Raw genomic sequence first — 71,635 nt, 5'->3', positions numbered from 1 at the left:
AATCAAATCACTAAGAGTTAAAGTTGTTTGATGTTTCAGTTAAGGGGCTAAATATGCCATTATTAAAGTTTAGGGGTTAAAGTTGTTTATTATTAAAGTTGAGGAGTTGTTTTAGTTAAGGGGCTAAAGTTGTTTGATGTAGTTAAGGGGGTTAAGATGTTTTAGGTAAGGGTCCAAACATGTCATTATTAAAGTTGAGGGGTTAAACATGTTATTATTAAATTTGAGGGTCTAAAGATATTTATTATTAAAATTGAGGGGCTAAAGGTGTTTGATATTGACAGAATAGCCATATTTATAGTATATATAATATAAGATATTCCATGTGTCTATTTGCTATTGACAATCTATAATTTGTGAATTACATATTAACAAATTATGCTACAAGTTGCATATAGGATATATTCGTATATAGATATGAGCGTATCCTAGTCCCGATAGGCAAGTAAAATCAGGCGCGGCTTCAAATGGACATGCGTATATCGCGATATCCATTTACAAATTACAACTCGAACTAACACTGCTTTGTTTTATTTATTTAGGAAATTATATGAGGACCGGACCAAACGCACTTTACGGTTCACCATTTTTGGGGAATCTATACAACATCAACGGCGATGTCGGAAAATTATCAACGAACTTTTTGAACAACTCCTGGAGCAGTTCGTTTGATGAGGACACAAAACCGTGGCTTTTTATGCAACAGCAATCCGTACCTCAGTTTTCTCAACCGACAATGTTGCAGCCGCAACAACATACAACGCCCCAGTTTCCTTCTCAGGTTGATTTGTATGGCGGTCTTACTTCCGGGCTAGCGGATCTACATCACCAGAGCTACAACTCTACACCGTCTTTGTTTACGCAACAGCCGAAATTTGAAGGTGGTGGGTTTCAGCAGCATAACCCGTTGCAGGAGGTTCAAGTTCAACAACAGGGTGGTACTAGAGGTGAGGTACAAAAATATGGGTTTGACAGTTTGTTGTCGGATTATGGTGACTATATGTTCCAAACGCCCACTTCGGGCGATTTATACACCCCCCGGGTATTTGGAATGTAAAGAATGCACCTTAAAGTTGAAATGAGCTTGTTACTCTTAGTTAGTTAAAAAGTCTTGGTTTCTTGTCTATGGTTTTTGGTTATGGATTTGTTGGTCGTAAGGCGTAAGTAGTAACTAGTTTTGGTTTCTGAATGTTTCTTCTTGAATGACATGGTTTTTTTATAGAGGTTATATTTTACATCCAAATTAAACAGATATTTTCATACCTCTTGAAGAGGAAACCTAAAATATCGACACGTTTGAATATTGCATAGCGAATTATCAGGAGTTGGATACTTGGATGTAGCTAAAGTTTTGACGCGTTTGGATGTAGTTTTCTGGTGTTATAATTGTACGTATCTCTAAAATTTGAACATGATGACCTCTGCCATATACGAAGAAAACCAACATGATTCCTCTTTAAAACTGAAGCGCGCGAAATGATGTCTGATTTTTTCAAAGTACACTCAACTGGAAATCGAACAGAGAATTGATTTTTTGAAAGTTTTGTCTGGTTTAGTTTATAAGTTTTGTAGGTCACCGAGCGCGTACCGATTTGCTTACACCTAACGTGTAGCGCTACCATCTTTTTTAAGTTTGGTGATTGTAAAAACAAAGATGATGATGCATTGGTGGTTGTTTTTACTAAAGCATTAGACTGATATGGATTCAAAGACTACCAATCCTCAGGAAGAAATGTATTGATTAAATATAAAAATGCGAAACACCCATAGAATACTTACCTCATAATTTGGTGTAAAACCAGAATTCGTGTTAGGATGTATCAGATAACACTTGGATGCTGCTGTTTGCCCGCCGATGCTAGCCATATTCACAAAGAGGATGAAATATCAGTTACCATTTCGTTGCGTGTTAATCTAAACGACAACCTTCTAAAAAATCTAAGGGCGTGAATCTTGTTGGGTTGGTGTGTTTCAGGATGAACCATATGTTTTTTCAGGTTCGTGCTAAAGACATCAACCTTAACCATACGCACTTGAAACATGTAACCCCAAACATGATCTTTAGTCCATGTATTTAAACAAGTCATACAAGTTGGCAGGGTAAAATCAAATTTTAAACGGGTTAGAGGGTTGTAAAATCTGTGTTAAACGGGTTGGTGAGTCGGCATGTTTAATTACACAAGTTGGCAGGTCAACGCACCTAACTAAACGGGATTAAAAACTTGTTCAATTAAATTAGTTAAACATGTCAATACAAACACGAGCTATTTATCAAACATGTTAGATATGACAAGCAAAAACCTGGCTATGCTCGTGTATGTGCCATGTCACAAGTTGACACCACTACAAAAATCAAACGGCTTGACGCAAACAATAATTTTCCTTTATTGTTATGTTTACCACAGAAAAAAAATAAATCAGTACCTTCATTCACTGCTTACAAACTTACATCCGCCCCCAAAGGATAATTTGAAGATAATTTCTTCTATTAACCACCTCTTTGCCTGTTACATGTACATCAATCAAGCATTTTTTAGGTCAATCAGACACAAAGCGTAATAATAAAATTCTCACCATCATCATAACGCTCTTTTCATTACCGGCTACAACTAGATAACCCAAATCATGTTTTTCTTTTATATAAAATAATCATAACTTAAACATAAAAACATAACAAATTCCTAAAGCCAGGGAGGGATCTACGAACCCTCTTGACCCCCTTTGGTTCTTCCTCGTGCGATCCAAACCACATGATCCATTTCAAATCTCCTTCACATTCCTAATTGATTATTACCAGAATCATAACAGAGACTACTACATCATATTGAGATCCCTACCAATGTCTTCAGTATATTAATATTAATATTAATATATATAAATAGATTGCAAACCTGAATTCCATTTATAGCTCCATTACACAGTCAAACCAATCGCTAGTTTTGAGATTGAATCAAAATGAAACGGTTTTTTTATTACTAAATTCTAAAACACACCACCTGATATTTCGGATGAAAATGAAATATAACAACTTTTTACACACAACACATTTTAATTTGTGTAACGATTATGACAAATTAATCAGAGTGTTGGAAGTCAAATAGATTGTTCGTTTTAGGAGAAAGTAATAATAATGATGGTGATGGAGAGATGTATAACATGAAACGACTGTGTTTTATTTCTATTTAAGAGAACGTTTAGTTTTTTTATATTTGTTTCTTCTGTTTAAAAAACGTGCTTTGAGTTATACCGAATATGTAACTTTTAATATCATGTATTAAAGTTTTTAATTATTAGTCTCAACCATAAAATCAAAATACACACCTTTGATACATGTTTAATAAGCCCAATGGTATACACAGGGCCGACTCAGTGTTTCTTGAGGTCTAAAGCGAACTCTAAATGTGAGATCCTTTCTAGTTTTTAACTGATATTATTTTGTATTGTTTTAAATATATGGTGGCATTGTTATATTTTATAGTGATGTTTTATAAAATTAAAAGATTAAACTTTCGTTTTGCTCCCTGTGGTTTGGTCACTTTAACGGTTTTGCCCCAGACCTTTAAAAATAGCCATTTTACTCCCTGATATTTTGGTTTTGTTGCCAGTTTGCTCCCTACGGGGAGCAAAGTGGAAAAACAAACAATTTGGATAGAGTTAGAGGCGGGGAGCAAACTGGCAAAAAAACCGAAACATCAGGGAGTAAAATGGCTATTTTTAAAGATTTGGAGCAAAACCGTTAAAGTGACTAAATCACAGGGAGCAAAACGGAAGTTTACTCAAATTAAAAAGAATTAGATTATGTTGATGTTATTATTATATGAATTATTTTAATTTCAAGTTAAGTTTCTCTCCTCCTTAAAAGGTGTTTCCAGCCCTAACTTAAAAACTCCTTCTCGTTGGACACTGGTGACTTCTGTAAACCAAAAACACAAAATGATGGCCTAAAGCAAGGGCTTTAGTTGGCTGACCCTTCAGCCGGCTCTGGGTATACATATACAATGTAATATAATGTATCTTCCATGAAGTATATATTATATTAATATATTTGTAGTTATTTAAGGGTGTTAAATGAGGATGTTGAGTCGAATTGACTCAATATCAATTCCGATTCAAGTTAATAAAAATCCAAGCCGAGCTTACTTGGCTTGTAATCTTTAATCCGAGTTGAAATTTTAGCTAGTATTCAACTTAGCTTACCTCATGACTCGGTGACATGTGTAATAGTTGAATTTTCATAATTTTGTATTGTATGTGCTTTTTATTCACATAACAAGTTAACAAAAAGTTTAAATTATACATGTCTTAAATTATAAGTTAACAAAATCTCAAATTGTAGAACTATTAAGTAAAAGATTTACAAAATCTCAAAATATACTAGAGAATCAAATTACTGGTATAGAAGGAAAATAGAAGAGAAATTTATTCAAGTGAACCAATGAGCGAGCTACCTTGAGCTCAAATACAACTCAATTATCAGTATAAATATCTACCCGAGTGTTGAAAACCACCTTAGCATTTTGACCATGTGTTATGGGCCCAACGCCACATCAACCCAAAAGAGAGTGAAACACTGCCCCCATGGGGCATGAGTGAGGCGTGAAAGGCTCAAGCATGAGACCCACACTCGTTGGGCTGATATGTGTGGAATTAATTTCCATGGCTGGCCTTGGGGGTGGGCGGGGAGGACCACCGACCAGGGCCCGATATTTCGAAGGGCACTTTATTTTATAAAAAAACCCGATAAATATATGTAAAATATATTTTTTAATAGGATATAACCATACAAACACCAACATAGGCTCCCTTACAAATCTATTCTTATGGTTTAGATTAGTTATTAGTTCATTGGCATTAGGTTTAGACCTTTAGTGAGCTCAATACCCAATTTTGTTAAGGCGTAAGGGCACGTTTTTCGAGCTCGAACAGGGTACAAGAATTCTCAGGGCCGGCCCTGTTAATTTCTCAGCCAATTAAACCCCCTCATGCGGCTAAGGGCGTCAAGCTATAACACACAGCCTTATCCAGCTGCTCCAGCTCGAACTCGACTTGTTTTAAGTCGAGTTTTTATAGATCTTGAGAGCTCAAATTCGAGTTACTTAAGTTGAAATTTTTCTTCAAGCGGCGCCTAACTTGAGCATTAAGAGGGCTGAATCCCACATATTAAGCTTTCCTTGCACTCTATAACATGTCTATAATCCTCAAATGAAAAATAATAAAAATAATCCAAATCCAGTTCGACCCGCTAACCAAGTTACTGGTTCAACTTCCTTCCTGCCTGCCCGCCAAAACTGCATGGTTCAAAAGGGAACAGACTGGTGGAGGGTCCGGCTCCAGCCAGAGCGTCCCACGAACCAAAATCAACTGGCTCTCTTGCAGCCCAAGTCCCAAGACCAGGACCACTTATCAACTTGAGGCAGGGAAACACATGAGATACCACATGACTTCCAGTTAACAAAGTTTCTTTAAAAAAAATCTGTACTTTGTAATTGGAACACATCAAGAATGAAAGTCAGCTCGATCTCGGATTAAGGAAATCATCAACTCAGAGCACTTGACAAACATAAGAAAGATATCATCAATGCAAGAAAATTGGTCTTCATACAATAAAGAAGATTCCACATGAATTACCGTATATTGATGAACTATATGTAGTTATAACAAGATATATGATGCATAAAAAACCCTAAAAGATCAACGGTCGTCTATACAACAAGGCCGACCCTTAGAGCAACATGTTTTCTGTATAAAAAAGTTATGAGTTTAAAAAGTTATAATAATACAAAATCGAGAAAAAAAATGAACTTAGAAAAAAATCAAGGCAAAATCATATGCACAGCATTTGTATGCATATCATGACTAACAAATTTTAAATTAGACAAAGTTACAGGTTTTTCTTTATTTCAAGAACCTACCAATAATCGCCACAAGAACAAGATCCACGATAAAAATGATGAAACCGATTCGTGTCCCTCAAAATAATTTCTCGCTCGACCACCAGCGAAGCATACTTAAAAGCCGAATGGCAATCGCCACAAACTCTAATGTTCTTCTTAATCCTAATTGTGGACCCCGGTGGCGTCTTTAAAAGTGCAAAAGCCAAAGCAAGTTTTTCACTATGAAATTGTAACTTCACTTCTCTTTCTTGCTCATCGACATATAACAAAACATGACTCGTGTCAGGCACGTACCCGATTTCCTTGATCTTTTCACTAATCTTACCCCACATTTTATTAATTTCGTTCTGCATAGGGTGATTATCGTCATTAGCCACAAACATATGCACAGAGTTTTCAATATCCACCCAACTGCACGCAGGTTCTTTCTTTACACCGATTTCTTTCATAAATTTTCGGACTTTCGAAGCTTCGTTCCATTTTCCAGCAGACGCGTAGATGTTATATAACAAAATGTGGGGCCCGGAGTCATAAGGGTCGAGTTCAAACACGCGTTCAGCAGCGTAAGCACCCAATTCCATATTTTTATGCATCCTGCAAGCCCCAAGTAACGCACCCCATATGGCCGAAGTTGGTTTGATCGGTAATTCGTTAATAAAATTTAAGGCGTGATCAAGTTGACCGGCTCGACCAAGTAAGTCAACCATTGTTACGTAATGAGAAACGTCGGGTTCGATGTTTACTTTTTTCATTAACTCAAAGTAATATTGACCTTTATCCAAGAGTCCACCATGGCTACAAGCGGTGAGAACGCATAAAAAAGTTACTGAATTGGGTTCGATTCCGGTTTTCTTCATTTTCTCAAAATGATCAAGCGTTTTTTCTCCTAACCCGTGTTGTGCATATGCGGTAAGCATAGAATTCCACGAAACAACATCTGGTTTAACGAGCCTATCAAATACGCGTATTGCATCATCAAAGCTACCTGATTTTGCGTACATGTCAAGAAGAGTGTTGCCGATGAAAGCGATAAGTTTAAGACCGGATTTAACCATGTGGGCGTGTATCCACTTTCCTTGTTCTAGCGATCCAGTGCTAGCACACGCGCTAAAAATACTCGAATAAGTGAAATGGGTCGGTTTAAAATCATGTCTTTGCATTCTTTGAAAAACTCTTAACGCTTTATCTCCTTCACTCTTTCTAGCATGTGCAGCAATCAGCGAATTCCAAGAAACCTCATTCTTGTCTACCAAACCGTCAAACACAAAATGCGCTTCGTTCATCCTCTCATACCTACAATATAACTCGACCAACGCGCTACCGACATACACATTCAAATCATACCCGTACTTCAAACAAAATCCATGAATCTGCTCGCCTTCTCGCTCATCAGTTCTCGCCCCTGCAGCCTTTAAAAGACTCGAAAACGTAAAATGATTCGGCTTCATTTCCGCTCTAAGCATCTCCGGAAACAACACAAGCGCTTCTTCCGGCTTCTCATTCTGCGAATACCCAGTAATCATAGCTGTCCACGTCACCATATCCTTCACAGGCATTTTATCAAACACCTGGCGTGCATCATCCAAACACCCACATTTCGCATACATATTCAAAGCCGTATTCTGAATCACCATATAATGTTTAAACCTTGATTTTAAAAAATGGTTATGCACCAGTTTGCCCTCCTTAATCTTGCCCAATTGGGTACACTTGTTAAGCAATTGATTGTACAATTTACCATCTGGTTCCAACACCCCTTGATCAATTAGGTCTAGTACACGTAACCCACCATTTGGGGATTTTGTTAGATAATCTTTTTCTTGAATTACATGTGAAGTGAGATCAAACGCTTCTTCTTCTTCTGAAAGAAGAGAAGTTGAAGCATTTGGGGTTGCTGTAGATGAAGTTGAAAGAAACCGGAGATAATTAGGGATTGATCTAACTGTAGAGATGAATCCTCCATTAACGAAGATTAAGTTTTCAGAGAAGGGGACGATTAATTTATTCATGTAATATAAATTGGGAATATAGAGACCACCGAGTCTCAAAGGGCAATACGTAGGCGCCAAAATCTTGCCCTGCTTTGTAATTTGTATTGGGTATTGGTAAGAGATACGTGGCGACAAGAAGATGCTCTCAGCAGATAGAAACGACGACGGGTGGCACCAATAGCAAGGCGTCAGCGCCTGTCGCAAAATCTTCATGGGATAGACCAACAACCGGTACAAAAGGTCAAAAGGACACTGAGCTGGAGCGAATAACCATGCGCCATGTCATCTCCAGGCCTGATTGCGTCAGAGATGATAGAATATTAGAATGGATATTCCTCCTGATCGGACAGCTGGCGAGCAATGGCTAGCTGGCAGTCCTCCTCCTTCACAATTATCTGGCTATAAATAGAAGACTCAACCTCCAGGTTTAAGGATTCGGTTCCTGCTCTCTCACGCAACTCGATTTATCGTTCTAAAACGCAACGTAACGCAACACTTAATACCTTGCTAAAATACTTAAGGTACTCGAACTAACTAACGCAACAAAACGTATCAAACGAGCATCCTACGCACGAACGGAGAATGCATACTCAAGATTGGCCCCTTGGAACGAAGCTAGCAGTTTCGTACGAAGGCAACTAGCTTCGAACCAAGAAGATGATCTCAGCAGATAGAAAGGACGATGGGTGGCACCAATGGCAAAGCGCCAGAGCTCGTCACAAAATCTTCATGGGATAGACCGACAACCGGTATAAAAGGACACTGAGCTGGAGCGAATAACCATGCGTCACGTCACCTTCAGGCCTGATTGCGTTAGAAGGGATATAATGGATATTCCTCCTAGTCGGACAGCTGGCGAGCAATGGTTAGCTGGCAGTCCTCCTCCTTCACAATTCTCCGGCTATAAATAGAAGACTCAACCTCCAGGTTTAAGGATTCGGTTCCTGCTCTCTCACGCAACTCGATTTATCGTTCTAAAATGCAACGTAACGCAACACTTAATACCTTGCTAAAATACTTAAAGTACTCGAACTAACTAACGCAACAAAACGCATCAAACGAGCATCCTACGCACGAACGGAGAATGCATACTCAAGACTGGCCCCTTGGAACGAAGCTAACAGTTACGTACGAAGGCATTGCCTTCGTACGAAGGCAACTAGCTTCGAACCAAGGTGCCAGCCTCCTCTATAAATACCTAGCCACCCTCCTCATTCGTTCTAACTTACTGCCTTTCATGCAGAAACGCTGCCGAATTGTTGTCCGGTTGTTTTCAAGTAAGATTTATTATTTTTACATGATTACACAACGTTTTCACTACGATTTTCCACAAGATTCACTTCGATCTCATCAAAACTCTTCTATTTTCATCCAAACTTCTTCATTTTCATCAAAGATCCTTTGTTTTTCATCTAAACTCCATCTTTTTCATGAAAACCTTCATCTTTTTCATCAAAACTTCTTATTTTATCACGGATCGACACTTAACCGAGTGTATTAGGCCTAGCTTCGGCTTCCCAAGTTAGAGATCTGTAGATTTCGCACTCACCAAGTGTTAATCCAAGTGAAAACCCTTTTAAACCCACTTTTAGACTTGATTTTTACACAAAAATGGACCAAATCGACACATATTTCGTTCACTAGATAGTGGGACGAAGTGGTGTCGAAACCGTCTCGAATAGGACTCGAAAACACATCCGATTCAGGCGAAAAAACAGCTCCGAACGCAAGAACAGCCACTTGTGAAAACCGGACTGTTCTTTGCGAAGCCTTGGCTTCGTACGATGGCGGTGCCTGCGTATGAAGGCACTGGTTTCACACAACCCAGCCCAAGTTCTCACCTATGACTCGAACAAAGACCTCTCCGGCTCTAAGTTTAATCAGTAGCTTAAGGCTGGAGGGATGAACACTCGATTTCTTGAAGCAAGACGCGAAGAACACTCGATTTTGGACAACGGAAGCAACACGTGTACGAAGTCACCACCTTCGTACGAAGGCATTGGCTTCATACGAAGCCTCTGTTTTCCCACCGACACTCCGATTTCGACCGTTACAGCACTTTGGAGGACTTACGCTTATGTTCCTGTACGCAGGCTGATCCGGCGCTCCCTTCAATCCATTCAGAACATGTTTACTTGTTAGACACGCACTGTGAGTATATTTGACCCCCTTTTCGCTTTTAAACGCACCTTTTGGGGTGTAACATACGTTCATACATAAACACACTTAACGAAATACATCACATGCTGAAACTGTAATAACTCTTATTAAAATCCATAATTAGGATGATAATTAGTCAATAAGAAAACCCTAATTGAGATACCCAAGTAATTCTGCACTAACCCTAAAATTTTCAGAACAATTGGAATTAGGATCAGGGCCCCTAAAACTCAGGGGGGGTTAAACCCTAGTGATAATTATCTCTAAAATACGTTGTCCAATTTGAAATTCGTTTTCATGTTGAGTCATACAAGCTAGTCCCGAACCCAGCTAGCCTATATAATTAGACTGCACCCCTTACGGACCGTAAGGGGAAATGGCATACGGTCCGTAAGCCTGTCCAAAAATCACTATAAATAGCAGACATTGGCAATTGCTTTCTGTGTTGAAAACAATGTAAGAATTCTTTGTAGACGTCGAGTTATAAGCAGAAACAGTCCATAGTATACTAATATCGAATTGCTGCCACAAAACAGGGTAATCACTCGATCGCTATTACGATTCATTTTCCGATTGATCAATATATCCAATGGATGTTTAAGTGCCGCCCACATAGGGTTATACTTTGTCGTTCGTTGTTAAATCGATGGATGTTTAAGTATTGCACTTTGTCGTTCGTTGTGAGAATTTGATCTCGTGAGTTATCGTAACTGCTGTATTGATCACTAACCCGGTTTTGTGTGCATTATTATTAAATTAGGTTAACAAGGCTAAATCGTATTCCGCCCGTGTTAAATCTGCAATGTGAGTCATTCTCTTTTTATCAAATGTTTTACAATACTCCAAATTATTTTCAGAATTATAATTACAGTGATTAAGTTTATGTAATCACCAAATTACAGCCGGTATGTGGGGTATTGTGCACATTACTACTGTTTTAATCACATTAGGTGGGCGAACCTAAAAATAAGTGATATACGTCATTCATTGGGACAGCCAATGGTGATATGACCATAGTCACAGATCCGGTCGAGTGACAAATACTGTGGGTAGTTGGTAGATATCAGAAACATATGTAAAAACTCTTAATACTGTAAATTATAATAAACGAGTCATTTTAGTAAACTGAATGATTCACTCAGTATTTCCCGCTGACAAAACCTTTTTCAAACATGTTTCAGGTGATCTATTGTAATTCAGGAAAAGTGATGGGGAGCATTTCAAGCTTAAGAAAGTGGCTCATTATAAAATAGAGAAATATGTTTTCTAAAAATAAGGATTAATCAGTAAAATCATATTATTGTAAATTACCGGGATTTTATCCCGAATTGTGAAATAAAATAACCGGGAAAAGTTTTTAGCTTTACAACGATCCTGATGATAAACTTCCGCTGTTAAACTCAATTAAATAAATATCACGGGATTTCTGTCCCGCGGCTCCTGAAACGGGTCAAACCGGGTCGGGGGCCGTGACAGAAATGAGGTGGTATCAGAGCCACTGAGTTAAGCTAATTAAGTATTTAGAGATACTTAATTTTTCCTAATTACTATTATGTGATTATGTGTTATATTAAACTGATTATTTGTTAGTTACAATATGGGTAAGCAAAAGCTGCAAGATATCTATCTTAAATTAGATAGGTCAGTCTATGAAGAGGGAAGTTCATCCCAAAATAAATCTTCAAAACTCCCTACAATTCCTGAAGAAGGAATATTTGTGCGAAAAGCACAATACGAGAAACCGCTTTCTCCTAGAAAAAGGAGTATGATTATTAAGAAAAGTAAAGAGCAAATCCGAGAAAAGAGAATTAAAAAGGAAACCCAGGAATTAATCAATAAATCACCTTGGGAAGACAAGCTAGATAAGAAATGGACAAATTTGTATATGCTAGCTACAGTAGCAGAACATGCAGATCTTTAAAAACCCTAAGTCTAGTAATAGCACTTCCCAGTAAACAAATAAATAAATCCGAGTGTGTTCTTTCTTGTTATTTTGTACAAATAGTGTGCAATAAAACTTCAATGTTTATTTGTTAAACTTTGTTCCAAAGTTTTAACTTAGTATTTTTGTGCATTTTGCATATATGCTACACAGCATGAATGAGATATCTGAAGCCTTTCAGAACCTCGATCTTTACCCGGTGAATGTAGAAGTTTCCAAAGATTTCACTGGATACTTTGCTGATGTGGAACAACTTGTAGAATTCAATGCTCCACCTTTGACAAAGCCAAAACGAAAGAAAAGAAAGAATTATGTATGGGGTAGTCGTATCCGTAGGAAAAAGCCAGCCACAAAAAAAGGAAAAGAAATTGTAATCAAAGAAAGTACTAAACAGCAAGAGATGGAAACTGAAGTCAAGAAAGATTCTAGGCAAATGAAAATACAGTTTGAGGAATATTCTAAGGAAATAGAAATGGAAGTAGGACAAGGTTCTAGACCAACTCAGATAGAAATTGGAGAGAGCTCCAACCAAAACCAGGGAATAACTCTTCAGGAGGAAATAGATTTCCTATTGGCAAGCTGTGAAACTATTCAACCTGTCAATACGAATGTTTTTACCTATCCTAGTGAAAATCCACTCCCTATGAATTTTGAACCAGTAATCCCAGAACCAATAGTCCACTCTCAATCTGTAGAAATGGATGAATGGTGGACGAATGATTGGCAATTTCAAAATATTGTCAACGACCCTTATTCCTTTCTTCCACAATTCGATCCAGAACCCCTACCTAATCCACCAATGAGTAACGAAAATATGGCGGAACTTCGCCATTATGGTGAAGAATTGATGGATGCAGGAAATAGAATCAGGGAGATAGGGGGACAAATTGCCTGTAAGTATGATGAAAGGGAATTTCGTTTTTAGGACGACAAGTGGCGAGAGATAGGAGGATGGTAAAACTATAGTTGTGTAATAGTAAAAGAAATAGTGAAATCAGTCTGTAACATAACTACGAATAAAACTTTGTAAAATATTGGTGTGTATTGATGCATACTATAACCAATATAAAATGAAATCGAGAAATCGATAGTTTTGACTATACGTGTATTGTAAATTGTCTGATTGTTTGTGTATAATTGCTATTTATCAAATACTAATAAAAATTATATATATATATTATCAGATGGCAAATATTGGTAATGAACCGGTAAATGAGGTTAATCAGTCGGAGCAACATCCAGGGGATCAATATACGACTAGACAAGATATTGAAAATATTATTGCTCAAGGGATAGCCAATGCTATTCCAGCATTCGTTGCTGCTGTAAAAAGTCCAATCGAACCGCAACATATCGTTCCTAGTAAACGTACTTCTGAAGATAACTTCAGTAATAGTATAAACGGGGGCAATAATCATGTTAATCATGATAATGAATCTCAGCACACGCCGCTCCCTTAGAAACTGAAAGCTGCAACACCTGGTTGCACTTTCAAAGAATTCCTTGCTTGTAAACCCACTGAATTTACAGGCAATGAAGGGGCAACTGCATCACTGCGTTGGTTAGAGAAAACCGAAGCAGTAATTGCAATAAGTAAGTGTGCCAAAGATGATCAGGTCATGTACGCATCAAATCTATTTAAAGAAGGAGCACTCGAATGGTGGAACACTGTGTTACAAGCTAAAGGAAGAAATAGGGCTTATGCTATGACTTGGGAAGAATTTAAGAATCTTATAGAAAGAAAATTTTGTCCTGAGTATGAAAAGGAACAAATGGCAAATAAGTTCCTAACTCATAGGATGATAGGTGTGGATTGTCGTGGTTATACTTCGACATTCTTTGAATATGCTAGAGTGGTACCAACACTGGCTTCGCCAGAACCGGTACTCATTTCTCGCTATATTTGGGGATTAATTAGCGAAATTCGCAATATCGTTAAGGCTGCGAGACCTCGCACTATTGACGATGTTGTAGAACTAGCTAACACTCTGACTGATGAATTGATACGTACAAGAGATGAAGACAGGAAGAAGGAACTAGCTCAGAAAATTACCCAAGGATTTAGGGTGGGTAATAGTAGTTTCAAGAAAAGAGGAGCAGGGCAATCTTCAACTTTGCCATTCTGCAAAATTTGCAAAAAGAAACATTTTGGAAAATGTAATAAAATTTGCAATTTTTGCAAAACGATAGGACATCGTGAAGAAAACTGCAGAAAGAAATCCATAATTTGTTACAATTGTGGAGAAGCCGGACATTTCAAAACAGAATGTCCTAAGTTAGTCAAACCGGTAGACAACAAAACCAAGGCGACCGAAGGAGCTACTAAGAAGAATGCCAGAGCATTCCAGCTAACCACTCAAGAAGCAGAGCTCATCCCGGATGTGATAGCCGGTACGTTTTTAGTTCACGACGTTTATGCAAAAGTATTGTTTGACTCTGGTGCAAACCAAGGTTTTATAAATACTTCATTCTGCCAAGCTCTTAAGTTACCCTTAACTACCGTTAGACAGATTTTTACAGTCGAAACCGCAGATGGGAATTCAGTAAAAATCAATCAGGTTTTGCAAAAAGTAGAAATAGAACTTTCAGGTCATAAATTTGATGCAAACCTATTACCTATGAAATTAGCTGAATTTGATGTTGTGTTAGGAATGGATTGGTTAATAGCCAACCATGCTCAAATCATTTGTGCTAAAAACTCTATAGAAATTCAATCACCTACTGGAGAAGTAATCATGATTACAGGAGATAAACCTCGAAAGCCACTGAAGTTCATATCAGTAATGAAAGTTGCTAATTATGAATGAAAACAAGGAATAGTATATATGATTTCAGTAATCATTAGTACTAAAGGTAAGGAACTTAAGGAAATTCCTGTAGTCTCAGAATACCCAGATATATTTCCGGAAGATTTACCTGGGTTACCACCAGATAGGGAGGTAGAATTTAGGATTCATCTAATTCCAGGAACTACACCGATAGCCAAAGCACCTTATCGATTAGCTCCTACCGAAATGCTAGAATTGAAGAAGCAATTAGATGAATTACTAAGCAAAGGATTTATACAACCATCCCCTTGGGGTGCACCAGTGTTGTTTGTGAAAAAGAAAGATGGATCAATGAGAATGTGTATCGATTATAGAGAGCTAAATAAGGTTACAATTAAGAATCGATGCCCATTACCTAGGATTGATGATCTTTTCGATCAATTACAAGGCGCTAGGTACTTTTCTAAGATAGACTTGCGCTCCGGATATCATCAATTAAAGGTTCAAGAAGAAGACATACCTAAAACTGCTTTTAGAACTAGGTATGGACATTATGAGTTTACAGTCATGCCCTTTGGGTTAACTAATGCACCTGCAGCATTCATGGACATGATGAACAGAATCTGTAAACCATATTTGGATAAATTTGTCATTGTTTTCATAGACGATATACTTATTTATTCAAAAAGTCAGGACGAACATTGTCAGCACTTGCATGCACTCTTAACTTTGTTAAGAAAAGAAAAATTGTATGCCAAATTTTCGAAGTGTGAATTTTGGCTACAAGAAGTGCAATTCTTAGGACACATGGTGAATCATGAAGGTATTCACGTATATCCTGCTAAGATAGAAGCAATTACCAATTGGAAGGTTCCACAAACCGCAATGGAAATTAGAAGTTTTATAGGTTTAGCCGGATATTATAGACGGTTTATTAAGGATTTTTCCAAGATAGCTGTACCATTAACTAAGTTAACCTGTAAAGCCATTAAGTTTGAATGGGGACCTAAACAAGAAGAAGCCTTTAAAATCTTGAAGCAGAAATTAACCAATGCTACAATCTTAGCCTTACCAGAAGGAACAGAAGATTTTGAAGTATATTGTGATGCTTCAAAATTAGGATTCGGATGTGTGTTAATGCAACGCAAGAAGGTAATTGCGTATGCTTCTAGACAATTGAAAAAGCACGAGGAAAACTATACGACTCATGATTTAGAATTAGGAGCTATAGTTTTTGCCCTTAAGATATGGAGACATTATCTGTATGGAAGTAAGTTTACTGTTTATACAGATCATAAAAGTTTAAGGTATATATTTGGACAAAAAGAGTTAAATATGAGGCAAAGAAGATGGATGGAAATCCTGAGTGATTACGATTGTGATATTCAATATCACGAAGGAAAGGCAAACGTAGTCGCAGATGCCTTAAGTCGTAAGGATCATGAGAAGCAAAGACGAGTCCGTGCTCTTAGAATAAATCTACAAGTAGATTTAATGGAACAATTGAAAGAAATTCAGGAAACGGCAATCAAAGACGATGCCGAAGGAATAAAAGGTTACCTAAAAGAATTGGAACAAGGAAATGATGGAATTTGGAAATTCCACAAAAAACAGAATTTGGGTACCTGAACAGGGAAATTTAAGATCAAAGATTTTAGAGGAAGCTCATAAATCTGGGTATACTGTACATACAGGAAACAATAAGATGTACCAATATTTAAGAAAGAATTTCTGGTGGATAGGAATGAAAAAGGATATAGCCGAATACGTATCTAAGTGTCTAACTTGTTCACAAGTTAAAGCCGAACACCAGAAACCTTCAGGACTATTACAACAGTTAGAAATGCCTGTATGGAAATGGGAACTCATAACAATGGACTTTGTTACTAAGTTACCCAAAACCAGAAAAGGTAATGATGCTATTTGGGTAATTGTGGATCGATTAACCAAATCTGCTCATTTTCTACCTATGAAAGAAACCTTTAACATGGAAAGGTTAGCCAAGTTGTATGTGGATGAAGTAGTATCCTTACATGGAGTTCCACTCTCCATTGTATCGGATAGGGATAGTCGTTTCACTTCCCGTTTCTGGACAAGCTTCCAAGAAGCAATGGGAACCCGACTCAATCTAAGCACTGCATATCATCCAAAAACAGACGGACAAAGTGAAAGGACGATCCAAACTCTAGAAGACATGCTCCGAGCATGTGTAATTGACTTTGGTGGTAATTGGGATAACCATTTACCATTAATCGAATTCTCCTATAACAATAGTTATCACTCAAGCATCGAGGCCGCTCCATTCGAAGCACTGTATGGACGCAAGTGCAGAACTCCCGTATGTTGGGCAGAAATAGGAGAAAGTCAATTATCAGGTCCAGAAATCGTGCAAGAAACCACAGACAAGATCACTCAAATCAAGGAAAGATTGAAAACAGCCAGAGATCGTCAGAAAAGCTATGCAGATAATCGCCGCAAGCCACTAGAAGTCCAGATAGGAGACAAAGTACTATTGAAAGTTTCTCCTTGGAAAGGAGTAGTACGATTTGGTAAGAAAGGAAAACTGAGTCCAAGATATGTTGGACCATTCCCAGTGATCCAACGAATAGGACCAGTAGCTTATCGCTTACAACTACCAGAAGAACTAGCTGGAGTACATGATGTATTTCATGTATCTAATCTCAAGAAATGTCTATCAGACGAATCCCTGGTAGTACCTCTTCAAGATGTGGAGGTAAATGAAAAGCTGAAATTCATAGAGAAACCTTTACAAATAGAAGACCGGAAGGTCAAGTTTCTCAAACACAAGCGACTAGTACTGGTGAAAGTCAAATGGAATTCAAAGAGGGGACAAGAATATACTTGGGAACTGGAGACAGAAATGAAGCGGAAATACCCTCATCTATTTCAATGAATCTCGAGGACGAGATTTTTTCTTAAGGTGGGGAGGATGTAATAACTCTCATTAAAATCCATAATTAGGATGATAATTAGTCAATAAGAAAACCCTAATTGAGATACCCAAGTAATTCTGCACCAACCCTAAAATTTTCAGAATAATTGGAATTAGGATCAGGGCCCCTAAAACTCAGGGGGGGTTAAACCCTAGTGATAATTATCTCTAAAATATGTTGTCCAATTTGAAATTCGTTTTCATGTTGAGTCATACAAGCTAGTCCCGAACCCAGCTAGCCTATATAATTAGACTGCACCCCTTACGGACCGTAAGGGGAAATGGCATACGGTCCGTAAGCCTGTCCAAAAATCACTATAAATAGCAGACATTGGCAATTGCTTTCTGTGTTGAAAACGACGTAAGAATTCTTTGTAGACGTCGAGTTATAAGCAGAAACAGTCCATAGTATACTAATATCGAATTGCTGCCACAAAACAGGGTAATCACTCGATCGCTATTACGATTCATTTTCCGACTGATCAATATATCCAATTGATGTTTAAGTGCCGCCCACATAGGGTTATACTTTGTCGTTCGTCGTTAAATCGATGGATGTTTAAGTATTGCACTTTGTCGTTCGTTGTGAGAATTTGATCTCGTGAGTTATCGTAACTGCTGTATTGATCACTAACCCGGTTTTGTGTGCATTATTATTAAATTAGGTTAACAAGGCTAAATCGTATTCCGCCCGTGTTAAATCTGCAATGTGAGTCATTCTCTTTTTATCAAATGTTTTACAATACTCCAAATTATTTTCAGAATTATAATTACAGTGATTAAGTTTATGTAATCACCAAATTACAGCCGGTATGTGGGGTATTGTGCACATTACTACTGTTTTAATCACATTAGGTGGGCGAACCTAAAAATAAGTGATATACGTCATTCATTGGGGCAGCCAATGGTGATATGACCACAGTCACAGATCCGGTCGAGTGACAAATACTGTGTGTAGTTGGTAGATATCAGAAACATATGTAAAAACTCTTAATACTGTAAATTATAATAAACGAGTCATTTTAGTAAACTGAATGATTCACTCAGTATTTCCCGCTGACAAAACCTTTTTCAAACATGTTTCAGGTGATCTATTGTAATTCAGGAAAAGTACTGGGGAGCATTTCAAGCTTAAGAAAGTGGCTCATTATAAAATAGAGAAATATGTTTTCTAAAAATAAGGATTAATCAGTAAAATCATATTATTGTAAATTACCGGGATTTTATCCCGAATTGTGAAATAAAATAACCGGGAAAAGTTTTTAGCTTTACAACGATCCTGATGATAAACTTCCGCTGTTAAACTCAATTAAATAAATATCACGTGATTTCTGTCCCGCGGCTCCTGAAACGGGTCAAACCGGGTCGGGGGCCGTGACAGAAACTATTTAACACATGCGAATCACCAGTATACATATTTACACGTGATGCTTGATACATATGTGCTAGGACTTTTACTCGTTGATGTTCCACCTTAGCTAGTATGGTACTATAGTTCGACTCACACCCGGCGGGGTCTAGTTAAGGGACTTCACACCTCTCCTTCGTACTCATCTCGGGACTTAGCTTGAGTGTTTGTCTTGTTAGTATATATGTTGTGTTGTATCTCGTTTATGTATGTTGAAATTCACAACGCTTTTATCTATATTATTACTATATCAAACCTGTATACTCGCCAATACATTTTTGTATTGACATTATTTTAATGTATGTTGCAGGTTAAACGCAGGTTATCTCGAATCAAGATTAGGCTGCTTTAGAAATCTATCTAAAAATCTAGGTTGTCGGATCTGATTTGTTTAAGAGATGTGAACTCTGTAATGACTGTCATGGGCGGACCCAAGCGCAGCACAAGGTGGGCGGGCGCACCCCCAGGGGAAAAAATTTAGTGCTAAGTTCCGTCGAAAATCACGTCGGCACCCCTTGGAATTTTTTGTCCGCACCCCTTGAAATTTTTCGACCGCACCCTTGAAATTTTTCGTTCGCACCCCTTAGGTAAAAAGTGTTATCAATTTATATTTTAATTTTTTTTAGTAAACTCTTATTTTTTTAAAAAAATACTACCTAAATTTTGTAACTTTTAATACCTAACTAACTAAACCCAAATACCCATACCTTTACCCACTTATAATTCCTAACTAGCTAGCCTACTAAGTCTTAGCCCATTAACCAAACCCAACAATATTTCAAACTATAATAAAATAATTAAAGCCCAAAACCTTTAGAAATTCTCTCCCGCTCTCTCTCTCTCTCTTGCGTCCCTGCACTGCCAACGAACAACATCACCTAGCGACAACAGTCCAGCAGCCGGCGACCACCGTAATCAGCCACCATACCACCGTTTTGATACCAAATCTAACCAGAATCCGAACACGGGTAAGTTTCTTTGTTATTTTGATATTTTGGTTGATATTATAGGAGAAAAAAGGGTAATAAAGTTGTTAAATAGGTTTGAAATTTTGTGTGTTTTGACGTTTTTTATGGTTGTTTAGATGATTTTCAGGGTGATTATGTTGTTTATATATGTTTAGGGTGATTACAACTTACGTTATGATTTCTAGGGCTTGAATAGTTGAAAATTAAAATTGAAACATTATGTTATGGAGCGATGAACTTATGTTATATAGAGAAAGAATTGCTTAAGAAATTAAGTTTAGATGATGTTTTGGATAGATTTCAAAAAATGAAAACCCGTAGGGCGTCGACGTTTTAATTATGTTTGTAACAAGATTTTACATGGTTTTGATGATTGTATAAATTTAGTTTGATGTTCGTTTGTTTTACATGACCCGACCCGATACGAACCGATTTTTTTACTTATATACCTAGGGACCTAAAATTTTTAAAAATGTTCCGCACCCCTATGGAAAAATTCCTGGGTCCGCCACTGATGACTGTTGTTGAATATTTGTTTATTAGTATGGAACAATGAACTTGTAATAGTTGTTATGGATTCTCTTGAGCAATCTGATTCGCCTAGTGTCGCGCCCCGATGATTCCACCATCAGTTGGGGTGTGACATTATTATTATTATTATTATTATTATTATTATTATTATTATTATTATTATTATTTTGCTATTATATAAGGGTGTAGCGAGATAAGATGTCATCTTCAGTATGTAATTGACATCAGCGGCGGATCCAAGTTTTTTTTTTCTAGAGGTTTCTTTTGGTAGACGTTCACTAATTCTTTCCAAATCATAAAAGGTTTCTATTAATTTTTTTCATTAACCGAAAGGATTCCTGAGAACCTCCAAAAACCCCTGGACCCGCCTTTGTTTGGCAGGGCTAGCCCCACATCACCCTTGGTCCACTTTTTCTAGGGCCCAGTTTTTGTATAATTTTTTTTATAAATTATTTTTTATACAAAAACCTATAATTAAATTTAAAATCCAATATATTTTTTAAACCCATTAACCTTTTTATTTAGTTTAGGAGTGTTTAAACAGTTAGACCCATTTGTTGTTTGACCCAATTACCCAAGTAAACCTAATATAAAACTTTAATCTTTTAAACCCAATAATTAAATAGTTTAATCGTGGGGTAGCAATAGTTTAAACCCGTTGAGGATCTTATAAAAAGGAGCTTGAGTGTGAGAAATATTGTGGGGCTGATATGTATTCTTGAGTTATATTAATTCAAAAGGATAAAAAGGTAATACTCAATAATTCAACTAAAATATAAATATTCCCATAACTGCCTGGGAGTTATTTTAGAATTCCGATTTGTTTTTTTTTTAAGTTTCTTTATGAATCAGTGATTTATTTTTCATCTCGTATAAATCTTCAAGATCACAAGAAGCTATCCTCATCATTGTAATATGGTTTCTTTTCTGTTCTGTGCGAAAATCTATTGTGTGGCGTTTTAAACCTGCACTCATGGTGTTTTAAAACTGCAGTCAAGTATGTGTTCTTCGTATGGTGTTTTAAACCTCCATTCACGGTGTTTTAAACCTGCAGTCCAATATGTGTTCTTCGTATAATATTTTAAACATGCATTCATAGTGTTTTAAACATGCAGTCCAGTATGTGTTCTTCATATGGTGTTTTAAACCTGCATTTACACTTGCATTCATGGTGTTTTACACATGCATTCCAGTATATGTTTTTCGTATGGTGTTTTAAACCAGCATTCCAGTAGTCTTCATATCATGCTATACGTAATTTTTTATCTATATAAATATAACAATATGGTACTCATATTAAAGATAAAAAAAAGCTTGTTATTTTGGTGTAATTTATTTAAAAAAACGTTACGTATAAAAAGTTATTGACGTTCAAAAAAGATGGGTGAAACTTACATGTACATTAAAGTTGATGACAGTTTCTTTATTTAAAAATACAATATAAAAAGACACTATTACCCTAATCTAGCAAAATTAGTCAAAAAAAAAATAAAACATAATTTACATTCTAAGCCCTTCTTGATCTCAACCATTAACTACAAGATCTAAAGACTTAAAACACTTCTTACACTTTTCACAAAATTACTCATTTTTACACTAACCCCACCCGTCATTGTATAATTAATTGTTTTATATATAAAAGTTTATACTATAAGGTACTGTTTTTGTAGACGAAACTTAACATGAGATTGTACAAGTGGAAGAATGACTATTCAACCTGTTAGAGATAAGAAATGTGTGCCACCACATAATTTTCAAATGGAATCTTACTTTTTTTTTTAATGGCTGAACTTACACTTTATGGGGATTGAATCCATAACCTCTTATTACTTCAAACTTTAAATAATTCATCAATACCACTAGACTATTCCTAAGTGGATATAAATGGAATCTTATTTGCCTTGAAGTTTGAACGACCTTATCAAACCTTAAACTAACTTAACTCCTAACAAATTTTTAGTTTAAAGTAACATGTAACTTTGTGACACAAGAAGATATTCTAATAATAGCAGTTGATATTTACTTTCACGATAATGACATGATTATTTTACTAACTTCATAATGTGTCATGCTTTAAGTTATCTATTTTCATGACCTTTGACAGTAGATTCGAGCATGGTCAAAGGTCCGAGATCAAGGTCATTTTGGAAAAAAAGAAGGCATAAGTATTGTTGTACAAATATGATAAGTTAATGATAAGACATCATTGTCATTCGCTTGGTTATAAAAAAAAAAAAAAAAAAAGCGTGCCTCGCGTGCGTCTGAGGTGAGGTGTGAGACGATGGAGACGACAACTAAAGTTGCTTAGCGTAACGCCTAATGAGGTGACACTTCATGCACATGTTAGTTAAAATTCGACTTGACGCTCTAGAAAATAGAGACCTAAAGGGGTTGATAAGTTAAACCAACTAAAAGGAGATAGAAAGTTGTTTTTTTTTATATATATAAATTTCAAGATCACTCATACTCGTATTATATGATTGTTTGCCTTTAAAAGTATATGATTGTTAACACATGAATTAATATTTAACTACAACTGTACAGAGAGCAACACATGGATTGAAGATCGACAAGTGCAGAAAACAATCATGTTCAGAAGACCACTTTTCAGAATGTTTAGGTTATTTGTCTCTTTATTTATTTTCATGGTGTTCACACCTATTTTATCCACATTTGTCAGATCTACTTGTTATTCTGTGAACGCCAACAAACACTGGCTCCACGGTCTACGGACATTTGTCGGGCACTTAACCTAGAATCTCTTTTTATGTTGACCGGTTATAATTCTTTTATTTAACGGACAACTAAATCACGGGATAAACATATTGGGATGTCCTCAATCGAGCAAATGTATTCCCTTCTCTATAACGGTCAAAGTTGGATGCATACCCGAGCCACCAAGCCACCAATCCTGGGGAAACTCGCCCGCCCGAAGGCCCACTGCGGTAAACTCCGATTCGGCTCGGTTTCGAACTGGCGCTCCAGAGAGACCTAGTTCTAAACTTTATTGTCACCACCAATGTCCTTCAAAGTGATGCTAGTGGAGTTGAACTTGGGAACTTAAAGGGAGAAACCAAGTGAGTAACCACTAGACCAACTTATCAGAACTTTAAATTTTCTAACAACATTTTAATCAACGACTTATATTGACTTCAATTCTAGTCTTCACTATGGCTATAATCGTTTCTTGACGGATCAATGAGATCGTTGGTTGAAATTGACGAATTATAGTATGACATATATTATTCGTATAAATTTTATCAATCATAACTTGAACATAGCTAGAGTTACGTAACACGAATACTAGTATACGACTCGTTTATATGAAATAGGTTGACAAGCCAAAATGGGTTAACGGATTGTAAATTATTTAAACGAGATATAAATGGGTTGATAGGTTACAAACATGTTCAAAATTATATATGGTTTGATGGATTGATCTTAGAAATTATATACTTTCTATTGTATTTTGGGGGGTGGGGGTTTAGGTTTTTAGGTGGTGGTGGGGTGATGGTGAGTGTTTAGGTTTTGGGTGGTGGTGTAGTGGAATTAAGCTTTAGGTTTTTGAATACTTGTCACTCTATAATTTTTTCTTACACTTTTTATTTTTAAGAGGCTTTGTAAAATAACTTAGTATTTTGGGAGTGAATATTCTTACTTCTCTTAGTTGTAGAATGCAACAAATTAATATTAATACTAGGATAGGAAAAGAAAGGATGGGCCCGCAAAGATGGAACCCACTTCACTTATGACCAACTAACAAAACAAAAGTTATTTAATTTAATGTGTGTTCACACCATTGAACTCCATGACCAACAATGGTCTCATTTCTTTCAAAATCAAAAGCCAGAATATTAATACACACAAGAAGTCGTTATAACATTGAAATTTCAAGGTAATACCACATACATTGAAATGTGAACATGCCAAGTCCTTTCTTTTTCATCGTCGAAAAATCCAACTTCAAAATATTCTACGACAACTATTCAACTAGGACGGATTGCACGTTATTAGCATGACGGTTTTCAATTCAAATATTGCAATTTGGGACATATAAATGCCTTATGTGTGCTGGTATGACTTTTAAATTTTACTATATATCTAATCCATGGGCCCATGTCATTGTCAGGCAACTAGATCTAGTCAAGATATGAATCTCACCTTCACTCTCTCTCTCTCTCTCACTCTATTTATATAAATGTATATTCATATATTCTCTAGGCTCTATATATACACACATAATATCCCTTTTTGCTACAAGAACATTGTTCATTCTCAAATTCTAGATACAAAAAAATGGATGGAAAAGGAAAGAATGGAGAGAAGAAAGAGAAAACCATGATTCCACCAAGGAGGGGTCAAGTTAAAGAGAGGATATTTCATGAATTGGGAGAGAAAATCCTCAAAATCAAACTTGGTGGAGGAGGGAATGTAAGGCAGAATCAAGTCTCTTCATCTTCAGAGGATTAGATTTTTGTCCCACCAACTAAGAGATAGAGGTAAGTAACTACTATTTGATATTTTTATTTGTTTTTAGATTGCGTTAAATATGCGCAAATCGCATTATGAGTTCTTTAACGAAAATGGCACTAACGTGTTCGTACTTTTTTTAGCTTGAATGGAGTGATTATGGAGACAGGTTCTTGGTGAAAATAATGATGGTGTCATTGATGGAGATTCACATTAGTTCTATGTTATGCTGCTATAAGGGTAGAGACAAGACATTTCTAGCTAGAAGATGATGTAGATGTTATAGCTAAGAACTTTAAAATACAAGATCATATATGTACGAGTGATAAGGGCAATATCTTAGATTCCTAGTTTAGTCGTGTTTATGATCCAGTAGACACGCTATACTTGTTTTGGTTATTCGACATTGTAACCAGTGTCACATGTATAAACTTACAACATCTTAATCAACATCTTTTATTTATTTGTTCTTTTAAATATCGATCTAATCTACTTCTAATTCTATATCATCATCTACTACCGCACTCGAACCCTGAATCTCATAGGGAGGACACCAATATATCTTTTATAGTTACTATTGGAAATCTTATTAGAATGGTAAAAATATTCAAACGATTACAATTAACTACAACCATGTTTAAAAATATAACTTAATAGTTTTGTGAGAAAGCAAACAAGAAGAATGTTACCTAGAAGTAACTATCACTTTTTAAAGTACATGCTGAGGTGTATTTTATTTACTATTGATTGACCTATCTACTCTTATAACACAAACAAGCTAGTTTAAAAAAAAATCATTTCCCTTTAATTTATGTATTGTGTGTAGGGAACCTTGAGGGCAATTATGTAATGTCACTACTCTTTAATTAGAATAAGTGTAGTGGTCACCTAAATGATTGTCTTTTTTTGTAATGTGGTCATCTAAATGATTTTGTCTTTTTTTTTTCTTTTAACATGACGTTCACGTTATCAAGGCCTAAAAATTGAGTAAAATAGAGTAGCGATGAGGTATGTAAAATTTAAGGGTTTAGGATTAGAATAATTAAAAAATTGATTGGTCAAGACAAACTCCAACAAATCTCTCTCCCCCTCTCCCTCCCCCCCCTCTCTCTCTCTCTCTCTCATTTCACGTGGGGAAGAGGTGGTGTAATGTGGTTGCATATGGTTTGGTCAAGCACATGCCCACTACACATGGTCTTAGTTGTGATACGTTATTTCTCTTGAATACACATCGTTAGAACAAGTGTTTAATTGATAGCAAATGACTGTTTTACTTGTTAGTTAAAAACAAAATGTATCAAGTTTTAGCAAATACTAACGTCTCTTGGTGTGGGTCTTCTCGTGAAATCTGGTCAAATGAATTTCCAACATCCAACATTCATGTCATTGTATGCTCGATCATTTGCCAACTATCTTAAAATTGACGAAGATAAACGTCTGCCACCTCAGATGACGAGAATAAAAACCTTCCTCAACCTGTAAAACAACAAGAATCCAACTCTAACTAACAAGGATCAAATTCTCATACAGTCAAACCCTAATACGAGTAAATGGAGATCTTTCGCAATTTACAAAATCCCACCTTAAATAAATTTACAAGAATGCAACATATTTAATAAATAAGGGTTAGATTCTTGTACAATTTGGCTTAACATTCTAAACGTGAAAAGTGAAAGATGATTTTTTTTTAATTTCAGTTCTCATCTTGTCAAGCACGTAGTTTAGTCTCATTAACTAAAAAATTGTGTATTTACACTACTAGAGTAATTATATTACTCTAGATGCATGACCTATTGGTTTAATGGTATGGTGTAGCCCCTTACAAATGTGAGGTTGTGAATTCATAACCTTGTAAGTGCAAGTAAAAGGTGGAATTGTTAAAAATTTGTTGTTAAAAAAAAAATTATAATTACTCAAAGTAAATACACTTTTTTTTTTACATATTGCAACTAAACATCAACGTTTAAGTAGAGAAAAAAAATTCTTTACTTTTTATGTTAAAGTTCATTTGTATGTTACACTCATTTGTATATTATTCCTTATTATTTAAAGGTATATATTGTATTGTTTTTTAGTATGTAATGTAATAAAATAAATTAAGCCAACTAACTTAAAACTTACTTGTTTTCAAAAGATTACCATCCCTAATTTTATAATAAAAAATTGTGACCAATAGTTAATGATTTAAAATAAATAAATGTGAAGTCGAAACCCCACCAATCTTTCGAATTTATTGATATCTTGTGTTTGTCCTTGTGTAGAATGGGGAAAAAGGGAAGAAACCGCGTTAAGATAGCAATCTAACATATCAACAGATGATAGAGTAGAACCCCACTTCACTTGTGAGGGGAAGAAAACAAAAGGTATTTATTTTGTGTGGTCACGATTCGTTGAACTCAATGACCAACCATGGTCACATACCTTTTCAAAATCACAATCCAAAGTATTATAACAGATAGAAGTAGTTATTACTTATTATATTGAATTTCAAGGTTATTCCACAAGTTGTAATGTGAACTTGAACATTCTTTTCTTTTTCAACGCTAAAAGTCGTTGTGGTAGTTTTTTTATAATAAGATAAAATGTAACCAGTAACTAATTATATATTCTTTTGTTAAAGATGCAGGAATTAAAAACTAATTAGTGTTTGAAAAACTAATTTACCCTCATTTTAGGTTGCACCTTATGCATTAAAGTAGCAAAAAAAAAAAAAAAATCTTAACTTTTAGGTATTTAAAAAACATGCTTGTGTTATACATTATATATACTATACTATATAGATATAGATATTTCACTCATTTTTATTATTTTCGTGATTTATTTTCTGGAAATTTAATGATGTACATTGAATGGTAGATACATGGCTCGATCATGGAACCCTCATTAAGTTTCTTAAATTTTGTCCAAATGTATTTGAAGGTCATTCTACAATCAATCCATGACATTTCCCGTAAGCCAACTTCTTGTATTTTGCAATCTAATTGGGAGGAGATTTGTTGTAGCATATAAAAGGTGGTTGAATTATGGTCATTGATGACGGGTAGCCCGAACCTAAATAAAATGACTAAGAATACATGACAGTTTGAAGGGTTAAAAGGTTCAAAGGTTTAAAACCCGGGAACTGAGCTAAAGCAGCACGTGTACAGTAATCAGTTATGTCTCTGATTACTTCAACAACTCTCCCAGCCGCAAAAGTAGAACGAGTACACAGGGTGTAGTCTTTTACCCGCAGGTCTAAACGCTTCAACCCCCAAAAGGGTAAGTCCCCCACTGCAAGCATGTTTCACTAGTCAATGGTTTCCTCTTTGAGCGATGTCCTTCCCTATATAATGACACTTCATTTAGTGCTGAGGGACATTCCGATCAGCTCTGATTCCACTGGGATCTCTAGTGTTTTCTCTCAAGTACTTGTTCCATGCAAGTTTCTCTTCTTTACATTCAACACACATATTTGCATTGCTCTTACATCCAAAGCTGAACACACTTCAGTGGAGGATCTCGAGCAAACAACAAAACCTAACTAGTGAACCTCTGTCCACGTCTTGCAAACGTGGGGGGACCCCACGACCTGCGTTAGGCAAACCGGAACCCTCCAAGCCTTTTGCCTAACCAACCTAGCTACTACAATCGGTCTAGTATTTGTTACATCAAAAGTCATATATGATAATAAAATATTGAATGACTTAAATAGGGTAATAAAAAATTGAATTAGTACGACACTTCAAAAATTTGGTTATTATTGTCTAAGAATACATTTTTTAATACAAAATTGCTTTTGATGTCAAATCTAAACCTCACAATAGAAGCCAAGAAGGATATGCCCACGTTCAGAAAGCAATGTAACATAGCCATAGAAGAATAGAACCCCACTTCAGATAACTACAAAAGGTATTTATCTTGTGTTCACACTCATTGAACTCCAAAGGACCAAAACTATGGTCATTTTTTTTCTTTCAAAATCAAATTAATCAAGAGTATTAATACGTAACTCGCTATAGTCATGACAAGATGGTCTAGTGGTTAGTCACTTGGTTTCACTACTTGAGATCCCAAGTTCAACTCCCACTAGTATCACTTTGAAGGACATTGGTGGTGGCAATGATGTTTAGAACTAGGCCTCTCTGGAGGTCGCCGGTTCAAAATCGAGTCGAACTGGTTTTTACCGCAGTGGGCCTTCGGGCGGCGGGTTTACCTCGGAACTGGTGGCTCAGGTATGCATACAAGTCGAACCGGTTTTTACCGCAGTGGGCCTTCGGGCGGCGGGTTTACCCTGGAACTGGTGGCTCAGGTATGCATCCAATTCTGACTGTTATGGAGAATGGGATGTATTTGCTTGATTGAGGGTATCTCAAGATACTTATCCGGTGATTTAGTTGGCCGTTAAAAAAAATTATGTAACTCGCTATAATTTTGAAATGTCAAGGCATAACAAATACATTGAAACGTGAGCACGCCAACCCTTTCCTTTTCACCGTCGAAAAATAAATCAAAATATTCAACCAATCAACTTGGACGACTTTATACCTTACTATATCATGACAGTTTTGGATTCAAACGTTGGAATATGAAAGATAAGCTACCCAAAATAAGCATGTAATTTTGCTATATATATATATATATATATATATACACTAGGTTAATGCTCGCGCGATGCGCGGCTTTATCCAAAACTATATTATTTACTTTGAAATATAATGTTTTGTACAAACAAATACATTGGAAGAAAAAAAACAGAAAACTATTCAAATGCCAGAAAAAACTTCATTGTAGACTACATTTGTTGTTTTACTCGTTACATTCCCATCTTTATCTAGTATAAACAACTTCACACCGCCTCTGCTTTTAACTCTTGATAATGCAACATAAAGCTGACCATGTGAGAAAACTGGATATTTCAAATACAATCCAACCGTTGTTAAAGATTGTCCTTGACTTTTATTTATAGTCATTGCAATACATACGTTTAAGGGGAATTGTCGTCGTTGAAACTTGATAGAAATTCTTTTATCCGACGGTGTCAAACTGATTCGTGGAATAAACGTTCGGGTCAACGGTTTATGCATTTGAGAACAAAATTATGTTTATGCACATTTTTTTTAAACAGAAAGCTATTATTACAAAATATGGGTAATATCCAATCATATCATAAAAAAAGAACTGAAAAAATAATGGGTTTCATAAACTGAACTACCATACACATATTCATAATATTATAAGATAATATCCATGACTTAAAAAATAACAATCGGTTAAAAAAAAGAATGTCAATCTACACACCAACCTACTTATAATTATAAATGACCAACATATCTTCATGCTCCATATACTTCAACACACAAGCGTCACTGAAGTGAACCCATCTAGTTAACATATACCTATGGTAAAACAAAACAATACGAATATAAACAATATGCATAAACAAAAGTTGAATCTAGGTTGGAATTTATAAATATTGACATCATCACACAAATAATATTAACTTCGACGGGAGAATGAGAATACCTTTAGTATTTAGTACACCTTCAAAACTATTCGTTCATCAAGTCCAGCCATCTTAGCAATTTTAGCCGGAACACAAAAAAAATGTGCAAGTATAAATATTAATAGGTATAAAAGTGTAAAACAAACATTATTGATTAAAAAATATCTATTTGAAAAAGATTATAGATCTTACAAAACGTTCTTGTAACAGTGGAAGTGAAGGAGGTTACATTATCTTCATCCAATTGATTAACATCATTTGCAGACATCTATTACACTCCTGATTTCATCTTTTCCCAGTAACTCTCCTCCATTGGGATCCTCCAAAACTTTTCTCCGGCGGATCTGAGGCAACAACCACCTCCTTTGCCAGCTCATCACTCGGCGAGAAGACCCCTGTTTTAGAAGTGTTCATCATCAATATTACACTTTTTACCATCAGACACTTCAAATTTAGTACTATGTAAAAAGACGCACATTGGAAAAAAAAATTATTCAAATCCCAGCGGGGCGCGATCACAAGCTTTGGAGAATATTCAATGTATTACAATCAACAAATAAGGGCATTTGGAAAACACATTGCTAAAGAAACAACTCAAGCATAGAATGAATACCATGGTGCAAAGAATTCCACCATCCAGAGATTTTTGCTTTCAACAACCAATTCCTCAAAATTACGTGAATTCAGTTCGACTGATAAACTTGGTTCTGATTTCTCACTTGATCCTCCTGTTGTTTTTCCACTTAACCTGTCCTTGAGGAGTGCCTTGACCTGTGCACAGTAAACTATCTATGAATACTTCAAACAGTACAGCACACATATATGAATTACAGATGACAGGCGCAAGACAGAGTCTAATTCAGTGAGACATGTTAATTAATATAAAAACTAATCTTTTCATGCCAACCTTTACTGTGACAGGGTTAAACTGTAATGAAAATAGTTGTGACTTGTGAATGATGGTGATTTGTGAGGACTCAAACCACCAACATACAAATTCTTGTCAAAATTTAGAGAGCATCCTAACAGTTTTACTCCATGACAACACATTTCAACATACAGAAAGAGAGAAAGGTAACAGTTTTATAAGACCATGCGTAGTGGTATGTGATCCAGCGTGATTCTCCCCCAAACATGCCCAAAAACGCTTCCACCCCCCACCCCCATGGCGTGATTTAGCAAAAATGCCCTCCAGGCATGCTTTGAATCACGCTAAATAGCAAGTTGGTTGGCCAATCAAATGTATCCCTCTTTTTCTTGGCCAATCCCCTTTTTTGGTTAGTTTTTTTTTTTTTTTAATTCTTTACACCCTTTTTAACATAATACCAACATCCCCACTACACCCATTTTAGAAAACGCCCAATAATGCCCCTTGCTGACTGGACTGCCACATGGCGGAAAACACCCAAGGGTGGGGGCATTGTTCACCCTTACCCTACGCATGGTCTAATGAATAGCAGATTTAAAATTCGATATGATGACCTGTGAAAGTGCAAATTCTGCTATTGGTTTTGCTTCCCTAGCTCCTTAGTAATCAATAGGAGGTTTTCCAGGCACAAATACTTTAATAGTTGGAAATCCTTTGATACCATATTCCTGTAGAAAGCAAATGACAAAGTTTACATAGATTCTCATAGAAATAGATACTGAAACAAAGAAGTTTCTTGCTGGTGACAAGAGCCAATCATAAAACATTAAAAATGTCTAAAAACAACATATTGAATATAGGATTTAGGAGGCTCTACATAGGCAATAACCAAACCCTTTATTTCACATCCATGGTGTTTCTACCAAACAAAAGCAAGCCTATTCAAGTTGAGAATTACAAATGTCTTAATAGATTAGGACACAACGGTTATATGAAGTCCAAAAATTTCCTTTACTTTTGGAATATTTTCAATTCATAATAAACTAAACACACCCTTACTGTGATTAAATCTTCATAATCTAAGACTACTAAATGGTACTTTAGATAATCTATAATTACTAAATGTCGTGAAGCCCACGGGCGTTCCTTTAAGAAAATTGTTTCAGCAATCAGTATGTCACCCGGTGCCGAACTTACCATAATAAGTTTAATGAATTTATTGAACACATGAGGTAACCCTTACCAAAATTCTTCATCTTCATCGCACTGAATCTCCAGTCCTAGCCAACCGAGTAATATATATATATATATATATATATATATATATGACAACAAAAAACAAACATTAACCGCAAGCGTAAAAAAGTTAACACTGCTCAAAAATAAATAAATGTATGTTTAAAGATGAATGGTATATAACAAAACTTTAAAAGAAATTACCGATTTTTGTAGAGAACGAAACTTCATCTTAATCTTTTTGGGGAATTCATGTTGATGTACATCTTCACCGATAAGGATAAGTTCAATACCTTGTAAATGACATGTTCTTAGATAATTAAGACAAATGAACATCATTAAAGTATTAAATTTATAAGAAACGACCCATCAGTATGGCTAAACTAATCAGAACACTAAAAGACTAAACTAACATGTTCCAAAGTAGCAAAATCTTCATTTAGCTTTGTAGAATTGTAATCCTTATCATTGACACCCTGTCTTTAATTTGCAAAATATTTGACACCTACTTGTACCCAAAAAAAATGCACTGTCATTCACTTATAAATAAAAAAAACCCTGCAGTTTATTACCATATAAATCCAAATTCCCATACTGCCCCCGAAATTTAATTTCTTTTGAATGTGCAATTGTGTCTGCACCTATGACTTTAAATTTTCTCACAATCGAACTCTGACATCAATTCGACGGGCCCTAAATTCGACGTAATGTGTATGAAGCGTCATCTCAAGGCCTTGAGGCGTTCTCCTGACCACCTCACACCTTTGGTGCAAATGATTTTTTTATAACAAAGGACAATCCTTAAAAGAACTTGTTTTTATTATTAATGGTGAAGAATTAACTCAATACCTCTTGTGTCAAATTTTAAAAATTTGCTGGAATCATCAGGACTATAACCATATGACCCCAATGCTATCATTCCTCATGCAAAGCATGCCAATTCATCCATCTGGGCGCATATCCAGAAACTTTGTAATTATTATTTATTGATGATTTGGTATCCTGCATTACCTTAAGTAAAAGATGACGTGCAGTCTTGCGGACCAAGCTCAATAGACCTTTCCTTGATGTATCCCACATTGTGACAACCCTCAAAATTACAGGTATCCGTACAATTAATTAATATTAAATTTGTGCTTAATGACTGTGCTTGATTTCAACTAATGATTTAACTGCTTTCTGATTTCTGATACATACATACATATGCATCACAACTCATGTTGTCACTCCATTTATTACACACAAACTTTAGTGACAAATTTGATGCACAAAGCACAGTTAGCACAGTGAGCGGATAATTCAGAAACATGCTGACAATGCCAGCACATAGACAGACAATATTTTGAGGGCCAGTATGAGCCAGGGACAAGGTACTACACTAGTAGGGAGTGTAGGGAAGTAAGGACCATAAAACTGCGTCACTAGGTGCTAGTTTAGGTGCCGGTAAGTGCCTAAAACCCACTCAAAGTGTAGAATTCTGCATCAATTAACCAAATTCAGCATTTTTAACATGCTAGTGGTGTGCAAAAATATGGCAAAATGGTCCTGTATGCTTTCCTAATTGTCGGGAATTAAAAGTGTCACAAGAAGTTACATAAAAGACACTATACGGTATAATTTAGCACTTTAACGGAACGGTATCTAACCGAACAACCGGACATTACCCGGAACACTAAAATATTACCAGAAACATTGTTTTACTTTTTCTGAGCTAGTTATGGTTTCCGAGCACCCTAACATATTATAAAATGCATCATACACATTAAACATTAGAAATAATGTTTAACCTTCCACTAATTAAATTATATACTAACAAAAAAAATTACAATTTACCCCCATATATATGATTTACGGTCACTAGCTTGGCCCCACTCACCAAAATTTATGCAATCTTCCAAAATCTCTAGAAATATTCATTTAGATCTTGATTTGATTATCTGTGTACTTGAGGGAGCATTTAACCCAATGGATAATAAGTTTAGTGGGATATAAGGACCAATTAGCTCACCATTTTCATCCACTCAATTCCTTCCCTCCCTCTTCACATAAGCTACGACCGAAACTCCCCTATATACCACCACCATTTTTCAATTCAATCCCACTAATCCAAGTGCACTACAAGGTGATACAAGGTGATTTAGAAGGTTTGGTGAGCTCGGATCTTGAAGGACCTCTACTACAAGCTTTTATCCACTCATTTTTCTCCATTGATCTTCCCTAGCTCTAAGCTAGTTGTAAGCTTCTTTGATCCTTATTTACTTCATATTTATGGTGGTTAAAAGATTATATTATGATGAAAACATGTGAACACTAAAAGAACATGAAGATAAATCATGAAAAAAATAAGATTACAAAAGATGAAACAAGATGAAATAATGATAAAATGTGGTTGTTTTAAATATGTTGATGTTTGCATGATGATTACTAGTAGTGTGATGTTAGTCATCATATGAAACTTGTTAAATTATGACTGAAAACATGAGTTAACAAGTTAGAAGGTGATTAGGGGTTTGCATAAAAAGATCACCCCTGATATTTAGACATGAACTTGATAACAAGGTGATTTCTTAAAAAAATAAGTAAACAAAGTGAGTGGATGATCGTATGGATCCGAGGTTTACAAACGTTTTTTCTAGATAAACCAAGTTAAAAAGATGATTTTGAAATATCATAACTTTTCTAGCACTGACATTATTTTTTGGAAATAAAATAAGTGTAGCAAGTCTAGTAAAACAAGAAAATGTTGTAAACAAATATTTTTGTAAAATAAGTTCACAAGTTGTGAACATCAAAAAAAAAAAAATATCGAGAATGAGATTTTAACAAAAGTAAACACACTTTGGAGGGTAACTAGACCCACTAAACACCCCACTAAGTTACTACACGTTTTTATAAAACATCAAGTTCATGTTGTATATTAAATAGGAATAGTTTTGCACTTGGTAAGTGTAATATTGCTTAGTGACTTGTTGTTGATTGATTTGAATGATTTTTCGAAAAGAAAATGATATGCTTATTAGCATAGACACCTCCATTTACAAAGGAGATTATGGCGAAATTTTCTAAAAATTCCAACACTTAGAAATTATCTTCTAACAAGTGTTTACAAATATGTTTTAACTTTGTTTTTCAAATATAAATCTCGCCATGATTTTTGTTACAAAATACAAAGTATCGGATGTTGGTTTTTATAAATAAAAATGGACAAATATATATTTATTAATAAGACGCTTGTGTGAATATTTGTTTACTATATAGTTATATTATTTTAGGGTAAAATAATATAACTTACAAATTACCATGATATTTACAACTCCAAAATAATACCAAAAATCACACGGAATAAAATATTTAAGTTACACACTTGACATTGTGAAACCGAACGCTAAAAACGTAACTTACGAAATTTCCGGGAAATACTTTTACAAATATATTTTTGGAAAATATTATTTTGGAAACTAATGAAGTGAAAATATATTATTTTTGAGAAAAATATATATATTGGAATACGTTATTTTTGGACAAATAAGCTATATATATTTTCTAAGTGGGACTTAAAAATATATTATTTTCGGAACTACAATATACATGTATAAATACCCCCATCCTTGGGAAGAAAATACGGAAATCAAAATACTTGTGAAATATTAATGCAAGAATATTGTTTACACAATTATTCCAAAATTAAATATAATACGAGGTTAAAATAATTATATTAGCAAATAATTATACTTGGAATAATATTGGGAAACACATGAAAACGTAACTCAAAAACCTTCATACTAAGTAAAGGCACGGCCCGTTCGTCTAATAGACATTAGTACGTTGTAGGTTGTCGTGTAGCTGATCGAGCTTGAGTTACGAGCAGGAGACGCACTACTGTGAGTTCATGTCCCCCTTTTCTTTTAACTGTTTTCAGTTTTATACTTCGGGGGTAAAATACATGTTACGATTATTACAAACGCTTATTACATAGTATGATTAGCTTAAGGAGGGTTTACTACTTAGATCATGTGAAAGGTCGGTATAACACTTAAGGCCATTAATCCTCATCGTAGGACCGAGGGACATGAGTGATAGATCTATTTGGGTGTAGCGAGCCCACACCCATGTGGACCAGGGTGGCCCATGTGGTGACTATTTCTTATTCCCGGAGACAAGTTTGCTAGGTTTGAGTACTTCCTGCACCGTTTCACATATATTAGTGGCTTTGCAACCCATTGGTGATCTCTTTTTCCTTAATTGCTACATACCAGGGACTTTTATACATACAGACACACTTTAAAGGTTTATACATACTCACTTACACATGAACTCGCTCAACTTTTGTTGATTTTTCAAATTACATGTATTTCAGGGAATTAGTGGATCTGGCGGATTATGCATGTGTCCAGCTGCGTTGTGAAATAAAGATGTCATCCAGGGTAGTAGGTTTAGGAGGTGTAACCCTTACCTGGGCGGGTTACATGTCCTTAAACCACGTTTTGTTTAAAGTCTTTTGCTGTGTCTCATGAACACGTTGTAGACAAGTATGGTTTGTAACTTATTTTAAGTGTCGACATTTTCAAACTATGATGTTGTGGTATTTTTAAACGTAATGAATGGATGAACATCTTGTGGTTTTATCATATAGCATTGTTATGATTGTTGCTATGGTATTAAGAAGTCACACCAAATAAACCCACGCTTCCGCAAAAGTCAGGGTGTGACATACATCTCTCTGTTTTAATATTAATTATAATCATTAATAATTACACAAAAAAAGATGTATTCAATATTTAAACATTAGAAACCCTCACCATAAACTGTATAATGGTTGCTAACTCTAGTTGACAGCTTCAATCAAACGAAAAAATTAGGGTAAACAAAAAAGGGACTATAAAATTGCTTATGAACTTGAAGGAAGCTTTCAATCATTAGAGTACCATGAAACTGCATGCAATGCTCTCCTAATCGTCTCCATTGTGTTTGAATCTATAGTAGGAAAATCGAAGAAATTAATCTTGAATCGATGTCTCTCACACATATTCTCTGCTCCTCTTTCCTGTACTTCAATTTAAAATGACCAGTACATGAATTAATAATAGACCAACTTCCAAATTAAGGAAGCATAATCAGGTAAGCTCAGTTTTGGACAATCAACAAAGAAGTCATCACTAAAATCCCCTTTGAAGCAACAGATGGTGTTGTGGATTAACAAAATACATAGAACAAATGGTGTTGTTAACCTGACTCGGAGTACCAGAGATATTACTGACAAAACAGGGTTCGGTATAGTGGCCATTACAAACCACAAACCACAATCCATCAAAAAATAGCTGGTGTTGACATGGTCAGTAATCCCAATCCCTGCAGTCATTAACTTTATATCTATTTTCACATTTGTTTTATATATACAGAAACTGCAGCACAGCTGAATGACTTACGACACTGTAGGAAATGCTCGAGATTATGAGCATATAGAAGTCGCCCATGAAGGCATTGACAATGAACGCAAACCCAATGGCCAAAGCCGGTGTGATTCCATTCCAAATGTTGATCATACCAGCAGCATGTGTAGTGATTAGGTTCCAAACATTTGTTAAGTAAGTCATCATCACATACATTGCAAATGCAGCTAACAGGTCCGCCCATATCAGAACTGCAAAATCAACACTTGTCATTCAAAATGAACACTAAAACGGTTCTGTTTTGCATTTTAGTAGGTTGAACCGTGTATTTTTTTTTCAAAATTGTTATTATATATATTTTTTATAAATGATAAAATATGGGTTATGAACACACATAAATAATACATATTCCAAAAACAGTTAAGTATATACCAAAGGTTAAACATCAAGTTCAATGGTTTACACATATGTTCTAGTTCCAAAACATCAGTCGAACTGTAAACTTGGAATTTTAAACTGGAAACTAAGGTTTGAACTGTATAAACCTCAAGTCGGCTGATTTCAACCAGATGCTCCTTGTTACATTAAAAGTTTACATATTATTAACCTGCCCTATTCGCTAATATTGTGAACCCTTATCATACGAAAACTTTGCAGCCTAATCAAAAGAACGTATAAGACTATAATCAAAAGTAACAAAACCAGAATCGTAACCTAGATGCGATGAAACAAAAAGGTGAAAAAGTAATATACACAATCTAAAAGTTCACTCATAAGTCATAACCGACTCAATTAACAACCGTGAAACTATCAGAATCATAAAAATCCTTAATCAATCACAAAAAATCACCTACTAACGTACCTTTAGCTAACATTTCCTAACCCTAATCACACAAAAACTATGCAATTTAATCATAAAAAAACGTAATATTTAAAGCAAAACTAAATAAACAGAACTGTGACCAACATGAAATTAAACAGATAAGTGAAGACCAAATTGAAATAATGGAATATTAATGATCGATTAGGATGAATAGGTTGAGAGATGAACTACCTCGGTTCATGAGGTACCATGGGATACCGAAGATGACGCCGATGATCGCCATACCGGCCATGACATGCTTCTTCTCGCCGCTGTACATGTAGTGCTCCATTTTAGCCCTAAATCCGCCATTGATGTTCATCTGGTTTACCAATTTTTCTCGTTTGATACCTAAACCCCTTTCTGAAGAAGATGTAAACAATCATAAAAGAAGAAGATCAAGGAATCATTACCGTCGTGTTCACTATTGACTATTAAAGATTGATTAAAGGTCATCGCACAAGGTCGATTGAGCTCCTGAGGAGGCGATTCGGCGATTAGGGTTTGAAGTGAGAAGAGGAACGATGAATGATGAGAGAATGAGAGAGAGAGAGAGAGAGAGAGAGAGATTAAGAAACGTACAAAAGAAGCTTCCCAATCCTTGATTTTTAGCTACGCCACATGTATGCTTAGGTGTCAGCTTATTTGGCATCAACCATAGGGTGACATGTGTCCCCCAATGATTTGCTTTATTAGATATATATATATATATATATATATAGAGAGAGAGAGAGAGAGAGGATTCCATTCAATTAAGAACCACCACGAGTTGTAAGAACCATGAGAATTCCTACTTTTCGTGCGAGGTGGGTCATCATTTTTTTGCACAAACGTAGATGAAAATGTTATAAACATATCTGTAAAAAAACAAAAAAACTTATCGAGTCGATAGTTACGCTTGATGTAAAATAAGTTTACGGCGGTGTAAATTTTTTTACAATAAGATATTTTTACACCCGATGTAAATTTTTGCATGCGACATTATTTTTTTATTTTTTTTCATTGCAACAAGTGATTTTTTTTAAATTTTGAAAAAAAAAAGATAAAAAAACCTTTTAGAAAGCCTAATTCTCATGGTTTTCACAATTCATAGGCTCATATATTTTCAAGCAACTTGATCTAGTCAAGAGTGAACATAAGTCAATGTCAATCTCTCTCTCTACATACAGATAGATATATATACACATATCTTTTACTCTACTCTTTATGTATACACACATAGGGGAAGGTTCATTGGGGAATACTAAAAAAGTGGGGAACAGCGGGGAACCGATTAAAACGAACTCTGATTGGACTCATTCCAGCGGCATTGGAACCGGCTCGTCGAACCCTAACTAAGATCTCTTAACGCTAAACCCTAAATCCTAACTCCTAAACTCTAAACACTAAAGCTAAAAAATAAGGCTAAAACCTAAGCTAAAACGTAAAATCTAAACTATAAACCCTAAAAGCTAAACCCTAAAGGCTAAAACTAAAGCTAAACCCTAATGCTAAACCCTAAACACTAAAGGTAAACCCTAAACCCTAAAACTAAACCCTAAAGCTAAACCCTATAGCTAAACCCTAAACCTAAACCCTAAAAGCCAAACCCTAATATATTTAGGGTTTAGGGGTTATGATTTAGGGTTTAGAGTTAAGAGATCCTAGTTAGGGTTCGACGAGCCGGTTCCAACGCCGCTGAAATAAGTCCAATTGGAGTTCGTTTGAGTCGGTTCTCCAATGTTCCCCACTTTTTTAGTGTTCCCCAATGAACCTCACACTACACACATAATAGTCCATTTAACTACACATTGTTCATTCTCAAAGTCTTAGACATAGAAAATTGATAGCAAAGGAAAGATTGAAGAGAAGAAAGAGAAAACCATGAGTCCACCAAAGAGGGGTCAAATTAAAGAGAAGATATTTCAAGGATTTGGAGAAAAAATTCGCAACATAACACTTGTGGAGGAGGAAATGCATCTTCACATCATTAAATTTGTGTCCCTCCAACTAAGAGTAAGTAACTACGATTTATTTGGTTTTCACATTTGATTTTTACTCTATGTGAAAAGATTGGAGAATCGGATTATGAGTTCCATCACAAAAATGATAGCTAATGTGTTGGTAATTCTTTTGATTTTTGTAGCTTGAATGGATTATTGATGAAACAATGGTTAACCAAGGGAGGTTAATTTACTGGTCTCGTCAAGTAGGGTTAATCCCTTTTTTCCGAGGATCGGTGGCTGGATTGTCTGCTGATCTGTCTCCTGCACAAGGAAAACACACCGTGACTCGCAACAAGGAGGATGAAATGGGTGGTGCTCCTTGTTACCACTCTCCAGCGTGAGAATCAGTAATTTGCTTGAGCGCAAAGTGTGTGATAGTAGTAAGGGTGAAAGAGTTTTGATAAGCGATCCCTCAAACCTGGTCCGGGATGGGTATTTATAGCCGAGGAGTGAAGGAGGGTAATTGAGTGGCTAGACTGACAACGCGCAGCCCCTTGCAGGTGTGTCAGGCTTGTCGGTCATGGAGGTGATGCCGCATCCCACTATGGTGTCAGTCTGTGCGCAAGTGTCGTTTACGTATGGGCTGACAGATGACCGTCATCAGTGCCACTTGCTGTTTTGGCTACCTGAGTCAAAGTGTCAGTCTCACTTGCGTCGTCATTAGGATGCGGTGCTAGGCCGCATCGCTGCCTGCGGTAACCGCGGTTGTTTCCGCGTCCCTTGGCTTGACGTAGATGTTTATGGGATGCGGTGCAGAGCCGCATCGCCATACTTGGTAACTGCTTTTTCTATATCCCTTGTCATTACGAAAATGTTCATAGGATGCGGTGCTAAGCCGCATCGCAATGTGCTTCACACACAAGGTAAGTCTTCTCATCACTTGACAGATTAGATTCGACCGCTGCGTTCGCGCATGCTTGCACGGACGCAGATAAGTTCTTGCCGGTGGGAGTATTTGATAAGGGTAATGGTCACTCGCAACCATATTGGTGCGAGATTTGAGACCATACCCCTTCAATTATGTATACAGGATCTTGGTGCAAATAATGATGGTGCTATCTCATAGTTGGAGATTCACATTAGTTCTATGTCTATGATGCTATATAGAGATGTACATTTCTTGATGATGTTGTATTTGTTATTGCTAAGAACATTAAGAATTTAAGATACAAAGTGAGATGTGAAATATCGTAGTCTTAGTCTTGTTTATGATCCCTCATGAGTGAGAACTGCAATACACTTGTAACTAGGGCTGCAAACGAACCGAGCGAACACGAACAAGATCTTGTTCGTGTTCGTTTGTTAAAAAATATATGTGTTCGCGAACCGTTCACGGACACTTATCGAACGAGATTTTATGTTCGTATTCGTTTGTTAAGAAAAGGAATTTGTTCGTGTTCGTTTGTGTTTGTTAATTTTAGGCAACGAACAAAAACGAACGTTGACGAACACAAATGAGCACAAACTAATGTTCATGAACACAAATGGAAACAAACAAACACAAACAATCGTTCATGAACAGAATATATAATACACTGACACTTATATTTAATTTGTCGAAATTTTAAAGTATTTCAATAAATATAAAAACTAAAAACACTAATGAACTATCGAACACAAACGAACAAGTTACCGAACGTTCACGAACGTAGACGAACGAACACGACCTCTGTTCATGTTTGTTCATTTAACTAAACGAACGGAATTTCTTGTTCATGTTCGTTTGTTTAATAAACGAACGAACACAAACGAACTTCCCGCCGAACGGTTCACGAACTATTCGCTGAACGTTTGGTTCGTTTGCAGCCCTGCTTGTAACATTTTATTTCATGCCTTCTATAATTATTTCTGATAAGTTCTTCAGAATAGTGACAAAAGTTTCAAACTCTTTCAATTAACTAGAATTAAGACAATCAACGATCTAATCAAAGTATATGAGAGAAAAGGCAAGAAGAATAATTTGAAGATGTACACTTATAAAAGTTAATTACACTAATAACTTTATATTCACGCTTAAAAATAATAATAATACAAAACAACAAAAAATTATTCTATTATTGTAATATAAATTAGGGTTAAGATATAATACTAAGTTTATTTAGGTAGAAAGTCTAGGAAGTAATCTTGACCATTCATTTATTCAATCAAGGGCTAAGATTAAATGAGTGAAACTGAAGTAAAAAAAGGAGGCGCGTGGGTTTTTCTAGGGGCATTCTAGTCAATCAAAGTCAATAGTTTCTCTCTCCTCCAATCCCCCAATTTTTAAACATTAATAACTCTTTCATACGACATTATTTTTTTATAAAAATTGCACAAAAAAAAACGAGCGTTTTTTTATCTTTAAAACGAGTATAATATTGCTATATTTTCGAAATTTTTTTTCGAAAACCCAGTTGCGTAAAACGTAATGGAAAAAACCAAGTTGCGTAAAACGCAATGGAAAAAAAAACCCCTAAAAAATGACATTTTTCTAAAACGCAATGCACCAAAAACACAAAGAAATGTCTTATTTGTAAAACGCAATGGCTAGAAAACACATAGAAATGTCTTATTTCTAAAACGAATAACCTAAAAACACAAAAGAAAGTGTACTTTCTAAAACGCAGTGGACTGAAAACACATAAAAATGTGTTTTTACCTAAAACGCAATGCACCAAAAACACAAACAAATGTCTTATTCCTAAAACACAATGGCCACAAAACACTTAAAATGTCTGTTTGCACTTGACTGAAAACACATAAAGTGTTTTACCTAAAACGCAATGCACAAAAAACACAAAGAAATGTCTTATTTATAAAACGCAACTGCCAGAAAACACTTAAAAATGTCTCATTCTAAAACGCGATTGCCTAAAAAAACAAAAGAAAGTGTTCTCTGTAAAACGCAATGGACTGAAAACACCTAAAAATGTGTTTTACCTAAAACGCAATTACTAAAAACACTTCAAAAATGTGTTTTTCTAAAACGCAATGGCCAGAAAACACATAAAAATATCTTAGTTCTAAAACGCAATGGCCTAAAAACACCAAAGAAAATGTTCTCTCTAAAACGCATTGAACCAGGACAATAGTTTTGTCTGTGCTGTGAATTGTCTGAACCAATGCAGTTTACGAATGTAGTTTTCCAGCTCGACCCCAGCCAGGGGCTCTGCCCCTTGGACCCCGCCAGGGGCTGCCGCCCCTTGGACCCTGCTACCAGGGGGGCTGCCCCCGGACCCCCGCCAAGATCGTAAAACGCAATGACTAAATCAAAAACCCAGATCGTAAAAATGAAATTAAAGAATTTCTTACATGGATCGAAGCCGATTTCTTCAACGATTGACGAAATTTGAATGATAGAAACACTTATCAGCAATCGAATCGAACGGATCGAGTGATTATCTTCAAAATCACGGGAAAAAACGAGATTTTGAATGAAATTAAACTGGGTTTTTCTTCAAAAAAAAGCTGAAGAACATGTCGATCGGGTGTTTGAATCATTGATTGATGACGAAAATCGCACTATAATGTAGTGATTATTGAGATAGTAAGTGAAGAAAAGGTTGAAGATGATAAATTTTGAAAATTGTGGGTTTTGAAGTTATTGGGGAGAAGAAGGAAGAAGAAACAATAGGATTGACTAAAATACCTTTTCTCTTTATTTTAAATTTTGTCACATATTATAATCTTATTGTTTCTTGTCCTTTCTAAACAAAATAAACTTTCTATTTGATCCACATCCATATAAACTAATCTTAAAATATTCATGTTCCTATATTTTTGGTACTGGGTACCAACGTATTTTGTGTGAACCTTGAGGGAAAATATGTCAATTCATTATAGATGAAATTACCAATGAGTGAGTTTGTGACATCATAAAAAAGCATCTACGTAACTTAGTTACATCAGCAAATATTACGTTAGGAAATTGATAGCATTCACACCAATATAATTCAACTATAAATTATTTTTTTTAAATTTATTTCTTAAATTTTGAAAAACTTTGATCCGTTATTTTTTATCTTTATCTTACTCATAAATACTTATTTTATTATATTTTTCTTATTCTTATATGCTTGTAATAATTTGATAAAGGATTCATATTAGATTTTCAATTGTAAACGACGCTGGATTGATTTTTCAAATTATAAAAATCGGGTATAGATATGATCAGAGGTAGACCTAGATAAAGCCCTGTGTGGGCGGGCGCACCACTTGAAAAAAAATAGTGTATTTTATAGGGCAAAATCCCGATGCACCCCTTGAAAATTTGGTTAAACCCCTTGTTCGCACCCATTAAAAATATTTTTTTGGGTCCGCCACTAGATATGTTGGTTACGATGTGGAGTGAAGGATGATTTTTCTTTTTTTTTTGACATTTACCTTAAATTTAAAAAATGGAGAGAAGTATGGAGGAGGTGCTATGAATGCTCACGCTGGATGGTGGTTACGAGAAGAACCCCCAACTCCCGTTCTCGTGACGAGCTCACAGTGTTTTGTTTTGCAGATTAGCTCTCAAGACTACATTGGCGGTTTGATCTAGAAGTGATTAAGGATTAACCCCATGTTGAGATTACCATCTTAGGTTTTATCCCCCCGGATTAGAACCGGTGTTTCTTCAGAGTGTTATGGATTTAATTAGTGAATCGGCTTTCATTGATTTAGAACGAAATAGGTGTTCCTTTAGAACGATGGTTGATTGAATTCTGATCGGTACAACTTTCCGATGGTAAGGGTGTTGCTGCTGGTTGGGGGAGACAAGGGGCGAGTTGGGTGCCAAAAGAATTTTGGTTTATTGAAAATGAAAATGGTGAAAAGACAAATTTATTGAAAATGAAAATGGTGAAAAGACAAATTTACCCCTCACGCCGATGGGCATGTGGGGGTACTTGACGGACTAGGTAACGGGCGTTGGTTTCAGGGACAATGTAAACACTTGAAACATTGGGGACAAAGAGTAAGAACGAAACTTGATGTTTTGGGTAAAACTCATAGACGAAAACCGCATTTTACTCGAAGGGTTATTAATGTAATCTTCTTCTTACAAATAAAGGACATTAATTGGTCCGTCAACAGGACATAGGTCAAATTTTAAATGCGTTTGTATCTTTTTTTAATTACTTGGACTGTTTATTTATTTATTTTTTTTTTTTTGTAAATTTCGAATATATCTAGCAGCAATGAGTATGAACAAGAAACTTAACATGGAGAAACAGCAAGCAAACAAAATTCAAAACTTGCATTCTACAATCTGATTTATGTTGTGCACTTGTAGAGTATGAAAGAACAAAAAGGTAGTGAATTCCAACATAGATGAATTACCTCCAATAGCTATCAAACGTTGTTGACAACGTTTTCTCTTCAAGTTATGTTGATTTTATCCTCAAAAGTGAAGATTTTGTCGACACGAGACTTACTTTACAGGCTCTTTGATTTGAATAGATGTTTTTGACAAGCTTGCTTCAAGTTCATTCAGTTCGTCCATATCTAGATCGTCATCGTCATCGATCTCAGAGTTACCATCTTCGGAAACAGCAGCCACACTTGTTGATGCACTTGGCCCACTTGTGGACGAATTCTCTTGTGCCTGGAAAGGGCATGAATGCATGATCATTCATATCAACACGATGATGAACATGGCTAAGTATAATCCGTTCACAAATATCAAGAGGAAAGTTACTGTACAAATAAACTTAACGTACTAAACGTACGAATTGCATGAAAAGGACAAAAGTAGGCGGTGGCATTTTTGTAATTATCTACTTGTAGGGTAATTATCAAAATTACTCTACAAATGATACTGTAGAGTAATTTTGTAAAATGTTCAGGTAGAGTAATTTTGGTCTTGTAGGGTAATTATCAAAATTACACTAACCCCCCCCCCCCCCCCCACCCAAAACTAAAAGCTAAAAACTAAACCATAAAGCTAAACCCCATAACTAAATGCTAACAAAATTACTCTACAAGATCAAAATTACTCTACAGGATCAAAATTACTGTACAGAATCACTTGTAGAGTAATTTTTAATTGTATGTTGTTTGATAAACTTGCAGGGTAATTTTGATTCACTTGTAAAAGTAATTTTGATGCAGAGTAATTTTGATAATTACCCTACAAGAACATTTTACAAAATTACTCTACAAGAGTAATTTTGATAGTTACTGATAATTACAAAAATGCCACCGCGCTTTTTTATCTTTTCCTTCAGTTCGTACGTTTTGTACGTTAACTTTATTTGTATTTGATCTTTATCCCAAATATCAAATGGGGCATTCAAGGAGTACCTTTTGGGCGGTATCATCAAGTTCTTCTTCTCTGTTGTACTTCTCATATGCCTCAGCATCATCCACAAACACACTAGCATCGGAAAGAAACAACTCCCGCCCACTGCATTACCAAAATGGCAAAAACAAAATGAGAATGAGATTAAGAAATGTTTAACTGAAAATGCTATAATGTATATATAAAAAATCAAACCTCATCCGGTCATTCTTAGCCCTCTCGGCTCTTTGAGCCGCCAAGCCAGCTTCTTTTTCATCCACCTTCTTCTTTTTCCAATTCATAAAGAGATCGGTAGTCATAGGAGTTGTTGTTTTTACTTTAGAACGCTGCACATATAAAAATAACACACAGTGGTAAGGTTTATTGGGTCAATAGGAGAGTATAACACATTGCACATCCTTGTCTTCATCCATAAAAACCCTCAAATTCTCAAAAGAGTAAAGTACAAGGATGGTCCCTGTGGTTTACCAAAATTTTGCATTTGATCATTAGCTTTGCAAAAGTACATGAATGGTCCCTGTGGTTTACACTTTGTAACGCATTTAGTCCCCAGCCAACAATTCTAAAGGTTTTAGCATGTCCAAGCTGGGGACTAAATGCGCTACATAGTGCAAACCACAGGAACCACCCATGTACTTTTGGAAAAAGCTGGGGACTAAATGCGTTACAAAATGCAAACCACAAGGACCATCTGTGAACTTTAGGAAAGCTAGGGACCAAATCCAAAATTTTCGTAAACCACAGGGACCATCCGTGTACTTTACTCTTCTCAAAATATACAATTTAAGGTAATCTTCAACCTCATCATTTTTCACATGGTAGCCTATCACCTTAGACTTGATATTATAAAAAGTTTAATGATAATTTCTCGGCCTAAAGTGATGGTTAACCAAAACAGAAATCTAAACAACGTTGGTTATGGTTTTATGCAGTTAAGTCAAAGAAAAAAAGGGTGCATTAGTGAAAAAGATAATCACCTGATCCTCAATCTCATCCTCGATAGCTAGCTTATTAGCCTCTTCTTCTAAAAGAGCTTTCATTTGGGATTTCAAGATGTATCCGGGAGGGAGAGCGTGTCTGTAATGACACTCTTTATTACCGTTTGGACATACCCAGAACCAACCATATTGCTTTTTCTCCACTGCATCGAGGAAGTGTTTGCAAACCTACAAAAGTAGTCCCCACGAGTCAAATGAAAGATTTTTTGAAAAATCAAATTCCCAAAAATGTATCATAAACCGACATTATATTTATACTTTAAGATGATTTGATTGAAAAAAAAAATCAAAAGAAAAAATGTGGGAGAACACCCAGGCACTGGCGGTAATAATTTATTTCAATTATCATGCATCGTCTTTTTAGCGCTAGATACAGAGCCAATATAATCCACCTATATGATATAAAGACTTGATATGTAATAAAGTAAAAGCTTAAGAAAGTATACGATGTCGGTTGGTTTATTCTGGTTGTACTCTTTTCCTTTTGATTCCACAACTTTTTCCAACGTCTCCAAATCCCAGTCCTCCATTGTTCCTAAGATACACATGTAGAAATTGATTATACTCCATATCAAAGGACACAAAGAAAAAAGATAAACCAACCAAATAAAATGAAAAAAAAATAAATAAATAAATAAAAATGTTGATGCATCACCTTCATCACGCTTATCACTGAAAATGTCAATCTTCTCACCCTTCCTCTGTACATTCAAGTCATGAGAAAACTTGCATTTGAAACCTTTCGCACATTGACCAGCCTTGAAAAACTCGCACAATATAGACTTCGGATCCACCCCTGACCATAACGATAACTTATCAGATGATCAATCGCATTGGCAAACATAACTTGATTCACAAATATGTTCTTAGTTGCTATCATTCAACATAGTAACAAATTGCAAGATCTTACAAGTTACCAACTCGTATAATAAACCATTCAATCATATATAGGGCTGCAAACGAACCGAACGAACAGGAACAAGACCTTGTTCATGTTCGTTTGTTTAGAAATATATGTATTCGCGAACATGAACGAACGAACGCAAACAACCGTTCATGAACATAATATATAATACGACACTTATTAGATATTTAATTTGTCGGAATTTTGAAGTATTTAAATAAATATAAAAACTAAAAACACTAATGAACTATCGAATACAAACAAACATGTTACCGAACGTTCGCGAACATGAACAAACGAACGCGACCTTTGTTCATGTTTGTTCATTTAACTAAACGAACGAAATTTCTTGTTCGTGCTCGTTTGTTTAATCAACGAACGAACACAAACAAACTTCCCGCCGAACGGTTCACGTACTGTTCACCGAACGTTTGGTTCGTTTGCAGCCCTAATCATAATAAGAGCTAATAATACAAAACCTTAACCTACCAACAGGTACTTTGGGTTGAACAACAGCAATCTTAAACAAGTCATTCAACTCCTTCTCTCTGGCTTTCTCTTCTTCCTTCTTTTTCTGTCAATCATACAAACTCACAATCAATATCAAAACAATAGCTGAAACTAATCAATCAATTTACTGAAAAAATAAAAACCCTATAAAAAAACAATAATACCTTTGCAGCGAGTTTGGAAGCATCAGGTTTGGGGACAACATTCTGTTGAAGTGACTGCACATATTTCTGAACATTTTTGCTCTTGTTCTTGTTCTTAAGCCCAAATGTTTTGTCTTCAACTACTTTCTGCTTCTTTGCTATCTCCGATTTCGATTGTTTCGGAGGCATCTTTTAGGAACAAATTCAAACTTCTAACAAATTGATTGAAGCAATCGAATCAAATAGATGATCCGGTGATGAAGAAATTGAATATTCGGTAACTGATTAGGGTTTTACCGGTAGAAGTGGATGTACAGGAGTGGAGGTGACTACCGAAAAGGGTTGATTTGTTTGTTCGTTTGGGGTTTGGTTAGGACCAGGATAAATGACTTTTTTACACTACCAAAGTTTTTTTTTTTTTTTTTTTTTTTTTTTTTTTTTTTTTCTTTTGCAATATACTATTGGTGTTATGTATGATGTTATGTTTTTGAAAATAGTATTGGTTTGTCTGGGAGTATTTGTGTAAGTTGGTTTGATTATGAGTTAATGTAGGTGCCATTAACAATGAAAAACGATATATGTTTGTCTCCTTCAGTCAATCAGTATTTAAGACTGAATTGATTTACTAGTTAAGAGATGAACTAGTAGATTTGAATTGCGGGTGTAATTTTATTAATATTTGGATTGTCAATTGTTAGGTAATTTTTGTTACCATTTACATGTTTTTTTTTGGTTAGTTCGAGGCTTAATAAGGATGCTTGAATAATTTTTTTAAAGGTGAACTTCATGTATAAGGTTACTACATTCTCTGTATCGGAGAGCTCCGTGTTATTCCATTCTAGCCAGGCTATGTGTTTTAATCGGACTTACGTTGGCTTCAAAGTTTGGATCTTTTGGGCGTTCTCCTGGGAAACCATACCGCCGACTGCCACTTGACAGTCGTTGTGCCACCACAAGAGCAAAACTCTTTAGCGTAACACACGGTGGGACGAAAACCCGGTTACGCTCGGGAATCGAACTGACAACCTCACACATGGCCTAGTTCAAATCCTTTGTTGCTTATATCCACCCCATATGACACAAGTGAGAAATGAACTTGAATCTTCGTTGGAAAACCCAAGCCCCTTACCACTAGACCACAAGCAGAGGGATATAGGCTTGTCTATATCTTTCCTAAGCATGATAGTACTCGAGCTCGGCTCGTTTAAAACTTAAAACTCAAACACAACTTTGTTTGATACTCTTGTTTCAAATTTGAGCTCGACTCGTTTAAATTTTTAATAGTCAAGCGCAACCTCGTTTGATGTTGTTCAAGATTGAGCTCGACTCATAACACAACCTTAAGGGTCACATATTTGCTCCTCAATGGCGCATTTATCTGGAGAGCTTGAGCGTAAGAAATGTTATACATTTTCAAGTCCACCCAAAGCTACCCATCCATACACCCCAATCTCATAAAGAAGCTTTGACTTCGAAAATATATTATCCAATGTATACTCAAATACAAAAAGTACTCAATGGTTATTGTCAAGAGTAACAATATTTTGGATTAACTTAAATAGAATCTAATTAAGTATTTTAGCAAGGATGTGTATTTGGTGTCGAGTACCGGTACCGTACAGATAGATTCGATACAGTATTTGGTACCCCTTTTTCCATAAATTTGGTATCGATAACGTATAGAGATGAACATTTTTTAACTAGTACCAATACCATACTAGGAGATTCGGTACACTCTTCGATACCCCCTTTTTATAAATTTGGTATCAGTATTTTTGATACTGGTACCGGTTCGGCACCTTTTAAGATGTGGGTGACCTTAGACACAACTTGTCTAACGGAACTTATTCAATAGGCAATTTTGTGTGGTCTAATTTCAAATGAAAGAAAGTATAGTGATCAAATTGGAAGAAAGATTAGTTCATTCATCTTCATCGTGAAACCAGAACCAATGCCGCATTGTCTTCGAAGTTCCAGTACAAGATGAAATTCCGTACGGTTTCTAGGGTTTTACAGCACAGAAACAGATCGCCATCAATCCAATTGCACACTTATCGTCTTGTAGCTCACCTTCATTCCGCACCTAAGAGGTTCGTTCATCGATTTACAGCAATTCTTTCAACTCGTTATATGTGATGATTAAAGTTGATTTGATTGCTATAGACCTTCGTTTGGAATTGCATTCGATATCGACGGTGTTATACTTCGCGGACGTAGTCCAATTGGAGATTCTCCTAAAGCACTGAAGAGATTATACGATGATGATTCTGGTAATATTTAATACTGTATTGTAACAAACTAACAATCAGATGTGCTTTTGAGGTCTTTCTTTTTCCAGGCAATGATTTGATATTGTTATATCTCTCTTGCAGGTAGTCTTAAGATCCCATACCTGTTTCTAACAAATGGTAACTTCATTGAAGGATTTTATTATTATGTTTAATGTTTAATTACAGCAATGCTTAAGGCATAGTACTAACTAGTTGTCCTATTATTATCTGATAGGAGGCGGCATTCCTGAATCTAGACGGGCGTCTGAGTTGAGTCAACTCCTCGGAGTTGATATTGACCCTATTCAGGTATTTTCTGAATGTTCACTATTATAATTATTAGGTTTTCGATACAGCGTTACATGAATATCCACCTTATGTAGGTAGTACAGGGTCACTCACCTTTCAAGAACTTGCTGACGAGGTATCGCTATGATCTGTATTCTGGTTTTGTAATGCTAGTTAAGTGTTGTAAGTTGTAACATGTTATTGCTTGTCGTTGCTTTTAGGTTTGAAAATGAATTGGTTGTGGCTACTGGAAAAGGGGAGCCTGCAGCGGTGATGTCTGAATACGGTTTCAAGTAAGTACTATTAATCTCAATGGAATGTTAAATATGGGATCTTTGATTCACAAAAGCTTGATTATGCTCTGTATTATGGATATCACTTAGTAGTTGAGTTTCAATTATGTGTAGGAAGGCTGTCTCCTTAGATGAATATGCGTCTTACTTTGATAGCATTGACCCTTTAGCACCGTACAAAATGTGGACCACAAAGCAGCCATGCAACAAGCAAAGAAACTTAAGTTTCGATGTGACTTCTGAAAGAGTTAAAGCAGCTTTTGTTGTTAGTGATCCTGTTGACTGGAGTAGAGATATTCAGGTTGCTTTTGATGAATCAATGGACCGTATTAGTCATTATGTTTACAACTAGATTGCGTTTGTTTATTCTATTCTATGCATCTTATGTTTTGTTTACTATTAATTTTGTAGGTTCTTTGTGACATTTTGAGATCGGGTGGTCTTCCTGGAGAGAAGTCTGAGCATCAACCAGATATGTATTTTGCAGCTGATGATCTTGAATATCAGGTCAGTAATTGCATTCATTATCTGTTAGCACATGTTTACTGGAATGCACTGATGATTTTAAAGGTCAGGGCAGGCTGTGTTTCCTTCCGAACGTCTTGGCATGGGGGCATTCAGGATCGCTTTAGAAAGCATCTTTAACAGGTGATTTCAGCAATTAATTCAACTGTATTATTATCGTTCTTTTCTTGTGACATTTTTTTGGCTGCTCATGTAGTATTCACCACAAGCCATTGAAGTATACCTCGTTTGGAAAACCAAATCCTTTCGTGTTCAAGAACGCGGAATCTGTATTAATGCAACTTCAATCATTGACGAGTGATGCTGATCTTAATGGAGATTACAAAGACAAGAAATCCCACCATTTTGAAACCCTATACATGATTGGTGACAATCCGTCAGTTGACATCAAGGGTGCAAGACAGGTGCGCTTTTATTCTTTTGAAACTTAATCAGACTGATCATAGTTGGATTAGTCAGGTCTAAACGTTGTAACTTTTATATGAATTCATTTTCTCATGCTTATATCTCAGGCGGGACATCCATGGTTTTCTATATTGACAAGGACAGGCGTTTTTAGAGGAAAAGAGAACCATTCAGATTATCCTGCTGATCAGGTAAGTATGTCTGAATTCACGTGATTAATGTTATTAACCCTAAAGTATTATGTTCTCTTTCTATTTCCCTAAAAGGCTTAGTATTCTAAGTGATGCCGGCTAACATGGTTTTTTAATAACTTGGATGTTTTGATTAAAACAAGAACGGCGGTCTGTAATACAAGCCACACAATTTTTATTATTGACTAGTTATATACCCTTAATTCTCAACCAACTCTAACCACACTACCAATAGTATGCTTCACAGTTGAAAAATGTGCAGTTGTAAGGTGTAACTTACACTGGGTTGGTCAAAGCCTAGATCTAGTGCTCGAGACGTGTGCTAATTTCGTTACTTGTATTGTGCAGGTTGTTGTTACCGTAGAAGAGGCTGTGGAGTTTATCTTGCAGAGGGAATTTGCTTAGCAGAAACACATATTTTTTTTCTTACACTCTATTCGTCTAAATCAACATCATGATTCATTTCTGTTCTTCACTTCTTCTGAGTTTAATTTTAGAATGGTATAAGAAACCAAAATCAAATCCAAATGATGTATCGGTTTTCTGAGCAATCAGCCAAACGGATATGTTATAGTACTAAACTACTTTGAGCCGCTTCACATTCATTTGTACAGAAAATCAAACGTCCTATTCTCAAACCTTAAAACATATGAATGATTCCTCCGTTCTTGGTCATTTAAAAAAATCCCTTGATTATGTCATCAAACTACATTATTCAAGGGGGCGTGCTGTGTAGATTCGTATGCGAGTTGTCAAGCAAAATTAACCGGTCATGCTCATGCACAAGTGTCCTAGCTATGTCACCTGATGAAGAAGCAGGTCAATAAGTTGTTCATAATGGTCGTATCCAACTTCTGCAGCCAGAGGGAAAGGTGGTGAATTGGGTCGCCTGCTTACGCGTGCTCGAATACCTGCCATGATCTGACCACAACAGCAACCCAAAGGTTGATGTCATGTGTTAGTGTGTTGTTTGGTTGTATTCCTGAAGAAAAAAAAAAAGAAACTCAGCTCTTGTAATCAACCTATTTAAAAGAGAATAAAGGAATGAAAATGCAGAGGAGGAGAATTAGTATATGCTCATTATGTCATCGATTTTGTTGACTTTATTCTTTGTTGTCTGGTAGCTCGACAGTGCACGTTGAGTGGTGATCTAAGATTTGATCTCGTAACTGTAGCGGTGAACTTGTAGCTTACGGTTTCATATCGCAGCCCTACCGTTCCTTTGGTGGTGAATCTGTATCCAAACTATCCTTGGACCCATCCTATTTTGACAGTTTGATTTGAATCAAAAGGCAGTGTGGTGGAGGATTAGTTTTGTGAAAGAACAGAACCCCATTACTTGTCATATGCAAATTGTTGTTACTGTATCATATATATAATCTTGCAAAGGGAGAGGGTATGGCTTAATCAGAAGAAATACACTTTTTCTTTGTGACCCATATGCTTGCATTATTTAGTTATGCCATTATTTTTTCAGAAAAGTTTGAGAAACCAACACCACATCTGAATGACTAAAAAAGGTATGGTTTATTTAAATACTTATCTATTCAAGTTAAGCTTTAAGGAAGTGAATCCAATGAAGTTTGAGGATGATGTTGTACTACTTTAAGAGTACTGGTGGCTGAACGACTCTTTGGTACAACAAAAAGATCATCGATACCAGTGCCGTCCTTGAGACTTCATGTGCGACAAGTAAAGTGGGTCTTTTAAAGGGTATTGAGTATTTGGGTTAAATGATTAGTTGATATTTGGAGGGTCTTTTAAGATGTATTGAGTATTTGGGTTAAATGATTAGTTGATATTTGGATAATGGTAGATGGTTATCGACTTAATGGCCCCCCTCTAGAACACGGGTCATGTGAGGTCACGTCGTAAGCTATATAAAACGATATGGGTATACGATTAATCAATCCAACATCAGCTGTTAGCCAGGATCACACGAAAATACAACGATAATTTTTGTGGAAACTCCCACGACTCTTTTGTTTTATACAGAAGGAAAAACCACACCAAAATACATAGTCCTACCTCTTTATTTATACTAAACAAGCTTGAACAATAGGAAACCCACTTAGACTCAAATCTCTAACTTCTAAATAAAAATAAACACAACTCAGTTATCTCTACTAAACATCTCAAACTTCCTTTATCTTTTGTGTTTTCCTGATTATCTTTACTTCTCCCCAACTCTTCGTTTTCAGAATTATCTCCAACATCAACATCGTTTGGAAAATATACTTTTAATGACGCTTTTATACTGGAACCGCCACCAAGGAGAGTTATTAGACGGTAACCTCTGTTTTATGGGGTAAAGCATACGTTTCTTGGGATTAAAGAGATATCGAGGATCATACAAAGAGCGAAACATATCCACCAAAATATGAAACTGCATTATTGCAAACACGAGGACGGGTATGGTAGCAAATGCAGCAATAAGGATTGGAACCCATTTCAACCCCTGATGGTACATCACAAAGAAACTTGCACTAAAAGTTACCATCATTGCTGCTACGGAGATGAAAAGTGATAGTAGACCTGCCAATAGCTTTCTGGGTAATGAAAAAAGGAAATCAAGTTGTTCGTAACCAGATGTGAGGATTGACAAGAACACTAGGAGTGAGGTTGAGGAAGAGAACAAAGAAATGGCGTCTGCTATAACAAAAACTAGGAAGTCACGCCGATGAATGAAAAGAGGAAGTCCATGGTCTTGGTTGTAGCCACCTGGAACCGTAAAGGCTACTGCAAATGCAACGGTGATGATAAGTGTGGCAACAACCATGCAGTCTTTCATCCATTGCAATCCACTTGATACTTGTTTTTCATTTTGTTGACAGAATATTCCAAATGGTGTTTCATCACCACGGTTCGTCGCTTCCCTCAAATAAGGTGGCAGCATGTCATAAACTTCCTACAATGTACACAGATGTTATAACCATTACCTCATTGTAGATTTCGTGAATTCTGTGCAGTGTTGAAATGAACGAGTTCCATTCTGGAACAATCACGACAATATAATTTCCTAACAAATCGAAAATAAGTTACTAGGGTAGTTTACTAGTACGATATATCACTACTGCCATACACCAAAATTGATATTTTAAGATAGGAAAGAACACCAAAAACAACTAACTAAAATCATGTGTTGAATACTCTCTCATTCTGTTTGTGTTATTCCATTTCTAAGAAATATATCTGGGAAAAATATTGGTCTAACCCTCTTGTGTTCTTTCACATTTTCAAATAGCTCGACTACCTGCCATTGCTTTGTAATTGCCCTTTTTCGTGTTGAATGATATTGTTGTGTTTGATTGTGGTTTAAAAAAAAAAAATAGCTCCTTTTGGGTATATATAGTCTTATACTTATATGTTATGCTAGTATGTTATGCTACTTGATCAGGAGAATATTATCCCATTTCCTGTTGTGAATAATAAGTTCAATCATTAACACTCTTTAATTACCTAGTACGTCGGGGAATGGTTGTAGGAACATTAGATGTAATATCTAGCTGATAGCTCGATCAACTAATTAAGCAGTTTGCCGGTAGACATTAGTAAAAAGATATACGTACCTTGAACCACAATACTTGTCGTTGCATCAGCAGAGATGCTTCAGATCTCTTAGCTGCCATGAACCTTGAACTGGACCTAGGCAAACGTGCGACTAAATGAAGCATATTATTATCATATTTAGCTTCAGATACGCATATTTCGTTCCTGTAGTCGCCGACCTCATACAATAGGTTTTAGATACCTAGATGACGGTACATAACAGCTATATGAAATATAGTGTGTCCATCATCATCTTTATGAAGCATGAGATTAGGATAGGTTCGAAGCAACTCAACTATAAATCTAGTGTTGCCTGCTTCTGCAGCAACAAATAATATTCTAGACTCATAGGACGGTTCATCACTCCAGAAAGTGGGAGGCCCTTTAAGCATAAGCTCAATATCATCAAGGTTCATTGTTCTCGTAGCATGTCCCCAAATGGTTTCTAGTAATTTCAGTGCATAGGTATCTTCTTCAGCCGCAGATTCATGTAGTTTCATACGAAAAAATCCAAATGCTGAAGACACATGCAAAACAAGGAACAACTAATACTCCACATTAAAGAAAAACCTGAGTACTATAAATGAGAGACGTACTACGTCTATCTAGAAACATAATTAATGCTTACTTGATTCTATGATTCTCGTGCTTAAACTCTTTTCTACTCTATCAAATCCTTCAGGCTTCTGAGCCAAAATTCCAAGAAAAGTCCTGACATCCAGATCAAGTTCTGGATGGTCCTCCACGATTTGGAAGGCAATATCTATAGAAGATATATGACAATCTCTTAGTGATGTGAAACTAAGAAAACAATTGTAAAAAAGTTAAGATTGACGTGCACTGATTTTTAGAAATGTTGAAGCGGTTCTTAAGGATAATACTGAAAAATTATATATTTGATCTTATAATTTGATACAAATCTTAAGGATAGTAGATACTCAGTACTTTCATAAGATTTTAAAATTACAAGAAAATAATGTGTAATGCACAACTTATTGGTCCATTATAAGTGAAAGACAGAGTTGTGATCATTAAGAAACACCAGAATTACATACCAAAGAAGCCACTCTCTGCACAATGCCGTAGTGTAAATTGCAGATCATCATATGTCCAATGATCGCCCGTCATTTTCTGAGAATGATCATAAAGATACTTCACTGAGCTGTATTTCCCGGCATTGGCGAAGGATAAAAGGGGCGGGGAGGGGCGCCCGACCCCCCGAACTTTTCGCTTAGTAGTGTTATATATGTAGTTTTTGTATAGAAATTTTTGGGTGTATACGTTTTCGACCCCCCGGTTCTATAGAATTTTTTTGGTATATACGTTTTCGACCCCCCGGTCATTCGGGTCAAGCTTCGCCACTGTTTCCCGGCTAAAGCACTGGCGGACGATGGCAAATATTCATGAGAACCACGGATGGTTGACAGGGCGTTATTCTTTTCCATCATAATCTTAGCCATTTTCGTGTTCCCAAAGACACATGCTACGTAAAAAGCAGTGTTGCCAAGCTTATTTTTGAGTTCCAGCTCTTCCCTTGTCATCATATTTACTAGATTCTTCACAAAATTTAAGGTCTGCTTGGTCTCTTCCGATGTGGCTGCCACATGTAACGCTGTGCCAAGATTCTCCATGACATCATACTGCACCAAATCTCGGCGTTCATCAAAGATGATCTTTGCCGTTTCCCAGTCACCACTAAGTGATGCTTGATATAATGGGACAACCAAGTTTAGGTACTCTTCTCTATTTCCTTCAAGTTAATTACAAAACATAATGTTAGTACTCGTTCCAAGATAAGTATGCGCTTTGAAAAGTGATCTCTATATGCATACGATGTTAAAAAAACATATCCGGACCGGTCAGATTCCCCCACAAACTTTTGATAATTTATTCAGCTAACTAGCTAAGCATCTAAGCATGCAAAATATAATTAAGTCGGTATAAATTTCGTTGGCAATCAGTCGAAAAGCAGATTACACACGTCCCTCCACACTTTTGACGGAGTATCACCAACGAACTTTCATTGAAACCACCTTCACCAGGATTGCCAAGGGATTGTGGCATCAGTGATACTAGATATGTTACTAAAGGTTTGATGGGAAATATGTTAGTAATAGTAAATCCCGATGTCGTTAGTTTAGACAAACTTAGTTAAAAAACTCAGTTAGTTGAGTTTGTGCCAAATACATTAGAAATAGGGGTGCAAACGAGCCGAGCTACTGGAGCTCGACTCGAAAAAAAGCTTGAACGAGTCGAGCTTAGACGAGCTCGAGCCTAAAAACAAGCTCGTTTAGTAAACGAGCCCGAGCTTCACTTATCGAGCTCGAGCTGGCTCGCGAGCCTAAACGGGCTTTCTGTTTATATATTTTTTATTAATATATTAAACATATATTTATATAATAATAATTACCATTTTATATAAATATAAAAAAATAACTAAATTATATGTATAATAATAGTAATAATAATAATTATAATTAATATAAATTAATTAATAAATACTAAACGAGTCGAGCCCAAACCGAGCTCGAACTTGAAAAATCACCTTCGAGCCGAGCTTGAGCTCGAGCTCGAGCCTGGTTGGCTCATTTGCACCCCTGAAACGATGCGTCGTATCTCCTACTAAACTGATGCGACCGTTCGCCAGACCAATACCGGCACCTATAAATAAGCCTCGCCGGATCATTTGTAAATCATCACAATCACATTCAAGTTAATAAAAAGTCATTACCATGTGGTTGTGGTATATTCATTATATATGCATGCATGTATATATCATAAATGGTACAAGAAGATTTATGTTACCAAGTAGATCTGAACGGGAAGCCATAGAAGCGTCCGGAATGTCAATAGTTTGCTCATGCTTCATGGTATTTGCCATTGAACTCTCCTTGTCAAATGTCATCTGATTCATCTCTGCTACCAGTCAATTATATATATAGAAACGATGAGTGGTTGTTTAAAACCAAAACAAAAAAGTCAACTAACTTCGCTGTCAGGTTAGATGTGAGTACTGCAAATGGGTGTAAAAAAAGTTTATTTATATTTTGCAAATAATGTGCCAGCTTGCTAATATTTTTATTGGATTCCTTTACTTCATCCTGACATCCCTATTATTTTTCATTTCTTTCACCTTATTTATCTTTTATCATTTTAAAGTATTTTATCTTTTAAACTTATTTATCAGATCTTTGGGGTTTTTTTTTTTTAAATTTTGAATAATATATTTTAAAATGTTATGCTGTTTAATTCAGAATTTTCCCATTAATTGCAATTATTATTATTATTATTATTATTATTATTATTATTATTATTATTATTATTATTATTATTATTATCATTATTATTATTATTGGGTAAGGATACCGTAAAAAGGGCCTAAAGTGTGAGAAGTGTATTATAACACTATATATTATACTATATAACACCATATAAACACTGTATAACAATATGTAACACCATATAATACCATATAACACTATGTATGTGACAACCCTCACTAAACCAGGTATCCGTACGACGTAATTATCTATTAATTGTTGCCTAATTCCTGTGCTTAACTGAGATTTCTGATAAACTGCTACTTGGTTATTGATACTTGTACATATCTGCATCATACTTTGATTTTTCCGTCACTACATTATTTATTTACTGAACATTAGTGACAAACATGATGCACAAAAGCACAGTAGCATTTGAACGGATAACCTATTTGACATGCTGATATAGCCAGCATCAGGCAGACACTGCCTCTAAAGGCCTGTATGAGCCAGAAATATTTTACTGCACCCATAGTGTGTGTTAGGATACAAGGGTTGTATAATTGCGTCTCTAGGAATAAGATATAGAGATTGGATGTGCCTAAAACGTACTTTAAGCACAAAACACAGCACTTTTATTTACATACTAGCTTCTAGCTAACTAATAAAGTGCCAAAACATGAGAAAATATTCCTGACACTTCGTAGAATAAATTGTGTCGCTAAAAATATTAATTACGACGCTTAAAGGATTATTTAAGCACTTTAACGGATTACTATCCGACCGAACAACCGGACTATACCCGGAACATAAAAATATTGCCAGAAATATTATTAGTCTTTTTCTGAGCCAGTTAGGGTCCCTGATTACCCTAACACCCGCATTATAACGCATTAAACAACTAACGGGGTTAATCTCTAAAAGTAACCTATTTAACTTAACTGAACCCTAACTGAACGATCAAGATCCAACCGGGTACCCCCCCCCCCCTTTGGGCCGGTTTGGTCCCTTTGTAACTAAGGGTACACCTTTTGATTATTATAATAGATTACGTGGATATCTAGACGACATAAACCGATGGACGATAGCACTTGAATTCTCTATAAAAACCCTCCACCACACACAAGACTTCTCACACTTTCCAACCAACACCTTGCTCTCTCTCTTGCTCCCTCTCTTCTCGGCCGAGAGCACCCACAAGCCATCCATCCATTTCGGTTTTTGATCTAGCCATTCCACACTCATACAAGGCATTCGGATCACGTACGAGGAAGCTTGAAGCAAGCGGAAGTTGGAGGACCTCGTTCATTTGCTTTTATCCACGCCATTTTCGCCAAAGATCTTCCCTAGCCCCGAGCTAGAGGTATAACATTTAAAACTTGTTCTTGATCGTATCTAAAGTGGTTAAAAGGATTTTTAACGGTTAAAAGTCGGTAACCCATCTTTTGAATCTAAAAAGTCTACTAAAACTCGAATATTGTTGGTTAAAAGCATATAACGCGTGTAAAAGTCGTAGTATTCGAATATGTTGGTTGTAGAGACCCGATCTACGATGTGGTGGCTCTTATCATCGTTTAACCCGACTTTGTTAAGATCCCGAATCTTGACATACACTTGTTTCTTTTGTACAAGGGTTAAAAGGTGAAACTCCACCACCCGGGAAACATGAACTTGTGTAAAAGTGTTTTGACATGAAAAATAGTATTTAAAACGAGCCGATCTACGTATGTACAAGTGGTATATTCGTAGAACCGAGTGTCGAGAAAATCATGTTTTATATAAGTTGGATAACATGTTAACAAGGATGATTTTTATAAACTACAAGTGTATAAACACTTGTGAAACGAAAGATCCGACAAAATAACAATTTTTATAAAAATTGTCGGGAAGTTGTAAAGAGTGATTTGTTCCAAAAACGGGGTTTTTTGCAAAACTAAACTATTATATACATAGATCCACTAAATATAACGAGATCTACACAATAGTTTTAGAAAAACTACAAGTTCATGTAATAATGCGATTTTACATACTAGTCTACAAGTTGATTTGTTGAAACTTGTTTAATGTGTTGGAAATTGATTGGTTGATTTAAAAGAAGTGTTGAAATGATTTGTAAAAGAAAATGATACGCTTGATAGCGTGGCCACCTCCAGTTACAGGGGAAACTCTGGCGAAATTTTCTAAAAATCTAACACTTAGAATTATTTACAAGTGTTAGACTACTTTTGACATATTTTCAAATATATTTCGCCATGACTTTATTTACAAATATTCGGAGGTGGGGTTTTCACAAAACTAAACGTGATAAATATATATTCGGTAAATATATTTTTTCACAACACTGTTTATGATTATTTTGTGAAAATGTATAAATATTATTTTTAGAGTAAAAATAATATTTACTAACTTTGTTGAACCCAAAATAATACAAACGCTTATACGACAAACATATAAGTTACAATGGTAATTACTATTACCACTTAATCGCCCAAAACGTAACTTACGCTTTGTACGGAAATATTCATGAATGCGGATATTGTCAACGTATTATTTTGGAAAGTATTATGTAAAAAGTATATTATTTTTGAGAAAAATAATTATATTTTGGAATGAGAAATAAAATATATTAAGTGAGACTTAATATTATAAACACGCATGTATTAATTCCCCCATCCTTGGGAAGGAGATTTTCTACCAAGTATATACGCGGAACGGTTGTCTAACTGTTTCCCGAAAATGTAAACTATAAAGCTAAGGCACGGCCATCCGTCTAATAGAATTAGCACATGTAGGTCGTTGCGCAGCAGTTGGATATTTGGATTACTTGGTATTGTGACGCACTCACTGTGAGTTCATGTCCCCCTTTTCTCTTAACTGTTTTCTGTTTTATAAACTGCGGGGGTGAAATACATGTTACAATGATTATGAATATGTTTATACATGGTATGGTTAGCGTAAGGAGGTTTACTACTTAGATCATGTGAGTGGGTAGGCACAACTTGAGGCCATTAATCCTCGTAGTAGGACCGAGGGACAGGAGCGGTAGATCTATCTGGGTGTAGCGAGCCCAGCCCCAGGTCCAGCATAACGGACCTCGGGGTGACTTAGTGCCCGACGCATAAATCCGCTAGGTTTGAGTCATCCCTACTTGCACTTCACACATATCAATGGCCTTGCAAACCATTGGTGATCTCTTTTTCCTTATTTGCTACATACCAGGTTTTTGATAAAGATAAAGGTTTATTTACTCACTTTCGCATGAACTCGCTCAACATTATTGTTGATTTTTCAACTTACATGTATTTCAGGAAACTAACGATCTGGCGCGGTATGGCTTGTTTTCCGCTGCATTAGGCCCGAGGTCATCCAGGGTTCGAGGCTTGTGACTCTTTCCTGGACAAGTCACAGTCCCTGAACCATGTTTACTTTAAGTTTGCATTTGTAATGTTTAGACAAGTTATGATTGTTGGGTGTTAACCCGTTAAGACAATGTTTTACTATTTTATTATCAATGGATGATCTTGCATATTTTAATTCATATAGCTTGTTATGATTAAGTTATGGTATTAAGAAGTCACACCAAATTAACCACGCTTCCGCAAAGACAGGGTGTGACAGCTTGGTATCAGAGCTCTGATCATAGCGAACTAGGATTCCTTCTCGAGTCTAGACTATGATCACTAGGGCTCTCACGAAAACATTTTTACTGCATACCACTTAAGTCCAGATCCAAAATGTTTTTATAAACAAATGTTGAGCATATTTTATTTATTATTTTTAGGCTCAGTCTGGGAGGCTGAGGCTCGGTCTGGGAGACTGAGGCTCGGTCTGGGAGGCCGAGGCTCGATCTAATGGATCGAGGTAGTTGTCTAGTGGGACTAGGGAGTCAGTCTGGGAGGCTGGGAGAATTTGCTAGTGGGACTAGGGAGTTAGTCTGGGAGGCTGGGAAAGTTTGCTAGTGGGACTAGGGAGTCAGTCTGGGAGGCTGGGAAAGTTTGCTAGTGGGACTAGGGAGTCAGTCTGGGAGGCTGGGAAAGTTGGCTAGTGGGACTAGGAAGGACAGTCTGGGAGGCTGGGAGGCTAGTGGGACTAGGTGGATTATGTGATTATTATTTGGTAACTTATGTGATTACCTGATTTACTGATTATTTGTGCATACTTGTGATTGTGATACAGACACATGGATACATCAGACACCGGAGACTCAGATACCACTGGACCTCTACCCATAGTGTCGGATGACATTGTGTCATCGGAGCATGAGGTGCATACCTCAGACTACACGAGCACGGACGATGATGACTTCCAGCCGTTCGCTCTACCCGACGGCGCTGATGAGCATACTGATGACTCCTTGCCCTTCGCTCTACCCGAGGGTGCTTATGAGCCTATTGATGGCGATCCTGCTGAGTATCTTCCCCTTGTTGTGATTCCAGCTCCGATTCCCCTTGCTTCATACCCAGCACACGAGCTATTACCAGACGCCGAGGCTGACGGCGACATTGATCTCTACGAGGACGAGCCTTTTGAGGACGAGGTTCCTGATGCAGCCCCTTTACCCGCTGGCGGTCTCTTGATGATTGCTGATGCCCCAGCTGGAGACTCGCCCGTCCACTCACCAGTCCCAGACTCCTTTGAGTCTGTGGCATCTGCTCCGTCTCACGAGGTGAGCACTCAACATTTTGTTCATGACTCGGACCCCGATCAGGCATCTTCTGCCGCCCCCATTCCGAGCTTTGTGTTCGAGCACGACGATATTGAGGATTCCGATCCCGTTTTTCCTCCAGGATTTGATCCTGACCGCGATATTGAGTATATTCCTATGGACCAGCATATGGAGGACCCTGTAGATCCCGTTGATCCTATCGATCCCTTTGACCCAGAGTTTGATTTTGACATGGCTTTCGATGACCCGGAGCCTGCCGTAGCCCCAGAGCAGGCAGTTGCTTTCGATCCTGTGCATGAGCATGACTTGGTACATGCTGACATTCCTGTCGAGCCCGTTTTGGCTGACCCGCCTGTTGGCGATCTTCCTATTGATGATGTCCCTTTGTTAGTTGCTGATCATGCTGTTGATCCTTTTGTTGACCCACCTTTGATTGCTGACGTCCCTGTTGACCATCATATTGATCATGTTGATCCTGTCATTGCTCCTTTTGATCCTGTACCCATTGAGCCTGAGCACGCTCTATTTGCAGAGCATATGGATCCACCCGATGAGGAGGCTCAGCACGGTTGGATACCGGCTGACGAGGATGTTCCACCGCTTCCACCACATCACACTGAGGCACATCATACTGATTTTTCATTTCAGATCCCACCGTTTGTACCTCCAGCAGGGCCTGGAGAGGGCTCTTCAGCCCACCCCTTTGGGCACATACCGATACCTATGCCCTTCGTACCTCAGATGACACCTGTTCCATCTTCTGTTCATGTAGCACCATTCGATCCCACCAGCATGCCACTGCTTTGGTCATCTTCTTCACCGATGCCACCCACTGATCCATATCATCCATTCCATATGGGACATACCATAGAGGACGTCTTGATGTCCTTTGTCCATCAGCATGATTCCCATACACAGCGACTCCAGGAGCTCGAGAGAGCTCAGTTATCACTAGGTCCATATCTTGGTCAGACATCCTCATCTTTTCAGCCTTCTCGATCATTACCCCCGGACTTTGCTGCCCGACTTTCGACTTTGGAGCAGCAGATCGCTTCTGTTATTCGCACTCAGCAGGCGATGGAGGAGGACTGGCTTCATTTACGCCGCTTACTCTACACTCACTTCCCCCCTCCTCCACCCCCATCCGCATAGAGCTCATCGGTGCCATAGTGGTAGACGATGGTGAGACGACCGCGATTGTGACTGCACAGCCTTTTGGAGACCATCTGACGATACTGATTTTTGTTGATATTTGTTGATGTACTGGATGTATGTGACACTGATGTGATATTGTTTTTGACAGGGGTGATGTAGCCCCTATTTGATTTGTGATTGTATGATACAGTGACGTACTGATACCCTTACCACATTATGGTCTCGATATATATAACAATCGCCGTATTCTCACCATATCTGATTCACTTGATTGCTTATTTATGTTTTGGGACATGGGATGTTGTGTGTATGATATTTGCAACATGGGATGTTGGGACATGGGATGTTGTATGTATGATATTTGCAACATGGGATGTTGGGACATGGGATGTTGTGTATACGATATTTGTGACATGGGATGTTGGGACATGGGATGTTGTGTGTGATATATTAATAACATGAGATGTTATATGCTACTACTATTACTATATACGTATGTTTATTATGGCCTGACCAACGTACGCATCTTTAGAAGATGGCGACAAGACGACAACCTCAGCCGATGCCTACTACTCCTGAAGAACTACAGCAAGTTATTGCTGCCGCCATTGCTCAATATGCTGCCTCGCAAGGAGGACCAAGCGGAAGTAGCTCGAACATTAACGACAACCAAAATCCTCCTCATGGTAACCCTAAGTCATTAAGACATACCATGGCCTAAATGGATTCCTTTAGCAGATGCTAATGCCGTTCCTATGATGTAATGTATGTGCAGGGTGCACCTACAAACAATTCTTGGACTGTAAGCCCATAAACTTCGACGGCACAGGTGGTGCTGTTGCTTTCGTCCGCTGGGCAGAAAAGACCAAGTCCGTACTTCGCATGAGCAAGTGCGCTGTGGATCAGGAAGTCACTTACATCTCAGGGCTATTTGTGGATGGAGCCCTATCCTGGTGGAATCTACAGGTCCAGACCCTTGGCGAAGCTGCAGCTTACGCACTGACCTGGACAGAGTTGAAAGAGCTTATGCGCAAGAAGTACTGTTCTCGCGCAGAAATTCAGAGGTTAGAGACCGAATTCTGGCACCTAAAGATGGAAGGTTCGAAGATAGCTGAGTATGTTTAGAGGTTCCACGATTTGTCGCATGTGGTACCCTATATGGTTACGCCCGAGTTCAAAAGGATTGAACGCTTCATCTGGGGATTGGCTCCTCAGATAATCAGCATGGTGACTTCTTCCAAACCTGCAACCATCACAGAAGCCATTGATTTGAGTGTGGCTCTCACCGAAGAGGCAATTCGGTTGAACAAGTTTGATGAGGTTGAGCCCAAGAAGAAGGAGACTCATGTGGAGTCATCTGGTGGTAATAAGCGAAAGTTTTCGAGTTTCAAGCAAAGCACCGGGATGGTGGTTAAAAAGGGAGAATCGAATGCGCCAGCTCAAGATACGGCTGGTGGTAGAAAGAAAGGGAAGGGATACATGGGTGCACACCCCAAGTGCAACTCATGCCAAATACATCACTCTGGTCGTTGCAGCCTGAGAGTTTGTGAATCATGTGGAAAGACTGGTCATACGAAGGATTTCTGTTGGGCTAATGCGGGCCGGGGAGGCCAGGGAGGATCTGGGAGTAGGAATAACCGTGGTGGTAATGGGAACCGCCCACAAGGAAACCAGGGAGGTGATGGGAACCGTGCCAACAATGCTAACCAAGCGGGCGCCATGAATCGGAACCAGGGAAACCACCAAGCTGGAAACAATGGTGGGAACGAGCAGAGGCCCGGATGTTTCAATTGTGGAGATCAAGGGCATTTCAAGAAGAATTGCCCAGAATTAAACCAGGCACGCGGAAGAGTTTTTAACATGGAAGCCAGGGAAGCGCGCCAGGATCCCAACGTTGTCACTGGTACGTTCCCTGTAAACCAACGCTATGCATCCGTTTTGTTTGATACTGGTGCCGATTATAGCTTCGTATCGCTAGAATTTAGAAACATGCTTGGTTTAGCCGCTAGTAAATTAGATATTCCATACTCGATTGAATTGGCAAATGGGAAGTTAGTAGAAGCTAACGAGGTGATTCGAGGTTGCGTGATAGAGTTGGGAGAACGTGAGTTTGCTCTCGATCTACTACCAGTCCAGTTGGAAAGCTTCGACGTGGTAGTAGGGATGGATTGGTTATCAAGTAACAAAGCAGAGATAGTTTGTCACGAGAAGGTTATTCGTATCTCAACCGATGATGGTGAGACCATTGTTGTTCATGGGGAGAAGCGTGAGACGCCGTTAAGGATGATTAGCTGCCTGAAGGCAAGGAAGTGTTTGAAGAAAGGATGTGTTGCTTTTCTAGCACACATTATGGATAAGAAGGCTGCTGAGCCAAAGGTCGAAGACATCCCTGTCGTGAGGGAATACCCAGAAGTCTTTCTAGAAGACTTACCTGGATTGCCGCCTCAGAGACAAGTAGAGTTCCACATTGATTTAGTTCCAGGCGCCGCGCCTGTGGCTAAGGCACCTTACAGACTTGCTCCGTCTGAGATGCAGGAACTGTCGACACAACTTCAAGAGTTGTTAGACAAGGGATTTATCCGACCAAGCTTCTCGCCTTGGGGAGCTCCAGTTTTGTTTGTGAAGAAGAAGGACGGTAGTTTTCGGATGTGTATTGACTACAGAGAGTTGAACAAACTGACGATCAAGAATAGGTATCCCCTGCCAAGAATCGATGATCTGTTTGACCAACTACAAGGTTCAAGCTTCTATTCAAAGATCGATCTTCGATCTGGATACCATCAGCTACGGATACAGGAGGAGAGTATCCCGAAGACAGCCTTCAGAACTCGATATGGACACTACGAGTTTCTCGTTTTGCCGTTTGGGTTGACAAACGCACCTGCAGTGTTCATGGATTTGATGAACCGAGTTTGTAAGCCGTACTTGGATAAGTTTGTGATTGTATTCATCGACGACATCTTGATTTATTCGAAGACGAAGGTTGAGCACGAGCAACATCTTAGAGCCATTCTGGAGCTGCTAAAGAAGGAACAGCTGTACGCCAAATTCTCTAAGTGCGAGTTTTGGCTACGTGAGGTGCAATTCCTTGGGCACGTGGTGAATGGAGATGGAATCCACGTGGATCCAACCAAGATCGAGGCGATCAAGGATTGGGAAACGCCAAAGACGCCAACCGAGATTCGGCAATTCTTGGGTTTGGCTGGCTATTATCGAAGGTTCATCGAGAACTTTTCAAAGATCGCTCAACCTTTAACGCTCCTCACGCAGAAAGATAAGAAGTTTGATTGGGGAATCAAACAGGATGAAGCGTTTCAGATATTGAAGGATAAGCTTTGTAACGCGCCGATCTTAGCTCTACCGGAAGGTACCGACGATTTTGTGGTATACTGCGACGCATCGCGTCAAGGATTGGGTTGTGTGTTGATGCAACGCCAAAAGGTTATCGCCTACGCATCACGCCAACTGAAGGTGCATGAAAAGAACTATACCACTCATGATTTGGAGCTAGGCGCAGTGGTCTTTGCTTTGAAGATCTGGAGACACTACCTTTACGGTACGAAGTGCACGATCTTCACAGATCACAAGAGCCTCCAACATATATTCAACCAGAAGGAGTTGAACATGAGGCAAAGACGATGGGTCGAGTTGTTGAACGATTACGACTGCGAGATCAAGTATCATCCAGGGAAGGCGAATGTGGTCGCCGATGCCCTAAGTCGTAAGGAAAGGATCAAGCCCATAAGGGTTAGGGCTATGGAAATGATAATTCAAACCGACCTTTCCTCACGCGTTCATGCAGCACAGAAGGAAGCTCTCAAGGAGGGAAACCTTGAGGCAGAATATCTCCGTGGGATGGAGAAGATTTTGGTGCCAAACAGGGAAGAAACGTTGTGTTTTGGGAAAAGGATTTGGGTTCCTCTGTTTGGTGGTTTAAGAGAGGTTATCTTTGATGAAGCTCACAAGTCGCGGTACTCTATCCACCCTGGAGCGGATAAGATGTACCAGGATCTTAAAGATTATTACTGGTGGCCTAGAATGAAAGGCGACGTTGCTATTTACGTGAGCAAATGTTTAACTTGCGCCAAAGTTAAGGCGGAATACCAGAAGCCTTCGGGACTTCTGCAGCAACCAACAATTCCCTAGTGGAAGTGGGAAGAAATCTCCATGGATTTTATTACGAAGTTGCCAAGAACGCCAAAAGGCCATGACACTATCTGGGTGATAATGGATCGATTGACGAAGTCAGCACACTTCTTGCCTATCCGCGAGAAGGATCATACAAGCAAGTTGGCTGAGATTTACATGAGAGAGATTGTTACACGCCATGGAGTACCTCTCTCGATTATTTCTGATAGAGACGAGAGGTTCGTATCGAGGATATGGCAATCCTTCCAGGAAGCTTTTGGCTCAAAGCTGAATATGAGCACAGCTTTTCACCCGCAGACCGACGGTCAAAGCGAGCGGACGATTCAGACGTTGGAGGACATGCTGAGAGCATGTGTTATGGATTTAGGCGGTAGCTGGGATAAGCATTTACCCCTGGTTGAATTTTCATACAACAACAGCTACCACACCAGTATTGGTGCCGCGCCATTCGAAGCGTTATATGGGCGCAAGTGCAGGTCGCCGCTCTGCTGGTCTGACGCAGGCGATAGACAATTGGTAGGTCCCGATGTAGTTCAGGAAACTACAGATAAGATCGCGCAAATCCGAGATCGCATTAGTGCGGCTCGTGACCGTCAGAAGACCTACGCAGATCTGAAAAGGAAACCTCAAGAGTTTGAGGTTGGGGATATGGTTTTGTTGAAGGTATCACCCTGGAAGGGTGTGGCACGCTTTGGGAAGCGTGGGAAGTTGAATCCGCGCTACATTGGTCCTTTCAAAGTTTTGGAAAGAATTGGGACCGTAGCATACAAGTTGGATCTACCTGCCGAACTGAATAATGTTCACGATACATTTCATGTATCCAATCTGAAGAGAAGTCCAACTCAAGTTAACGTTGCCATTCCTACCGACGAAATTCATATTGATGACACGCTCCACTTCGTTGAAGAACCTGTTGAGGTCACGGATTGGAAAGTGAACAAAACCCGGCGGAGCAGTGTCAAGCTCGTCAAAGTTCGCTGGAATGCTAGACATGGTCCTGAGTTCACCTGGGAGCGTGAAGACCGAATGAAAGAGAAATACCCCCACTTATTTCCTAAGAACCCAGCTTCTACAAGCAGAATTTAAAATTTCGGGACGAAATTTATTTAACGGGGGGAGAATGTGACAACCCTCACTAAACCAGGTATCCGTACGACGT

At 37.1% G+C, this 71,635-nt stretch overlaps 6 protein-coding genes and 3 long non-coding RNA genes across 13 annotated transcripts in view; 4 read left to right on the top strand and 5 right to left on the bottom strand.

The window, feature by feature from the left end:
* LOC110872523 overlaps positions 1-1,189 on the top strand; it is a 5,413-nt gene extending 4,224 nt beyond the window's left edge. Inside the window, exon 12 of the mRNA XM_022121334.2 lies at positions 543-1,189. Coding sequence (XP_021977026.1) covers positions 543-1,057 — 515 coding nt within the window. The 3' untranslated portion in view covers positions 1,058-1,189. The remainder of the gene's footprint in view (positions 1-542) is intronic.
* A 4,462-nt stretch (positions 1,190-5,651) lies between these two features.
* On the bottom strand, positions 5,652-7,993 carry LOC110872522 (pentatricopeptide repeat-containing protein At3g24000, mitochondrial). The gene has a single exon (XM_022121333.2). It carries the CDS (start codon positions 7,901-7,903, stop codon positions 5,909-5,911), a length of 1,995 nt encoding a protein of 664 aa, XP_021977025.1. The 5' UTR covers positions 7,904-7,993; the 3' UTR covers positions 5,652-5,908.
* Positions 7,994-24,842: 16,849 nt separating this feature from the next.
* LOC110870989 lies at positions 24,843-25,562 on the top strand. The gene is made up of 2 exons (XR_002553410.2): positions 24,843-25,114; positions 25,229-25,562. It is a non-coding gene; the product is annotated as an uncharacterized LOC110870989 (long non-coding RNA).
* Positions 25,563-30,332: 4,770 nt separating this feature from the next.
* On the bottom strand, positions 30,333-33,751 carry LOC110870988. 2 transcript variants are annotated; one of them, XR_004864966.1, is made up of 9 exons: positions 33,683-33,751; positions 33,085-33,176; positions 32,876-32,964; positions 32,679-32,715; positions 32,050-32,163; positions 31,181-31,338; positions 30,760-30,962; positions 30,588-30,638; positions 30,333-30,460 (listed from the first exon to the last, which is right to left on the bottom strand). It is a non-coding gene; the product is annotated as an uncharacterized LOC110870988 (long non-coding RNA). The 2 variants fall into 2 exon arrangements; XR_002553409.2 differs by lacking the exon at positions 33,085-33,176 and having other exon boundaries at positions 30,335-30,460; positions 33,683-33,697.
* An 892-nt stretch (positions 33,752-34,643) lies between these two features.
* Positions 34,644-37,276, top strand: LOC110870987. 2 transcript variants are annotated; one of them, XR_004864967.1, is made up of 3 exons: positions 34,644-34,905; positions 36,493-36,552; positions 37,029-37,276. It is a non-coding gene; the product is annotated as an uncharacterized LOC110870987 (long non-coding RNA). The 2 variants fall into 2 exon arrangements; XR_002553408.2 differs by having other exon boundaries at positions 34,647-34,905; positions 36,503-36,552.
* A 687-nt stretch (positions 37,277-37,963) lies between these two features.
* LOC110870986 (protein NRT1/ PTR FAMILY 5.5) lies at positions 37,964-39,473 on the bottom strand. The gene is made up of 4 exons (XM_035976609.1): positions 39,337-39,473; positions 39,116-39,245; positions 38,098-38,312; positions 37,964-38,020 (listed from the first exon to the last, which is right to left on the bottom strand). The coding sequence occupies exons 2-4, from the start codon at positions 39,243-39,245 to the stop codon at positions 37,979-37,981; spliced, it is 387 nt and encodes a 128-aa protein (XP_035832502.1). The 5' UTR covers positions 39,337-39,473; the 3' UTR covers positions 37,964-37,978.
* Positions 39,474-46,086: 6,613 nt separating this feature from the next.
* LOC110872521 (zinc finger CCCH domain-containing protein 11) lies at positions 46,087-50,092 on the bottom strand. The gene is made up of 8 exons (XM_022121331.2): positions 49,747-50,092; positions 49,562-49,646; positions 48,824-48,964; positions 48,615-48,703; positions 48,148-48,336; positions 47,366-47,496; positions 47,173-47,275; positions 46,087-46,474 (listed from the first exon to the last, which is right to left on the bottom strand). Exons 1-8 carry the CDS (start codon positions 49,912-49,914, stop codon positions 46,301-46,303), a joined length of 1,080 nt encoding a protein of 359 aa, XP_021977023.1. The 5' UTR covers positions 49,915-50,092; the 3' UTR covers positions 46,087-46,300.
* Positions 50,093-51,568: 1,476 nt separating this feature from the next.
* On the top strand, positions 51,569-54,352 carry LOC110872520 (uncharacterized protein YKR070W). Its single transcript, XM_022121330.2, has 12 exons — positions 51,569-51,815; positions 51,889-51,995; positions 52,098-52,133; positions 52,231-52,304; positions 52,379-52,419; positions 52,505-52,576; positions 52,691-52,877; positions 52,988-53,083; positions 53,157-53,224; positions 53,298-53,505; positions 53,614-53,697; positions 54,046-54,352. Exons 1-12 carry the CDS (start codon positions 51,709-51,711, stop codon positions 54,100-54,102), a joined length of 1,137 nt encoding a protein of 378 aa, XP_021977022.1. The 5' UTR covers positions 51,569-51,708; the 3' UTR covers positions 54,103-54,352.
* Positions 54,353-55,569: 1,217 nt separating this feature from the next.
* On the bottom strand, positions 55,570-60,182 carry LOC110872518. Of its 3 annotated transcripts, none has more exons than XM_035976608.1 (5): positions 60,052-60,182; positions 58,302-58,996; positions 57,875-58,009; positions 57,267-57,763; positions 55,570-56,605 (listed from the first exon to the last, which is right to left on the bottom strand). In XM_035976608.1, the coding sequence occupies exons 2-4, from the start codon at positions 58,372-58,374 to the stop codon at positions 57,441-57,443; spliced, it is 531 nt and encodes a 176-aa protein (XP_035832501.1). In that variant the 5' UTR covers positions 58,375-58,996; positions 60,052-60,182; the 3' UTR covers positions 55,570-56,605; positions 57,267-57,440. The 3 variants fall into 3 exon arrangements, with proteins under 3 accessions (XP_035832501.1, XP_021977019.1, XP_035832500.1); XM_022121327.2 differs by having other exon boundaries at positions 60,052-60,176; XM_035976607.1 differs by having other exon boundaries at positions 57,267-58,009; positions 60,052-60,176.
* Between the last annotated feature and the right edge of the window lie 11,453 nt (positions 60,183-71,635).

The sequence above is a fragment of the Helianthus annuus genome, chromosome 8, assembly GCF_002127325.2.
Source record: "Helianthus annuus cultivar XRQ/B chromosome 8, HanXRQr2.0-SUNRISE, whole genome shotgun sequence".
Taxonomy (NCBI): domain Eukaryota; kingdom Viridiplantae; phylum Streptophyta; class Magnoliopsida; order Asterales; family Asteraceae; genus Helianthus; species Helianthus annuus.
Note: the sequence above shows the minus strand (reverse complement) of the source record. Positions and strands in the feature narration are given on the sequence as shown.

Coding starts and splice junctions, on each gene's coding strand:
- LOC110872520 (XM_022121330.2), top strand. CDS start 51,709: ATGAAATTCCGTACGGTTTCTAGGGTTTTACAGCACAGAAACAGATCG. Junction 52,420..52,504: donor TTCAAGAACTTGCTGACGAG/GTATCGCTATGA, acceptor CGTTGCTTTTAG/GTTTGAAAATGAATTGGTTG. Junction 53,225..53,297: donor TTAGAAAGCATCTTTAACAG/GTGATTTCAGCA, acceptor CTGCTCATGTAG/TATTCACCACAAGCCATTGA.
- LOC110870986 (XM_035976609.1), bottom strand. CDS start 39,245: ATGAACATCAATGGCGGATTTAGGGCTAAAATGGAGCACTACATGTAC. Junction 38,313..39,115: donor ATGGTACCTCATGAACCGAG/GTAGTTCATCTC, acceptor TTGATTTTGCAG/TTCTGATATGGGCGGACCTG. Junction 38,021..38,097: donor CGAGCATTTCCTACAGTGTC/GTAAGTCATTCA, acceptor TAATGACTGCAG/GGATTGGGATTACTGACCAT.
- LOC110872518 (XM_035976607.1), bottom strand. CDS start 57,371: ATGCTTCATTTAGTCGCACGTTTGCCTAGGTCCAGTTCAAGGTTCATG. Junction 56,606..57,266: donor GACAAGTATTGTGGTTCAAG/GTACGTATATCT, acceptor TGTACATTGTAG/GAAGTTTATGACATGCTGCC.
- LOC110872522 (XM_022121333.2), bottom strand. CDS start 7,903: ATGAATAAATTAATCGTCCCCTTCTCTGAAAACTTAATCTTCGTTAAT.
- LOC110872521 (XM_022121331.2), bottom strand. CDS start 49,914: ATGCCTCCGAAACAATCGAAATCGGAGATAGCAAAGAAGCAGAAAGTA. Junction 48,704..48,823: donor CAGTGATAAGCGTGATGAAG/GTGATGCATCAA, acceptor TGTGTATCTTAG/GAACAATGGAGGACTGGGAT. Junction 47,276..47,365: donor GCTAAGAATGACCGGATGAG/GTTTGATTTTTT, acceptor TTGGTAATGCAG/TGGGCGGGAGTTGTTTCTTT.